This window comes from Athene noctua, chromosome 26 (genome assembly GCF_965140245.1).
Source record: "Athene noctua chromosome 26, bAthNoc1.hap1.1, whole genome shotgun sequence".
NCBI classification, from domain to species: Eukaryota; Metazoa; Chordata; class Aves; order Strigiformes; family Strigidae; genus Athene; species Athene noctua.
Genome location: NC_134062.1, coordinates 6,141,451 through 6,213,061, shown reverse-complemented (window position 1 = coordinate 6,213,061; position 71,611 = coordinate 6,141,451). Strand labels below are relative to the sequence as shown.

General features: G+C 44.3%; 2 protein-coding genes across 5 annotated transcripts in view; both read right to left on the bottom strand.

Annotated features, from left to right (window-relative positions):
* Positions 1-16,225: 16,225 nt before the first annotated feature.
* On the bottom strand, positions 16,226-57,769 carry ZBTB44 (zinc finger and BTB domain containing 44). Of its 4 annotated transcripts, none has more exons than XM_074927314.1 (6): positions 57,614-57,769; positions 37,669-38,735; positions 32,992-33,076; positions 27,247-27,410; positions 24,629-24,929; positions 16,226-22,521 (listed from the first exon to the last, which is right to left on the bottom strand). In XM_074927314.1, the coding sequence occupies exons 2-6, from the start codon at positions 38,681-38,683 to the stop codon at positions 22,239-22,241; spliced, it is 1,848 nt and encodes a 615-aa protein (XP_074783415.1). In that variant the 5' UTR covers positions 38,684-38,735; positions 57,614-57,769; the 3' UTR covers positions 16,226-22,238. The 4 variants fall into 4 exon arrangements, with proteins under 4 accessions (XP_074783415.1, XP_074783416.1, XP_074783417.1 ...); XM_074927315.1 differs by having other exon boundaries at positions 27,247-27,359; XM_074927316.1 differs by having other exon boundaries at positions 27,247-27,356.
* Positions 57,770-64,254: 6,485 nt separating this feature from the next.
* ADAMTS8 (ADAM metallopeptidase with thrombospondin type 1 motif 8) overlaps positions 64,255-71,611 on the bottom strand; it is a 16,113-nt gene continuing 8,756 nt past the window's right edge. Inside the window, exons 3-9 of the mRNA XM_074927555.1 lie at positions 71,466-71,598; positions 70,808-70,975; positions 70,243-70,541; positions 69,524-69,707; positions 68,758-68,930; positions 68,481-68,656; positions 64,255-66,686 (exon numbers count right to left, since the gene is read on the bottom strand). Coding sequence (XP_074783656.1) covers positions 65,954-66,686; positions 68,481-68,656; positions 68,758-68,930; positions 69,524-69,707; positions 70,243-70,541; positions 70,808-70,975; positions 71,466-71,598 — 1,866 coding nt within the window. The 3' untranslated portion in view covers positions 64,255-65,953. The remainder of the gene's footprint in view (positions 66,687-68,480; positions 68,657-68,757; positions 68,931-69,523; positions 69,708-70,242; positions 70,542-70,807; positions 70,976-71,465; positions 71,599-71,611) is intronic.

The window sequence follows — 71,611 nt, the reverse complement described above, 5'->3', positions numbered from 1 at the left end:
CTTATTCCCATGCTCAGAGCAAGCTCCTTCTCTCCTCAGTAATCCCCATTTACACTCAGAAAGCAACTGCTTTCATTAGGCGATGATTGCTTTAAACAGAAAAAGATGCACTAAAATGAGGAGACTCTGGGAAAATTTGCCTTCGCCTGTGGTAGCCACCTGACCTCTTATCAGAGCGATGCTGTGCATGTCCCTTGCAGGGCTCCATGAGGACAGAGATGGGATAGCTTCTTGAAAGAGCTGGAAATTAAGAAATGCTACTTGAAGCCTTGCCAGTTAATCCTTCAAAGGGTGTGGGACAGGTCCCTACAGCACTACACTGACAGCAGGTATCTTCCCTGCTTGTTTTGAGCTCAGTTTCAGAATCCAACTTCTCGTCCTCCTCAGGGCCCCCCTCTCTACCCCCACTCTCCATCCTCATTTCTGAACAAGCTCCAAGGTTGATTTCCTGCGTGTTTGAATAGGACCAGCTTGACACAGCCTGCCTTGGGATGAAATCACCAACTTGGCTTCCCTTCTGTCTGAAAAACAAATCCTTCTGCAGGGCTTTCATCTAGAAAAAGGACAAGGATTCTGAAACGCAGGCAGGCCTCTGCCAAGTTCCTGCGAACTGCTGCCTGAGTGAAGCTTATGTTTGCTGTGTATTTAGCTTAGCTTTAATAGGGTTACCTAGCTGAGATTTTACACTAAAAACAATCAATGAACCTCCTCCTCTTTGCTCCCCTAGTAGCTCAAATTAAGGAAGTAGAAACAGAGGTGAGATACAGAGTGCTTCCAGGGACTAGCTGTTGTCAAAGAGGAATGGCAAAATGGGGAAATCTCACGTACCAGGCGAGCAAAGGCCAGGGCAAGCTTGGAGAAAAGGAAACTAAGAACTAAGACACCAGCCTCAAAGCCAGAGGACCTTCTTCCATGACCCAGTCTTCCAAGGTATTTAGGTTGTGACAGGAATAACTTCTTCTGGGATATCTGGGCTCTGGCTTTCCAATTACTCTGCAGAAAACGGTGATGATGCTGCTGACTTACAGGGAGCTGAGAGCTCTGCACGCAGGGTGTGCAAACAGCAGCATGTTGTGGCCTGGTGGTATGACGTGGTCTGCTGCACGCTGTGGTTCCTCCACTGGTTTTGGAATGGGGTTGCTTCTATGACAGTCCTCAAATTTAACAAGCAGTTGATGTGCTGTTCTAGCTAAGGTGTTTGCATCCTAAATGAGGGAGATGCTGTGGTGGGTTGACCCTGGCTGGGTGGCAGGTGCCCACCAAAGCTGCTCTATCACTCTCCCTCCTCAGTTGGAGGGGAGAGAATATATAACAAATGACCCATGGGTTGAGATAAGGACAGCTTAATAAAGCAAAAGCAAAGGTTGCCCATGAAAGCAAAAGAGAAGAGATTTTTATCCTCTACTTCCCATCAGCAGGTGATGTCCAGCCACTTCCTGGGAATCAGGGCTTCAGTATGCATAGAGGTTGCTCCAGAAGACAAACATAAATAACAGATGCCCCCTCCTCCTCCTCCTTTCTCTCAGCTCTTATTGCTGAGCCGACATCACACGGTATGGAACATCCCTTTGGTCAGCTTGGGTCAGCTCTCCTGGCCATCCTAAGATCTTGCCCAACCTACTGGTGAGGGGGAATGTTGGAGAGACAGCCTTGATGCTGTGGGAGCCCTGCTCAGCAGTAGCCAAAACACGGGTGTGTTATCAACACCCTTCTAGATATCAGTACAAAGCACAGCACTAGCCAGGATGCTATGGGGAAAAATTGACTTCATCTCAGCCAGACCCAGTACAGCTGCTGAAATTATTTGTACCTATTGTACTTGGTTTGCCCCTAAACCTTGAAACTAGCCCAAGGCCTGTCTTTGCCCTTCCCCAACCTCTCTAATTTCCTTTCCCAGAACAGAAAATACAGTTTCTGTGCTCACATAGAAAGAAGCAGAGATGGGCAGTACACTGCCCTCTCCCCAGCAAAGCACTGGAGCACACAAGTGCAATAGGATCTGTGGGCTCAGTGATGAGAGTTTGTTACACGAGGGCTTCTGTACTGCAGGAGTTTCTCAGCCAAGCTCATTAGCCCGATCCTCTTCAGCTTAGGCAAAGCTGAACCACAAAACGACATTAAACAGTACTGCGTTGTAAGGTGTTTGCTGGGGATGTGCAAGCAGCTACAGGCAAGGCTGGGTTATGTCTCTATGCTGCAGGGGCTTGCACTGATTCCTGCTAACACTTCTCGTTGCAGAGCTGGGGTCTGAAAGCCACCATATGGTTATCATTGGTACCGGAGAAGCATGTGGCCAGGACATGTGTAACTCACATTTTCCTCTGGACCACACTCAGCCTGCACTTGTTTGTTGTGGGGGAGGGACTGGAAAAATAATTGACTCACAGTCAGGAACAAAACATTTAAAATCTTCAGTTGAAAACGACTCTTTTTTTTAACAAAGCTCTTCTGCTGGTGCAGAGGAAAGGGAACAAGTACTGAGCAGGGAAGTCTGGGGGCTGCATAGTGTTTTCCGTCAGTGGATAGAAGTGGGAAGGGTCAGCTCTTTCTGGCATCGCTCTAGCTGATGTGGTTTCTACTCCGGCCTTGCTCTAGTCTACACCTTGTTGAAGCCATACAAAAAAATAAAGAGCCATGCTACCTCTATTCCTTGACTCATGTCTGGTTTAGGTACCACAGCACTTAGAAATGTCTCCATCAGAAATGAAACTCGGGTGGGAACCCCGTATCCCAAACTACCCACCCATCAGCTCCGATATAACTTTGCAGACAGACCAAAACTGCACTCTGCAAATGGCCCGTGCAGTGCTAAAACGCAGTGTGCTGGGAGAGGAGGGGAGTAAAGGTTTAACGTGGAATTCAGTGCATCGCAGGTACGATGCACGGCTCTTAAACATTTACTGGCAACTCCATTTTGCAGCTTTGTGCCTCAGCTTACCTACAAATGGGACAAAGCTTGCAATGCCCCTGTAGTTCTAGCAGTCTCATATGATCTACAGCAGCAGAAGAAAATAAGTCTACAGAAAAATTAAGGACATAAAATGGCTGTGGGCAAAAAGGCCTCAAATTTGGGCAGCGCTACCCTCTGTCCTGTTCCACAGCTGAATTCAACAGCTGCACTTGCGTCTGGTTCAGCGAGGCTGGCTGAAATGCATTCATCTACTCACAAAGCTCCTGCAGATATAAGGAGGCTCTGCTGGGTCTAAGATCTGAGCCAAGCTTAAGCCTGGATTCTGTTGCATCCAGCTCCATTTGCCATGACAGATTCTGCCAAGCTCGCCTGAGCACGGGAAAGGCTTCCAGTTCTAATTCTCATCTCTGCTCTCTTGCTTCTTTCCATTCTTCCTCTCTCGTTGTGCTGCCGGAAAACACACGAACAATGGAGATTAGCCAGAGCTCAAAGGCCTTTCAAGTGTTTTCCAAAAAGCACGAAACCTCTGCCTCTATTCCTTGCTGGCGTCACACAAAGCCAATTCTCCCCCTACCCCACAGACTCTCCCGGACATCTGAGAACAGAGAGTGCCTCACATAACTGAAGGGGGTTCCTGTCCTCAAATCTAACAAACAATGAGATGACTGAACATCTGGAAGGAACAGATGCTTCTCATATCCCCGGACGGCGCGTTGCAATGTGTACTTTATGCCACCCAGGGCTGTCTACCCACGAAGCAAGGGAATATGGGCTCCTTGGCAGAGTGGATCCCCTCAGCCATGAGTCAGAGAGCTGCTGGTTCACCAACGTGTTGGATGTGCAGTTGGTGTCTCAGTGCAATGAACAGATTGAGCTGCACTGTTCACCTGATGATCTTAAAACGCACAGCAAAGACAGGGAGGTATTCACAGTACATGTGGATAGGATAGACCAGGAATAACTGGGGATAAGCTGCCGTTGAGGACTGTGCAGAGGGGCACATGCAAAGTCAGCCAGCTCAGACCAACTGCCCCGTGGCCCTTTTCTTTAGAAAATCTTCTCTCTCAGCTCATGGTGGGGTGCACAGGAGAACTGACCTGCTGGCTCAGCCTGTGGAGTCTCCAACCAGAAAGACTGATATACATTTGCAGGTAAATAACAGGGACTAAACCCACAACCATCAAATGCAAATGAGTGATCTCTTTTTGCAGCCGAAACCACTACCAGCGCAGGAGCCTCTCGTCTCCTGTGGCAGACCAAGAGCAGATGGGACGAAACACACCTGTCCTTTAGCCATGACATCTGAGTGCCCTGCTCAGGTATCACATTTTCTCTGCCCAGCACCCAAGGAAGCAGGAGGTGTTCGCTTCATTCTCCAGAGAGCGAGCGGCAGCACAGACCCACTGAGGCTGCCAAGCCAAGGTTTCATGGGAAGGACACTTTGAAAGACCGATCCCGCGCTATTTTCACAGCCCAGCCCTTTGTGGTCTCACCTTTGGAGAGGGACGAGTGAGATCATACCTGCTGGGTGAGAAAGGGAAGAACTGTGCTGACAAGTCCCACCTACAGGCACCAGGAAAGGGAGAAGAAGACGTTGCAAGTGCCGCAGCTCTAGTCTGTACTCAGCTAAGCCGAGCCCCTGAACTCCAAACTCGTGGAAGTTTATAGTTCAAATCCACAAGGTATTAATCTAGTTCAGCCACTTCCAACACAGTCACTAAGCTGCCAAGCAGCAGCGTTGGGAGTTACATAGAAATAATCCCAGCCTGAGCTTCTTGTGGCATCATAAATTGCCTGTGTCGTCAGTCAGCAGAAACCTGAGACGAAATTTTTTCCTTTGCAGTTAATTATTTCCAAGCCTTTGCAGCCTTAGCAGAACTGGTGAAAGGTGCTGAACTGACAGCCCTGGAGAAACAGGCTTTCCATTTGTCCACAGAGATGGGCAGAAGTGAGCCAGTAGCGAGAACCTCAACCTGCTCTGCCAATGTGCTGCAAAGCCTGTGCTTGATTTGGACTGCTCTTCTTTCCTACCAGTCCACACGAAGCAGCTCTGCTTGCGTGCCCCTGAAAAACCACAGCCTCAGACTCCTGTAGCTTCTTCGCAGGGCCAAACCCAATGCGAATTTTAGCCCGTGTGTCTGGCAGCCATCTAAGGGTGAAGCAGCCTCCTCCAGACCCAATGCTGACGTTTATCATGGCCAGGTGCAAATCTTCTTGCGCTGGCCTAGTGCCATGAGACCAGCATGTTTTTAAGAATTTCACCCTACTACCAGACAGTGTTTTTCAATATTTTGCATTAAATCTTCTGCTGTATTTGATTAGCTTGCAGCAGCTGTTTTCCACTCTCACAACAAATCATAAATCTATAAGCTTATGTGTGAGAGACTGTCTGTGCCTAAGAATGCTTGTGTCTGAGAAACCGCGTGGCTGCACAGCTGTGGATGAGCCTGTACCTGAATACAGGCTTGAGTGAGATAGAGCAAATCAATAAACCCTCCTACATCATCAGGTTTGGATCTACAGTGGAGGCCATATGATTATCCAGGGTGGTTTATACTTGTTTGTATCTGCATGCGTGGAAGAATTCCCACTTGGACACGCAGACAAATTTGTGTAATTCTTTAAATGAGCGTTGCACATGGAGAATGTGAGAATCAATAAACGCCTGATTGCACTGGTGTGAACTCATGTATGCGCATACGAAGGAAGGAAGGTGAGATTTAGCACAGGCACGTGCAACACACGAGCGTGGGAGTATCAGAGCACAGGTACGGAAGTGTTACGAAGCCCCGATGCACCATTCTCACACACAAAAACACGAGTCCATGTGCAGTTGGGTTTGTGATTGTGTGTACTCAGTCAAGAACTGCTTGTTGCGAAGCCAAGATCTCCTGTCCTGTAGCCAATTCAGATAAGGAGAGCAAATGGTAGAAAGAGAAGGGAGGGGAAACTGCTACATACATTAAAAAAAAAAAAAAAAGAAAAAGGCGTTATTCAAAGACTATAAAAGGCAAAAGTTTGGATGAAGGAGAAGAGAGAGGATTGCCAAGTTGCTACAAAAAAAAAAAAAAAAAAAAAAAAGGAGCAAGCTGCTGCCAGGTCTTGGCACGTGTGCTTTTACTTGTATAAATCAGTCACTCCAGACCTATGGTAGTTCTTGCTGACAAGCTGTCAAGCTCCTTGGCTGGGGGAATAGGGCATGTGCTTTACATGCACTTACAGAATAGTAAACTGTTATTAAAAGTGGGAAAAAACTCCAGTCTGATTTACTTGTGGTTTTGCCTGCTCGGCTGTATCATCACAGAACAAATCCACTTGTGCGGAGTAGTCTGGGTGCATGGAAAACTACAGGCTAACCTCCCTGTGGAAGCACTTGACCTCTTAAGGGGATAGGCAGAAACAAAACATCTCCAAGAAGAGAGAACATTAAATGAAGAAACAGGCTAAAGCCACAGAAATGCTGTGGGGATTTCAAACAGCCCTAAGCACCAAGGAATGTGGTTCACCCATGCTTGGAACAGGACAGACACCTGTGAATGTCTCAGCCTGGTTCAGGAGAGGGGGAAAACACCTCTAGGCAGGCTCAGATCAGCCTGGGATTGGGCCCACTGCTACGTAAACCCCAGACACATTAGTTGGGCCCAGAGCAGAGAAACTGCATAAGCTCAATTAGCAGCCAACAGTCCTGAGCTGCCCGGGGGTGCAGTGCAGGGAGGAGACGGCTGATGTTTTTGATGATGAGGGAAGCGGGGAGACATGTGCTTTGTCTAAAGGCTGCTGGGGCTGCTGGCGAGAACGGGCTTTAGACAGTGAAAGATAGGAAGGATGGATGCTCAGCTTAGGGGAGGAAAGGCGAATTGAAAGCAGAAAAGCCAAAAAAGGATTTAGAGAGATGTGATACGAAGAGAAGAAATAGATAATTGTCTGAGGAAAACCTGACCAGACTAGTTCTCTCCATATTGACTTTGCAGTTAAGTGCAGCCTCATCTCTGCCTTCCCACGTTATGGGGAATTCACCCTGTTTTATCACTCGGCGAGCTGCACAAACGCACGCACGTCTGTAAACACAGGCACGCAGCAGTCAGGGTGATCTGCATGTGCTGCCCCACCAAACCACCACGTCGGCACTCATCCGACTGCCGTCCCATCAGCCTTCCCAGGACAGAGGTCTGTTTTTCTAGTCCATCCCACAGAACACACAAACTCCTTTTGGACAGCAGTCTGGCATCCCAGTGTCAGTTGACGCACCAGGTTCTTAGGAAATGTGCTTGTCAGGCTATTCAAACCTACAAGAATAAAAAGTGAAACCCAACCAAGATATGAAATTTTATGTTGCCATTTGTAGCAACGCTTCCCAAACTAGCTTTGGCTGAAACGCAGAGAGTTGGATCACGCTGATCCAAGACCCACAAAATACACAGAGCATCCTTACTGGAAGAGATTGAGTTTTCCTGTATGTCTTTTATTGTATTCCCCAGTTTATGGGCTGTAACCCCACACCTCTGCTGTAACCTGTTCTGATCAGTCCCCAGAGCTGTTTTGTCCTCAACAGCACATTTATGCCACTCTCTGAGTTTTACTGCTTATTTGTTGGAGTCATGTTTGGAGGAAAATACTTATAAGGTGAAAAAAGAACTATTTTAAAAAATAACTATCCTGCTAACAAAACAAAACCCAACAACTGCTGCAGCCTAATTCTCAACCTAAATTGAGAGCTTATTTGAGCATGCAAGCAGACAAAATTTCAGTATTAATCCTACCACTAATTCACAGGGAGTACAGGTTCTTCAGGACATGGACTGTGGATAAAATGGAAAAAAAATCGAGAAAATGAGATGTTTGTGTGCATTTGCAAAGCAAGGCTGTAGCCAAATCAAGCACTCGGGGTTTTCAAATCGCAACTCCTGGCCCCAGCTAATGGACTCGCTGCCTTGCTAGTAAGACTTGCACACATGACCAGAAAGGCTCACAGGATGCTTTGAAATGGTTTGTGCTGCTGAGGTCTCAGGGTGGATTGTGGGGAGAAGGTTAGACTTGTGCAAGACTCGTATGTTAAAGTAGGTCACTGATCCAACCCATCCATTTAGGGTTATATGCCTTACTGATGACTTCAGCATCTGTCTTGACAACACCAGCGAGTAAGCGCTGCTGCCAAAACATTAATGGATCTAGGGCAAAACTCAGCCCCGAGCAGGGAGCCAGTGTAACACCCAGGCACCTTAACCACCTTCAAAAATGCTTAACCAGGACCTGGAGTTCACATAAGCAAACCAAATCCTTAGCAAGCACGTTCACAACAACACTTAACGTCCCTGGGTGGTCTCTGCAGTTACACAGAGCTCTAAATCTGACGCCTTCTACGTGTTACTGAGGATCACTGCCCGTCTTTTACAGATACGACAGTGAGGCTCAAATGGTGGGTTGTGAAACAGAGAACTGGACACTACCACCAAAAACACAGGCCTTTACTTTCTGAACAGTAACAGTGTACACCCAAGCCCAAACGAACCAAAAAAAATCAAGTACAAACACTTCAGTTGTTAAGTACATGGTTATCTCAGGTAGTTTACTTCGATCTTCTTTAAAAGGTGTGGCTGTGAACAAGTCATGAGGCATGGGGGATTAAAGGCAGGGGGAGTAAGAGGTTAATTGGATTCTATTTGGAGAGGGATTTAGGTTGGCTGAGTTTTTTCAGTCAGCAGCGCATAGTGGAACATGTCACTTGTAATTGAGCTAATGAAACACCTCTGGAGATAAAAAAACACAAGCTAAATTCAGACTTGGCTTAGAGACTTGAAGTTCATTCATCACAAGGTTATGGAGAGATGTAGCTGCTTTGTTTAAGGACAGCGGGCTGGAAAGGTAACGGCGGAACTGGTTTTACTTTGCAAAATCTGTTCTTTCTCATTCAAGGCTGCTGGATCTAGGGGTAATTAAGCAGATTGTTTTGTTATGGACACTCTTCCAGGACAGGAATTTAAACTCTGCCAATATGCTAATGCAATTATACTAAGTCCAGCCTCTCCCCTGCTCTAATGATATTATATTTGTTTTCTTTAAATAGGGAGGGCAAGCATTTTGCTCCATGGAAATTACACATGGCTTAGCTGAAAGAGGGCAGCAAATACCTGCCCCTCTCGACGCACTTTTATGGTGGGCTGCCATCCTCCAGTGCAGTTCCTTTTGGTTTTCACAAGGGGAATTAAGGGTTTGTTTTCTAGTCTTCAAAGCCATGACAAACCCCCTCTGCCCCAAAGCCAAACTACCAAACATGACTTGAATGCAAGTAAGGGAGTGCTGGCTTCCTGAGTCTGCCAGAAGGCCAAGCCAGAGTCCTGCAGGGAACTGCGTCCTCTTTGTGAAAATGTGAAGGATCTGAAATTACCTTGCCTTCCAAGTCAGAAAGAAAACCTTTAATAGCAAGGTATGTTATGGAAGAAAAATCGGAGGCATTTTCAGGAGGCAATTTCAAAAACACAGAGGTATTTTGTCCAAAAAAAAGAAAGTCTTTTCAAAATGAACCATCAACTCAGAATGAAAGTTACTTTCTAAATTAAAAAGTTGCAGTGAAAATTAGTTTCCAATTTTGCGGGTTTTATATTCTTGCTTTGGGGATAATTACGATAATGCAGTAATTTTCTTTCCAAGACACTTTCAGAAAACCAAAACTCCACTTCTTTGTTCCCCCCGTCTCCCTTCAGGAGTGGAAGAAAAAAGTTAGCTTTAATGAGAAAAGAGGACGCACTTGACACCCGTGACAAAACCCAACACAGTAAAGAATTTTATGCAGTTGTATAAAAAATTTTATGGGCACAAGGACCTCAGTCTCTGAGTGCACTAGAACGCTTCTGTGCCAATCTCACAACACAAGAAACCCTGAAATGATGTGGCTGCACCCTGTGCAAGAGAAAGCCATAACAGCACCTGGTGCTGCATAAAATACAAAAATACTCTACGAGGAGATGGAGTGTAGACTTACGCCTGTAGCCCCTGCGTAGACTGAGCTGGCAAGGAGATCCTGAAGGCTGGTTTTTTATATCCTGGTAAGACTGATATTTGTTCAGCAGGAATTGCCGCCTTCTCTTTGACTCCTCCTGCTGTGGAGGAATTCTTCCCTCTTCCTTCTGAGGTTTGATTCCTCTTTCTCTGGCTTTAGGAGAGAAGACAGGTAAGTAGCTGACTGGTCTACTAGCAGGTACCTAGAAAATGGAACATTTCAGGTTAATTAAGGGATCAAGGTGGCCAAGGTGCTGAAGGAGAGGAAAATGCTCCCTGGTATGTCAAGCAAGCTGCATTCTGTGCTGCTGGATTCTTTGTCTCTCCCAACATCCAGCTCAGAGGCTCTGTGTTGGACAGCAAACAAAAGAAAGGCTTTTTCAGAACACGGGTCCTGCAAACCCACTTTGAGATGGGAATTCAAGCTGCAGGCTTTCTGGCATCATCACTAGCAATAAAGACAAAACCAGATCGTGCCCAGTTACAGCTCTGCAGCTGATTCAGTGAATTTGCACAAGTGGCAACCGATGGGGAAAAGGCACCATTGCCCCCCAGAGTTCTTCTCAAAAGAAAGGGATCCATCTCCCTTCCCCAGAGCTGCGTTGCTCCCATAGCGCTGAGACAAAGAGGGGCAAAACCAGTAGCAAAAAAACTACTTAAGACATCACAGGCAGCAAAAAGGATCATCTCCGTGGAAGAGCTTTATTGTACTGAGGGCTCTATAGCCACGCTTTTGATGAGAGACATACTTTAAAGGCAATCTGCCCTGAATTATAAACCATATAATATTTGAGGAGCCAAGAGCTCGCTATTTCACATTAAGTGCTATTAATTGTTCTGGTTATCATGTTGTGCAGTTTGACCTAACCTACTGATTTCCCCCCACTCCTGCTGCAAAACATCCATCACTTTTTAAAGGGTTACATAAAGCTACAGGGAAAGGTTCTGGTTTGTGTTAGCTTGATTGCTATAGACTTTAATAAAGCACCCATCACAGCTGCCTAGCCGCACTATAGATCAAGCTCCTATAATTCTTTTCATGTCTCCAGAGGGGAAGGCTAAGCAAAACATAAAATTTAACCTCCCAGTGCTTTATTTCTGGCTTGGAGAGATGTCAGAGGACATGTGAGCTTTCACTTTTTCCTTGCTCCCTTAGAATTCACAGCAACAGACGGAAGGAAGCAAGCAGGAAAGGCGAGCAAGGACAAGAAGATGGCTGCAGAGACCACAGTCCTCACGTCACCTAACAGCACGCCAAGGGCAACGCGCAACGCCGAGTTACTGGCCCAGGAAAGGCAAGTGTAAGCAAGTGGCCTTTGGGAACAAAACAGCTAAGGTAGGTTGCTTTGAGATCCGTTTTTTTCACCTCAGCAATTCTACTGGGGATGAAGCTGCTTGTCCAGTGCTGCCCTGTGGCAAGCCTGGCAGGAAATCCAGCACAAAGGCTCCTCACAGCTGAGCAGGCATGTATGAATAGCGAACCTGCTACATTCTGCAGGTTTTCTTGATGCTTTCCTCACCGAACCTGTTGCATACAGGGTAGTGAATTCCCTGGATGACTCACATTAGCACACATGGCAGTGGGATGTGTAGCAAACCCATCTTGTGTAGGAGCCTCCAAAATCTGCTTCCTTCTCTCCCACTGGAAGCAACAAGCTCGAGGCTCCTCTGCCTCCTACCACTCAGCATGGAAAACGTGAGGAGGAGCAAAGAAACAACAGGTTGAGTTCCTATCCCCTGTCTCTTCCTGGATGTGTTATTCCCTGTATCAACAGGAGAAATCCTGGAGAAACAGAGAAGCCACAGTATTTCTTTGGTAAGAGATCCACCCTGGCATTTTTTTGCACACCTACCTCACACAAAGGCAAATTAATTCCAAGAGGTTAGCTCATGTCCGCACAAACCCATTAATGGTACTGAGCAGTAATTGCATCCTGCCTCTATCAGAGAGATCACAGAAAATGAGCTGGGCACAACTCCTGTACAACACAGGCAGGGCTCAGGCTTTGCCCCTGCTGCAGCCAGCTAGACCAAGAATTTCCCTGTGTCTTCTTTACATGGATTCAAGCAGGACCCAACAGCGCTCACTCTAAGGAAGCATTCCTCTCTGAGGTACCAGACACTGCCCGTGCAACGCGCAGCAGCCACGTTGCCTTCAGTTCCACTCCCAAACATCTGAAGGCCTGCCAGATGGTGGGTGGAGGAGCCATGTGCGCACACACCCGTACGTGGGCCTTCTCCTCAGACAGCGTGAATCAGCGACGCTGGAATCACAATACCCAATGATAGGATGTGTTAAACAGTTTTTTAAAAAGTTTTAAAGTCAAAGAAACTCGAGCAAAATGAAAATATTGATTTACCTTACAGTCAGATAAAAAAAAAAAATAAAGAGCTGTAAGCTTTAGAAGATAAACACAATTCTGCCTCTAACACAAACAGAATTTTAAGAGCAATTCGCTTTGTTCTTCAGGGAGATTTTTCACCCTGGGCTTGTGCTCGCTTTTGAAAAAGAGGCTGACCTGAGCATTTTTTTATTATTTAAAACATAACAAGTCAACCCAAAGCCATTTCTTCTTGTTTGGCTCTTTCTTTCTCTGTATTAATTTCAATTCAATCAACGAGGCAGTTGCATAACTGTTGTTTATAATTGCTGTCACGTCAACGCTGAAACTGATCACTGCAACACTGAAGTTATATAAAAGGTTTTGTTAGGATTTTTGTTATTTTTCTCATTTAAATTGTGGGAAGATGAAGTTCTACCCTGGAGAGATGTTTTGGTTTTCAGAGCTCTGTTGCCTATTAGTCTTGTGCTTTGGTGTCTTTTCTCTCCAGTTTTGTTCTACACAGTGCAAGGGTCTGTTTATGCACAGAAACTCTCCAAAAACAGTTCTGTCCACCCCATTACTACACAGGCTATAAAATACACTGTGCTGAGTCAGTGAAGCAACTGGCAAGAGTAAAGTTCACCAAATGGGTAAGCTCTTAAGGAGCAATTTAAACACATTTCTGGAAAGGCAGACTATTTAAATGCTTAAGTGGACTGGGATTGTCATTCACCTTGCTCTTCTGAAGCCTGCAGACTGTTACCCTTCTGTGATGTAGTATCAAACCCTGAGGGATCACTTCTCCTTGTGTGTGACTCAAAATGTCTTCTTCACTTACACACAGAGAAATGATCCTGGAATTGAGAGTCATCTCTCCACCAGCCCACAAAAACATCATGGTTTCCTCGTTCCTCTCCCAATACTTCTGGTTATTCCCCTTTGGCTCAAAAGTCTACTCACCTGGAACACTTTACCCCTGCCTCCTAAGAATTCAGATGATCAATTTTACTGTTAGCTTTTTGTTTTTCTAGAGGCATGAATGCCAGGGGCATACTCAGCTATCTTGGGCCCAAGGTAGTTTCAAAGCTATACTGTATTGCAGACATAAACGCTTTAAGCCAAGAAATTAAGGACTGTACTTTGTTTTGGTGTAAGTGAATAGTGTCCATACTTATTCAATGTTTCTTCATTCTTAACAGCAATCTATTTGTAGCTGACATTGTTTTTTCTTAGAAATAGTCTGGAAAATGTCAGAGTCTATGCAGAGAAAAAAAATAGAGAGAAAAATGTACTGAAGTAGCATCGACACTCCCCTCTCCACTAAAAAACTCCCTCTCGAGACCACAAATTATATCTACTTCCTTAAAATTAATATCGCGTCCATAAATCCTGCCCCCCTGTGGAGGAGAAGCTTGTTTAGAGATGAGCACAGGGTCACAGGGAACCATGCCTCTCCTTTTCACTCCAAACTCAAGAGAAGTTGGTAAGGGCTAACAGAAGAGCGAAGCAAGGCTCTTGCTGGAGGTTTAAGCTAGTAACCTGTCTCATCCAGTGAGAATTAACCAAGAAAAAGACAGTAATAGCGAGTTGGTCCATTGATGGTTTTGTTTGGTCATTGTTCAAAGTTCCTTCTGAACGAACACATACAGACTGTGTGCGTGCGTGCACGTACAGGGGAACAAGCAGAGCTTTGTCAGAAAAAAACGTTACCTTCTCAGTGGTGGGAGTAGAACAAAACACATGGCCTGAGCATCTAGCTTTATTCAGGCGTAGGGAAGACTGGGAATGCAGTTTAGCCAGATGCAGCGGATGAATTCACAAAGATAACTCCCACCCAAATCCAGTCAGTTGGATTGGAAACGGTGGGGGTGTCTGAAAGTCAGCGGTAGTGGCCCAGCCACACAAATTAACGTACAGTTAAGCCAAGCACCTCTCTTACGTTGAGGTCATTCCCTTCAAAATTTGGATGGAAGAGTTCAAAAGTTCCCTTCAAAATTTGGATCGAAGAGTTCGAAATTTCAACAATCAAGAGATAAAAGGTCAAGTGAGATGTACAAATAGATGCCCCAGGAGTTGCTCTGTAATCTTTACTGTGAGACCTTGTGACCGAGACAAAGGCAAGTGATGATTGAAAGCCATTAACTCAAGCCTTTAAGAGTGGTTTTCAAACACCTGTTTTTCACTCTGGGTGTCTAGGGCCTATTTCAAAAGGATTTGTGGAAGGCAACTAAGAAAATCAGGGGTACTATCCTTAAGTGTAAATGTGCTATTCAAGAGTGCATGCCTCCTCTGAAAAAAAGTGTTAACAGATCCCAAAAATCAGAATGACTGAAAACCACATGTCTCTGAGCTGTAACGGAGGCTCTAACATGTACACACTTACCCCTGCTCTGCTTGCTCATGGTCTCACAGCAATCTCTGCTCTAAGAATGGTGATGACAGAGTTATGCTCAGTGCTCTGGAGACGCAGCATGCACAAGCAGCTTGTGAAAAGCGCTTCAGACATAATCCAAGCCAGGTTTCTCTTAGCAGCTTCATTTTCACCAGGATATCACATACGTAGGAATGGTGCAGTAAGCCCTGGGAGAACTGTTCCCTGCTCTACTACATTCTCGGTAGCTACGAGTTCAATCTCATGTCGGCCACTCTCCTCTGTGCAAAAGAAATAGTACTTCATTACTGTCAGGAATAAAATGCTTAAACGCTGTAAGGAAGCCACAAAAAAACTTCATAGCGTACACTTGCTTTAAGGATGTCTAAAAGATGTTTCAGGCTAAACTTAAACATATGGTTGTGCTTTGGAAAAATCTGCTCGAGTCACAAGTCTGACCCTCGATATCCATCAAAGGTATGCATTTTAGCAGCCTTGCCTTAGCTTTAGGATAGTATATGCTCATATACAGTCATACAGGCTTTAGATTTGTAACGGTCTGCTAAGCATCACTGCATACTCCTAACTGGGTCTGTCTGTCTTTAAAGCAGCAAAATTCTTGCTTTTATGGGAGACCAACAGACTCAAAGCCTTTACACCTCAGCCTTCCTTCTCTCCAAAGCCTTCAGAAGATACGTTCCCTCTTCCAGCCATGCTTTTGATAAAGTACTTCTGTCCTGCACAAGGTCCCCAGGAAAACGAGAACTCGGAATTCAGCAACTCTCAGCCTCCCCCTCCAAGGCTGATTGTGGCTGCTTACTCCACACCGTGAAACGCTTTTCCATTTTCGTTTTCACTCCTGTGTCAGCTGCTGAACACGACTTGACCGCCAGTGTGTTAATCATGCCTGCCTGCTTGTTTTCATAGAGGCTACCGGGCAGAGTTCTAATCATTTCAGCCAAGCAGTTACAAAACTTCCATTTTCCTACCTGTGCCCTAGCTAGGTGTTGATCCAGACAGCATTCCAGCTCGGTCAGACAGGTGGGTCTGTAGGAGGCAAATTAATTTAATTGCAAGGGCTGCCAGAAAGAGCAGAGGTGTATTTTAAGTCCCATGACTCTAGGCTGTTTCATGACTATTTTGAAGCACACAGCTGCGATCACGATGACTCTGTCTACTGTCCTTTTTAAACATCTTCTGCTTTGACTAATTTGATTAGGCTCATTCTTGGCTGGCTTTCCATCAGTAAAACCCCGTTCAAAAGACGGCCCCACCGATTTTGCAGAATACAGCCTAAAAGAGAGCATTAACAAAAGGAAATGTAATATACAATGGAAAATTAAACAGAAATGTGTACTTTATTCTTAATACTCTTCACTCACGTAACTTCTCCAGTCATTTATTAACGCTTATTTTGTTTTAAACTACCTTCCTCCCAATGACAGCTTCAGCAACAGCGAGTTCCCCTCATACTCAACTATTTTGAGACTCATTATAAGCAAAAGTTATAAGCAAATGTAGCTCTAGCAACAGAGTTGCACCTTCTTACACAAGGTCAAAGCTAGTCTTTTGTACTGGAAGACAAACTCTGGTATAGTTAAATAACGACACAAAGCAAAGATATACTCCATAAAACATTAATATTTTAATGAAAAATCTTAGCTTCATGTTTCTATCCAAAGACACTCAAAACTAGTTTTTCTCCCCCCTTAATTTTGACCTATAATGGGACCAGTTTGAAGATTTTTTTTTTTTTGTATTTTAGAACATTTTTTTTTAAAGATTAAACAACCAGGCTAGCAAAAAGGTACCCAATACATACTTTTCTTATATCAAACAAGCTAGTATTTCAATACAATGTAACTATACAGAATATATACATTACACATATGATCACAAAGCAAACACTACAGGCTCAGAACAGATTTGAAAAAACATGATATTCACATTGATTACAATAACTCTAAAAATGATTGTAACGTTGAAACGGCACTTAGTTTACAAAAAAAGTCACAAAAATATATATAGCCACCAAGAACTATGGTTCCTGAAAAATACTAATAGCCAGATAGTATTATATAAAATGTGAAGTGTATTTAAACATCGTATACATTAAAAAACAAAACCAAAACCAAAAAACAATTCTGTTAAGTCAATAAACATGCCAAGTAATCTAGCTGTGGCCAGCATCAACAAGAGAAGCTGTACTGTGGATGAGATGACGACTGGATATACGGCTGGTGACCGGAGACTGGCACAGTTAAGGGGGTTTCACTGTTACTAAAATGCACAAAGAAGCCCAACAATAATTTAATTCACATTTTTTTCCTCCAGCTTACTCTTTTCCCTCTTCGGGGTTTCACCATAGGGCAGCACCTAAAGTGAAGGCACTGCAGGAACAGGGCAAAGAAGCTGTCCAAGAACTTGGTGTAGCCAGGGCTATAAGTCAGAATATCAAAAGCATGCATCAGCTAAACGAATGGTTAAACAAAATCACTCCTCTGGGGACTTCAGCAACCCTCAGGAAGACCATAGGTACAGTTGCCACACAGGCTGGCAGCACCAGGAACTGATTCGGGGTGTTTTTTTGTTAAGTGCAACCAGATTTGCAGTTGAGACCTGTGGGACACTGAATTACTGTGATAGCACACATTGAGTTAACAAAAACCCAGAGCAGTAAGTACTGTTGCATTAAAAAAATTCACATTTGTTTTTTATGGTACATTTCCTCAAATACTTTGAACCGACCTCTATTTGCTAGGGGCCTCTGATGTGGCTGAGGCACCATCCAGCCTTGAACCCTCTTATCTGTCATCAAGATGCTATGGAATTTATTATGTCCATACTTGGAGATGAGAACCCTCCAAAACTGGGTTTCACCTTGTAAGCAAAACTCGAACTTAATCGATCGGAATGAAAATTAGCTATTTTCCATATTCTGATGGTGTGGAAGTTGCAATGGATGTAGGAGCAACAGGTGCTCCTACATCTGCATTTTCTCCATCCCTGCAGGGTGCACAAAGCTCCCGTTCTATTTGCATATAAAATGCTTCATGGTTTGTCTCAGAGAGAGACCGGCAATAGTCTCAGTGCTCTTACATCCTGGGGCTGGAGGGGAAAGCCAGCAACCAAGAAGCGACTGAAGCCCTCATATAAAAACTTTAAACCATAGCTTAAAAACAATAAAATTTTATCCCGTAAGGGACATATAGGGATCATAGTCTTATAAAATATATTTTACTGCATTGGCAGCTATTACTTTTTTAAAAAGTTTAAATTCACACCTTTTAGACTCAAGATACATGTGAACCCAGAACCATTTTCAATAACCTAGTCTACTAATCTCTCAGTATGAGAGACTTGACCACAGTATCTGCGAGCCTGACAACTGAACTCAAACTGTAGCGAGACAGACAAATCATCAGGAACACACATCGTCTTTTAATGTGGTGTAAGAACAGCAACAAGCAGTTCTGATGGGGAACTTCATTTGCTAAATGTGCAGGCATCCCCCATGGATCTCCAGGGGAGTTGTGCTATGTGTCTGCACCAAAAAACAAAACAAGCCCTTACAACTTGGCCAAACCTCCTGCACAGCTAAAACACCACTTCTTTTTCTTCCGCTCTCTGTGGGGAAATAGAAAGCTGCTGATTTTTTTCCCCCCTCTCCCAAAACACCGTGTTAAATCAGGAAAAAAACATATCCCTTCCTTTCCTATTGTTCCCATCAGACGTACTGACACACAATATGCAAGGAGTAAAGACCCTGCACAGACTCTGAGAATCGGGGTCCCCGGCATACAGCAGAACCTTGCTAGTTCTGTGGTAGTGAAGGCACTCTGCTTGCAACATAGATGGGTGAGGAAAGGATTTTCCACTGAGTGCAAAGATTGGTGCCACATGGGAGAAGGACATGCAAAAGCAAGACATAAATCACTTTGTGAATGAATCTGGAGACTAATCATCGACAAAGGAACTGCTGCAATGGGTCATACGTGTAAGCCAGTTGGAAGAAATTCTAAACAATTTGTAAGGGCCACAAAGATGATGAAGGGACTAGAGCATCTGCCATACAGGCTGAGAGTGATCGGACTGTTTTGCTTGGAGAAGGCTCGAGGGATCTTATCAATACATAAAACTACTGGATAGAAGGGGGCAAAGAAGATGGTGCCAGGCCCTTCTCAGTGGGCACAAACTGAAATCCAAGAAATCCCACCTAAACATACTAAAACCTTTTTTACGGTGAGGGTGGTCAAGCACTGGAACAGGTTTCCCAGAGAACCTAGGGAGTGTCCATCTTTGCAGATACTTGAAATCCGACTGGACTGAGCAACCTGTTCTTGCAGACTCCGCTTTGAGCGGGGGGGGGTTGAACTAGATTTAAGCCTCTAGCTCCACTAGTTGAACTAGATCACCTCCAGAGTCCCTTCCAATCTCAACTGTTCTGTGATTCTGTGATCTTTGTCAAGCAGAAATATAAATGCATATCAAATACTGTTTTGGTGGGGGGTAGGAAAAAAAAAGAAAAAAAGAAAAAAAGATAATGCAGCCCAGAGTTCAAAACCCTCTCATAATGTACTGAAAGAAAATTATGCTTTAGGTTTAATCCCAAATGTAGTTTAAGGCAAATTTCTTCTAGCTTAGTTAGATATCTATGTCTCTCAATTTGGAATCTAAGCATATTAGCAACAGAGATTGTTTTAAGATGCGTATGTTTTCACATCTCTCCTGTGAAGAACACCAGCATTTCAAAGAACTCAACACTTCCAACAAGTTAGGGAAGAGAAATAAAACGATATTTGCATTTAATCTGTGTTCGCTTCTATGGAGAAAAGAGATATTAACAAGAAACAATTACAAACAGGAAAATTAACAAGTAAACCCAACCCTAAAACAAACAAACAAGCAAAAAATCCTCCAAGAACTATTGTTCCTGCAGTTGAATCAGACTGAAAAGTGAGAACTAAATTAAGATGTTATGCAGAGATTACAGGCTTGAAAAGATAATGTGTAACACAGTGCAATGAACAATGAAACCCATGACTTGCCTTGTACCAAGCTGTTAACAGTTAATGAAACTCTTTTCTTTTCAAGGAAGAACAGATTAGAGCTACAAAGTCTTTTTAACTTTTTTCTCCCTTCTCTTTGGTATTCAGAAAGCAGTTTGCCTTCTGACACAGAATTTTAAGCCTTAAAAATCTAATATCCAGATATGTCTATTGTGTATTTGCATATTTTCTCACCAATAAACTGTTTCGCAAAATATCTAATGGGTGAAAATTATCAGAGTCTAACAGAAGATTATGTCCAGCTATACCTGACCGCCTTTGCTGTAGAGTCTGGAAATGTGTTTCTACATGAAGTACTTTTTACTACATGAATCCCCAAGGATCACATATACCTTGAAAGTGGAGTAACACTTATCTGAAAAAAAGAAAATGACGTATTTGAGTTCAGTGTCATAGCCCTATAATTCAGGATAAAACTCAGCAAAAGGCATTGTTTTGTCTTACTGGCTTCTCAGTTACAGAAATCAGAAGTGGAAGAGAACTGGTCTTTAAATTCAGCCCATCAACACACTGGACTAATTCACAGTACAGCATCCCAAAAAAAGAATTTCTCCTTCAAGCCCTTTTAAGACCACTTACAAAGGTAGACATACAAGACTGAATTGTAGCAGAGAACTTCTTTGCAGCATTTTTCTAAAACACCCTTTGGATCTGGTGGAGAAACTTCATTCCAGTAACTTGCAAAAGACTTAAATCCCACTGGTTTTGCTCTATTTAACTAAAATGTGTGTTTTTTACCTAAAACACAGCAGAGAAAAGAATGTTAAAAGTCACTGAAACCCTTTAAGCTTTTTCCAAAGGGCAAGAAACTTTTTTCCTTAGAAAAACTGGCTATTAGTAGAAACAACTCAGGCCTATGGAGTATCAGAGCTGCCTAAGCTAACTGAATACAAATTGATCTTGCGATAAAATACGACTTTTGTGTCTTCTGTTTCTTCAGGAGCAACCTGTCTCTATTGGTTTCATTTCCTCCTCGTGTTTGCGTAAAATAAATCCAGACAGAAAACAACAATTTGAAAAAAACAAGATTCAAAACTAAGGGAGTATATCATGCCTTTGGAATCCTAAGATCAAGTAATACCTACTCGCTCAGCATGTCATCAGTAGGCGACAGGCATCTGGCATCAAACACTGAGTTAACTTCAGAAGCAATAAGAAAAAAAATCACAAACCTCCTAATGTATTTCCTAATTCAGGTTTCAAAGCAGTACTATAGCCCAAACAGCCTCAACAAAACAGGACTCACTGCTCTGAAAATCCCGCACCCGAAATTTGCAGCTTTTTCTAAATACGGAAAAATGAAATTGCAAATCTTTCAATTTATTGCTTACTTGAGCTGTGTGTGTAGCTGGAGTAATGGCCTTTAATAAACCGAGTTGGCAAGGATTTAAAATGTTTTGAAACAGGAACAATTCATCATTGCTATATAGGCTTTTTGTAAACAACCCCCTGTTGGGTTAGAAAGTTGGCCTCTAAAGAGAATAAATTGCTTGTTTTGTCCAAAACAGACTAGTAAAAATCTCAGAAACTATACATGCATATGTATAAATAAAAAAATGTGCAATAATCCACAAAAGAATTCATTTTTTCCCATCTGTAAACTCTCTCTAGCTAGCTTTTGGAGATTAGTAAAAATACAGTATATATGATAGGGGGAAGTGACCAGAACTGCAGACAGTCTGGCCACGATTTAAGAATTTCAGTTTGGGAAAACCTGCATTTTCACATGTGGTTCCCCTTCTACCGAAAGATACAGTCATGAGATGTTTGTCAGGCTTGCACGGATATATACTTTTCTAACATCCTCCATTCTTTTTGTACCATTAGACTTTTCCTGACCATACTATTTCCATGTCTAACCTTAGATGGGCAAATCTGGCCAGACTATTTGATCAAGCGGTTTCTAAAAGGGCTGGAATATAAGAAATAGGAATACCTGGCATGACATCACTTGGTTTGTCAAAAGTGATTCATCTGAGATGAAAAGGGACAACGTGTTTTTAAAAAGCGTGTGGCTGTTAGTTTCAAAAATGCTTACCATTTCCAAGAAAAGGGTTACAGTAAGCGCTTTGAAAAACAGCAGGCACAGAGATAGGAAGTGTCATTTTTTTTTATGCAGAAGATTAAAGCATCCACTCAAAACTAGTCAAAACTGTTCAATAATGATTTCCAATGCATCCTTTTGTTTGTCATTTTAAAAAGGTTTCCTCTGATTTCTCTCCCTTAACCAGAGGGTCTGCAGAAGCAAGAGAAACTTAATGAGCTGCTCTAACTGTGGAAGAAGAAATAGTTAAAGTGATCTGAATCAGTTGTTCTTCTTTAGAAGTGTATCACAGCTTCCATGATGTTCTGACAAGATCTTTTTGTGCATTCAGTCTTAAATATTTTCACAGAAGTGAGCATTCAGTCATGAAAAATAATGTAACATCTGTTGCAGTTTTCTGTTTAAAGCGTAGCTTACAAAGTAAAAAGGGAAAATCTCCCCACTTTTTAAAAAAATTAAATTAAAATGTACAGGACCAAACACAGGCACTTTCCAAAGAACAAAAATGAAACCAAACCATGAATTATTCAATAGTAATAGATGACAGCTCCGGTTTCGGAGGGTCACCTGCGGCTGCCTCAGCAGTGGCGTTAGTCTTTGGCTGCTCTGGCACATCTTCTTCCTTCTCTGCCAACCCACCCAGAGACCCCAAGGGGAAAGTGCTTTCACAATTCTGAGTTGACGACACCTGTGAAATGACAGGCATTTGGACAGAAGAGTTGCTTTCAAAGCCATGCTCCCCTAGCTCATACTGCCCGAGGGTCTCTTCTTGTTCCTGGTTTAAGTAGTCCGGTACTAGGAAGTCACTAGAAGAGGGGCAAAGGACAGAAGAGAAATGTCATTTCTCACACAAACATCAGTGATACCAGTTTCTCTGCATCAGTTACATCACACAAGCTACATACTGCATTGCACAGAGAACAAGGATATTCACTTCACATTGCTCTAAGATCATCACAGCGACATACTTCACTGAGCACTATAACCTGGTTCTCATTTAAACACATGGAGAAGTTATTCAAAAGCATCTCTTTTCCATTGTTGTGCATCTGTATTTCCTACACAGCAACTTCTTATTATATAGATTGTATCACCTTGATGAGAATGAAAGTTAATGTCTGGAACATCGTATGGCACTGAAAACCTCACTGCAAAAAGGGAGCACTCAACCTCTAAAACCAGAAACAAAAATGAGTTCAGCACTGGCGAAGACGTGCGCCTTTTCCACAACTGAGAGAAGATCCACGCAAGAAACAGCAGCAGCACTCCTCTCAGAGTGGACAGGCTGTAAACAGAAGCATGAGGTGAGGAAGCAAGGGTTCTGCTGAAAGCACGAGGAGGCTGCCAGCGACAGCAGGGTTTTGTGATGTTGACACGTATCACGCTACTGTGAAAAGAACGGAATTGCATTTCCTTCCTGTTTCAGCCCTTTCTGGACAACAGTTCTGTAACTCACTCTTACCAACTGGGGGGTGAGTGTATCTAAAGAAAAATCTACCAAACTCTCCAGTAGTATTTTCAGAGCACGAGCACATTACAAAAATAAAATTTATTAGCAAACTTTCAGCACCAGACATGTAAGTTCTTACTTGAGGCAAGTATAATATATATATTACACACATGCACATTTGTATGCTTTGGTTCCTCCTTGTAATAATCCATTTAAAAGCAGTCCTTTGCTTAAATGACAGCAGCATTCACTGCTTCACGTCCAAATTTGCAACCAACTACGCTCAATCTAGTGCTTGTAAATTCAAACTAAAGGAAGGCCTATAGACAACTAAAATCATATACTTTAATCTGACTTTAATTTGACGATGACAATAAAGTGCTTACCACAATCACGGCATCATCCCTTAAGAGTTTTCACTCTAGTTTTGGCACAAGCTCTAAGAACAAGAACTGCATAAACCCACTTATACTTTTAAACAATATTCTGTTGGGAAAACAGTGACTGGCTCTCCTGGTTTGTTTTGCAAATTTTTCATCCTACATCACTTCTGAGATAACCAAATAGAACAAATTGCTGAAATGTTTTGTAGGGGGAAAAGCATAATGTCTAGAAATCACGAGAGATGGTATTGTAGATGCCATAATATTTACAATACATTTCTTTTGCATTGCTGAAGACAGATGACTTAAGGCACACCAAGCTGCACCCTCTCTGTAGATTTAAGAGCTGTGAGATCTATCTCCCTCCAATTTCCTTCATCCACTTTCGTATTTTTCCATCTCAAATTCCAACGGTTACAAACATTTCTTTCAATATGAGAATACAGAGCTAGTCTCATGCCTCAGAACCCTTTCAACAGTCTTTAGTGAAGTGCATTTGTGAGATATGCCAAGTCTTTTGTGCCCTGATAAACAAGAAATGTCCAACTGGCCCTCACTATTTCAAACCCTACTAGTCTAATCATTTAGTAATATGTTACCTAGAAAATGAAAAAAGAGAAGGTATGGAGGCATGCAATCTTTCCACAATATTAAGCAAGTACTTAAAATGAAGTAATAGGTCTATTCCCTATGTAAGTGAACAGGCTACGTATGAGATTTCGAATAGCAAATCATTTACAGAACCCCACAGATACTACAGTATAGAACACTACGGCTTAACACCATCAGCCTGTCTGCAGATACTACTGAAAGGAGAAATTAAGTAGCCCAGAAGCAGCTTCTGCATATCACTCGATTCTTCAGTGCCCTCCTATATAGCTTATATGCTGTAAGACAGATCAGATATAACAGATAGTGGCACAAGAAAGAATTTGACTGGAATTAGCTGGCAACCTGATGAGAGGCACAGCAGGCTGCCCTGAAAGCAGGAAAAGATGATTTAGGAAAAAAAAAAAAGGCAAAAAGGCAAAAAAAAAAAAAAAGCAAGTTTCCCTGTTAGGTTTTTGCTGTGCACCTCACCTGCTCTGGAAGTAGTTTGCTAGCTCTGATGCTTCATGGTTCAAGCTCCTCAGGTGAACGATTAAATTTCCAGAGTTGGTGAACATGGCGCCACATGTTTTGCACTCGTAAATCCGAGGCTTGCGGATAATATGCCGGGAAACCCGCATGTGGTGTTTATATTCCCCGAAGGAAGTGAAAGTGGCACTACATATCTGGCACCGGAAACAGCGTTTACCTTCGTGCTTCAGGCGATGCATCTTTAGCGAGTAAGCTCGGGTGAACTTTTTCCCACAACGGTCACACTGAAATGGTTTAATGCCTGCGGGAGAGAGAGCAAAAAAACATTCCCCTTTTGTAATGAGAGGTCACTGGAAAAATCCTTCCAGATTTCTAACAGCAAAAGGACAGCAGCTGTGGCCAGTCACAGAGCAGTGCTGGTTTAGGATGAAATTCTCTGGTTAACTTTAAAATGGCAGAAACAATTAGAACAGAGCTATGCTTTCTCAGAACCAACTGCTAACGGATTTCATAACAATGTGACCTGTCCGTAACGCTTACACGTCTTCTTCCTCACAGTTTAAAATGAACATAAGCCTCTATGCATTAGACAATGGCTAAGATCCTGAGCCACAGCCAAAAAGTATCCGATGCAGCAGTCATCTCAAACCATCTCTGAACTCCTTTGATCTCAGGAGATTCTTGTGCCAGACTGGTTCCCAACAATGCAATTATCAGACTACCCTTAATTGCAATGTCTTTTTCTGGCTGCCTTTGGCCACAGAGAATTGCTCTGGCAGGGGGACTGTGTGCACAAGGATGCCCCTGTAATGCAGCAGGAACGGTGATAAAAAGGTGAAGTGGCAGCCTTTATATTGCGTGGGAACCTTTCTACACCAGAATCTTCAGGAACTCTGCATGACAGACAGCTCTCCAAGACCTTTTAGGTTCATGCCTCTCATTTTTCTCTCCTATTAATTTAGAAATTCTGTCACTAATTCATTTTTTCATTTATCACAGGCATTAATAAAACCTGAGCTCTGCAAGACATTGCAGTGGCACAGAAGTACATAATCACACCCAAACAGAACCATGATAACATAAAAGACAGAACCACAAAAAGTTAAGTTTTAATAAAAAATCTGAACCCCAGAAAGTGTGGAAATCCAAACACGAGGCCAAGAATCTGGAATATGGAGCTCTATTCATAATAGGGCTGTCAAGGAATAAAAAAGGTTTTTTCAAAAGGCTGAATGTGCATCAGTCCAGGCTATTAATTCCACCAGTCTTTCACTCTGCTTTCCTTATGTTCAAAGCGGGAGCTGAACTTTTAATTGGGGCTTTTATACAGAGAAAGCTGTAGTTAAGGTTACACTGAAACTCCTTGTTAAGCATGTGAAAACAAGTTAATATACTAGAATATTGTCTTGTGGAGCTAAAACTTTTCATGCTTTCGTACTGTCCAAGGGCATCTATTTCCTCTGATACTCTAAGGAAAATCTCTTCAGCCATTTTGCTTATGTGAAAACACTTTCAACATTTACAAGTTTTGAGTGTTTCTTTTGCATGTTAATTACTTTAAACCAGCTATTCAAATCTCTCCCGACTTTGCCCAGGGGTTGCCAGTTGACAGATTGGCCGGAGATGCTTTGCTGAAGCCTCACTGTCTGCCATCAGTTAAGACTTTAGCAACTGGCTTGGGATATTTTCACACCTGATGTGCCCATAAAGTTTGCTTTTTAAAGTATTAAACATTATTACTGCTGGCCTAAATACAGTGTGGTCATTTTGCTTGAAGTTATTTGACAAATAATTGCTGACAGTGAAAAAGTTACACCATGATAACTGTGGTTGGTCTGCCCAAAAATGGTACAGCATCTGTGTGCAGGCAAGAGTCAACCTCAAAACAGGAGATGCTAAAGGATGAGGCTTCGTGCTCAAGTGCAATAACCCTCTAATATTCCCTTCATTCACTAAAATGCCAATGCTATCGCCAGGTAAGGCTGACGAGTTTTGAAAATGATAGCAAGTCATACTCGGGTTAGAAATCAAAATGAATGCAACGATTTGGGGACTGAGACTCAGAGGAGGCATTCACACAAACCTTTTGCTACCTGTACTGTCTGTAGTAGCTAAACTGATTATCAAACCAACTCAGTTGTCCTGCAATCCCTCCACAAATTCTGAGATCCAAAGGCATATAACATTCTTCAACGCAAGGACATAAGACAGATAATGTTTTCTCATGGCTGCAAGTCTCCTCTAAAACACAGCAAACAATTGCAACATGCAAGAGGAAGAATTTCGATCTACATCTCAGTACAATAAAAAAGCCAAGTATACTTTATTTCATCTCAAATCTTTATCATGAAAATGACTTATTCTGATGAGTTTCAGGCAATCAGATTTTTTTCAGTCCACACAAACGCTAATCATCCATGAGCAGAGCTATCAGTCAGATTTGATGTATCAAAACAAGCGTTCAGGGAGACGTACCTCTGCCCAGCCTTTCTGAAATCATTTCTCAAGCACTTGGCAGGTGATTAAAAAAAGAATCGCATTATTACATTTGCTGCACAGTGAGCAAACCTCTGTGAGTCTATAAATTAGTAATTCTTGGAAACGGTAACGCTTCTTACCTGAGTGGATGAGCATGTGTTGTTTTAAGTTCTGAATGCGAGTGAACCGGACCCCACAGGTTGGACACTGAAAAGGTCTGTCTGGACCATTTGGGCTGGGTCTCTCTGTGCTGCTGGTAGAAGGAGCAATGTAGAGTTGGTAGGGATACTGAACGTTCTCCAAACTACAAAGAAAAAATTCACTGATTTACAAGCAAGCTAAGAAAAAAAGCAAGAAGCCTTGCCCATGGAAATCTGAACCTTGAACACATGGTTCACGGGTATGTGAAGAAGACTGTTGTTTCACATTTCTCCTGAAATCTGTATTTACGCTGGAAATCTCTGCCTCTACAGCAACAGGTCTGACCTGCACCTGAAGTCTTACAGTCACTGACTCTGCACATCTGAACAAAACCAGAGAATAACCTCTGACTTCTGTTCCTTTGGGCAACAGGCCCAAGCACCAGCTGCAAACTGAACTTTATTTTCCAGGCATGGGCATTTTCTCAAGCGTATCGACGATTTACAATGAGCAAACAGCCCCTGGGGAAGAATTTAAAGAACCGAGCAAACTGGAAAGCAAAGGAGTATTTTGCAGTTCCAGTGATATTTACAAATGAAATTCAAGCTGATTCATTTTCATTTCAATCCAAGTTCAATGAACAAACATTAGTATCTATAATTACATATTTCTAAGTTTAAAATATTGATGTAATTAGTCAAGACTTGCTCCTTGTCTGATTCAATTGGCTCTGAGAATAGTTCAAGCGCTGTATTTAAAAAAACAGCACACAGACTATAATAAAGGAACAATTTAACTTTCAAAGTAATTTATTTAAAACTGACTAATTGCTCCTACATAGCCTCTAGCTGTAAACTGTTTAGGGGAACTACAGGGTTATAATCCAAGTCCTCTGGCAAGAAACCTGCTTCGCTAAAGGGCACAGAGAAATAAAAACAAAACTGCTGGTACAAACATAACAACAACTGGAGTTTGTATTTACCTGGGGTTTCCCTTTCCTGAGCATTAAGGTCTATATTTTTTGTTGAAATACGACATTTCAGCTTGCTAACAGCCTGATGGCAGATCAGACGTCACTGGCAGCAGGGAACTGCTCTGACCCTGAATACTCCACGGTCAGAACCATGCAATTTTAGTTCTATCAAACCAATGTCTGAAATGTATTGAGAAAAAGGTACAACAATGTCTCCTGTTGCACACAGCCAGAAAGTCTCCCTGACTGAACAAATCCTTTTGCTGGGCTGCTTCAAGCCCAGATTGCTGGTTTCAAGGTTAGCCTGAATTTGTGAACTTCTAACGTTCACAGGGATGAAACGTGGGCTTTGCACAAATACATTTTCCTATGCACATCATACAAAAACCCACACAGCACATCAGCACAGGAGGTCAAGAACTAGGACCATCCTATATCCCTTGACTGTCTTTTTCTACTCTGGAAATGGCTGTCAATACAACAGCGAGAACTGGATATCTGAACTCGGAGTACAATGATGGGTCTTGCTGGCAAAAGTTCCAGTTATAAAATTTATCTGAGAGAGAGATCAGCAGGTATCTCTCGACACACACACGATAAAAGTGTTTCCTGCGGGAGTTTAGTATCAATAAGTCTATAAAACCCATACTGATTTCTGGTCTCACATGGAACTGGAATAATATTTGCTCTAAGGAAGAAATTTTATTGTCCTTCACTTCTTTTTATACACAGTAGGGTCCTAGAGAGCTGTGGAAAAGATAGATGCTGACAGACTAGTTGATCTTTGCTAAAGGGAGTATTTACAAGAGGGAAGTTACCAGCTCACATCCTGGCCTTGGCAGAATGTAGTTCACTGCCACTTAGGGGTCTAAAAAAGCCAACTGACGGCTCACCAGATGCACTTGCAGTAAATGAAGGCATTTTTAAACATAGGTTCTGATTTGTCTAACCAAATTTCTGACAAACTGGCACTCCTGTTCCTCTCTGCGAGCAGATCACTGGACAAAGAACAGATTTTAATCTGCTCAGATGTGGAGACACTAGTTTTGTCTCTGGAGTTGGTATGACCATGCGTTTACCAAGGAAAACTCATATCAACAGACTAACAGACAGGTCTGTTATCCAAAAAAATTACAAAAATTGAAAAAAAGAAAAATATTGCAAGAAAAGCATTAGGCATAGAAGTCCAGCTGCCATAATGGCTGAACTATATCAAACAGCCAAAAAAATAATCAAAAATCCAAAGTGATTGGGGCCCAGGATGGAGAACTTGCCTCTCATATGGTATGTGATAAACATCGTGCACTCTGGCTAAGGGGCAAATCCCTGCAGAAAAGGTTTCCTTGTGCTCAGCTGACTGGAGAATTCACAATTAAAATTTTCACAGCCATGTGCCAACAGAAGTGACAGCTGCAATGCAGGGGTGATAAAGGGGTGACTGGCTGGGCAGCCAGAACTCCTGCTCTTAGATGTACATACAGTTATACACACGGTGTGCTCAAATAAGAATTACATTTTCAGTTTTTGCGACAACATTTAACTTGCTTTAGGAAGAACTTCATCTTCTGGTAACATGTCTCTTAGGTCTTTCCTTCCTCATTCCTGAGTTAGGGAATTGCTAAGAGGCAAAAGTGCCTTGTGCTCCTTGAGCTTTCTAGAGAGACACTCTAACTAGGGCAGAAATTAGGAGGCACAGCTCTTCTTTTGTTTTTAGCTTTCTGAGGCTACCTCATCCTCAAAGCCTGTACTGGTGCCAGCTGCTCTGCAATTGAAATAGAAAGGAGAAGAGCTGTGGGGACAATCTCCCTAGAAGAAATTTAAAATAAAGTTTGTTTTTTTCCTACATAAAAGCTTCATGACAAGAAAGGCTGGTTAAAGCAGATAAAATAGGAATCACAAGGCTCTCCAGCTACTAGTGACTGGCATGTCTTTCTCCATCCTCACACCGCAAGCAAGCTGAAATACCTATTGGTGACATAACTGTGGGCCTCAGCACAATGAAGAAATTACATTTGAAACACAACCATATTTTCTCTCCCCTGCTTCTTTCTCTCCACATATACTCGATTTTTCATGACTTGCAATTTGTGATAAATGTGGCATTTAACAGTTGAGATTTGTCTAACATGCCAAAGAATTTCTCTAACAGCTAGATAAAGAGATAGGTTTAAAATGTTTTCACTGTAATGCTTGAACATTCTACTTGCAATTTTTTCTTCTCTTCACCAAGAGATTATACATATTTAACTACGTAGAACTAAACTCTGACAAATGTGAATGCCAAAATGCTCAGTGAGCCTAGAAATGTTCTCTATTTGTAAATAACAATTATTTTAGAAAAGTGGAGGTTCTCATTATATTGGATCAGAGAGATCTTTTATAATTGAGCTTTTGCAACTCCTTTTTAAATGCAGCCATGAACTGATACAGAGACAAACTGTTCAACCAGCCAAGGCTGAATTACAGATCTGTGTTAGAAAAGTATATTACAATCCAAATGCAAAATATCAGAGAAAGAATGTATCAGAGTTCACTGTGAAACAGTAGTTTTAATACTTAACAGATTCCTGTGTGTCTATTAAGCTGACAAGTGCAGGTGACCTTCTGTTTATGAAATGCTGATTATGGAGGAGGACCAATTAATGATGTTAATTATTTAACACAGAAACACAAGAGATAAGACATCTTAAATTTTGAAATATTTATGATTGTTTCCACAGTGGTAAGGATGTAATATTGAAAGATCTTCGGATGGGCTAGCCTTTTGTTTTGTTTTATTAATAGAAATATAATATATACTCACTAGAAAATATTTTTTTCAATATAAATTTGCACTGTCACAACTGATTTTGACATTTTGAGAATCTCTGCTAATAAAGCAATGTACAACCTGGACTTAAACTAAATGTGAATTAAAAAAAAACCCAAAACCCAAACAAAAAGCGAGGGGAAATTTTCTCCATCGCTATGATTTATTGCTCAAGTTTTCATTTGATTCAGAGATACGTGTTTTATTTTATTCAGAATTCTTATGCACCCAAAACCATGTCCCATCAATTCACTGGGCAGCAATTTGGGCACATATTTATTTGCTGATGCGCCCATCCCGTGCTTGAAATGGGAATTTAGAAGTCCAGTGCTCGAAGGGCTGTCAGTGTATCAGAATGCACCGTCCCATCCTGACAGGCATATACACACACACGTGAAAGGAAAATTCTTAGGACCTGAAAGCACCATTTTACGCATTTATCTGATTCACAAAATAAGTACAGTCTTGGCACTTTCATTTGGATTTACAAAACAAATCACTTGGTAGAAAATTTAGGTTCTGGAGTCTAAAATTCTCATAAACTCCCTTAACTATTACTTCCTTCACCGTTATATAAACAATGTGCAAATTCAATTCAATTTTGCTGACGCTTTTGTTACTCTGAGACTAATTATTTTCAAACCTGGGCATAAACTAAGGCAAATAATCTTTCCTTCTCTGCACAGAAGACATCTTTTAGTGGGAATTTTCAGTGTTTGAAGGATTTTATATATTTTGAATCTCCTATGCAGTCTGTGCTGAAACTCTGCAATTTAAAAGGAAATTTCTGAAATAATCCACTGCTGAAAATATGTATGCCACTTGACTTTAGAATGATAGGTTTAAAAACCTGGATTACTTCTAATGCAACATGTGCTCCTACTATCAATTCAAACCCTAAGTGGTATTATTTTTATACTGAGGTTTGTTAGCAGATAGATAAAATCCTGTGTCACACAAAAAATCTTATCTAGGCAGTTACTTTCCCTTCAGATTTAATCCTACAATGGGACAGGTTTTAGATGGAAATGGCAGGAAAGATTTTTCTGAGCTATGAAAATGCAGCTCTCGATAGTTATCTCTATAGGGAGTTTCACTTGACACAGTTTCTGGAACAACTCCCAAAGGTTCACACTTCTTCATCAGACCCACTTGTCTAACAAAGCACTATGCAAAAGCTACCTTGTCAATACTTTAAAAATGTTGCTTAGAAAGGGAATAGCTAGCTATACGCCACACTTGACACATACCACAAAAGCAAAGAAATGAAAGTCAAACCAGCAGTGTGTACCCTTGTATGCCACTTGCAGGTACATCACTTTGGTGTAACAGAACTACAATACATCTTTGACCAAACAGACCCATTTTAGTTTGGCCTTCTCTGCCAGCCTTCCCTGTTAAGGGACTCCCTTCATAACTCACTCAGCACAGCAGAAGACAGCTAAATATTTACTCTAAGTGTCACAGAGCACCTCAGTAAGAAGCTACATGCAGAAAGTCTGGGAGAAAAGATTTAAGGCTGTTCTGCCTGTTCTGTGGTTTACGACAATAGCAATGTCTGGTGAAGCCAAGACAAGGTACTTGCTTTCATTTTGTTGCTTTTGTGGCTTTACATCAGCTTTAGCATGCATGCAACTACCACACCTGTTTCACAGTAAAGATTTTTTAAAAATTATTGATTAATAAAGAGCAATGATGAAGAAACAGCAAAAACATGACTATCTTTCTTCACTTTTCCAGTGTTGCCTGGAAATAGACAGGAAATAAAAAAGCAACAAGTAAGCAAATTCTGACTTTTATCACCTACATTTTCTAAAGCATCTGAACCTTCAGGCACTGATCATACTTTGATGACACAGAGTAGATGTAAAAACAATTAAACAGTCTGTGATGAAGGCTGGGCAGGTTAATTACAGCACAGCACTTGCTGCAGAACAGTTTGCACACCACATTGGTACATACCGATCATCATCATCTGCGTGAGCGTTAGTGCCAGAGGTGCTTTGGAGTGTGGGTAATCCCTCCGTAACCCCCTCATCTATTGAGCCTAGGCAAAGAAAAAAGGGCAATTTAATGCAAAGAAGTGTTCAAAAAGGGTTGGGGGGGACGGGTAAATACACATAAAGGTTGCTTTCCCAGATCTCCGAGACACTGCTTCCTGGGTGATAAGGTACTAAAATTGTCTTGGGAAAATAATTTAGAAAACTCATAAGCAATGTGTTCCAAAGCAACTTCTCCTCTGCATCTAGTAAATGGACAACTCAATAAAGTGCAAATATCTGGCACACCTAGAAAATGGAAAGACATCTATGTTAAATAGAGCCAGAGTTTTCAAAACACATCCAGTGCTAATACTGCAAAGCAGAAATGTTACCTTCATCTGAAGGGACTATTTCATCAATTTTCAAGACTTCTTGAGCTATAAAGAGTTCAATCCTGCCACACTACATTGCTTTTGTATTCCAAATATTCCATATATATATTTGTTGATAATGCCTTCATTTATCGGTAAGATGCTGAGACAGGAGCAGCCCTCTGAGGGTCAGAAATGCAACACAAAAGAGACCAAACATCTGTTTGTAAGAGAAACATATACACAAAACCATTCCAGAGCTTCCTGCAGTGCACCGACATTCAAGCAAACATCACTCAGGTGAGTTTTAGAAACAGAACCTAAGGCAAATGCAGCACTAAAAAAACCCTACAATTTCATTCACTTGATGTGGCTGTTGCTCAGACGGGCCTCCCTCATCATCACTTGGCTTTTGGCATTCAATCCTTGATTTGGTGTAATAAGCAAGGTTAGTTTGGCCTGATGTCACTGTAACAGGAAGGGAAGTTGGCAGTACAGGACTAAAACAATTCTAAGAACTGGTAGCCACCTTCCACCAACCATACCCCTTGATTAAAAAAAAAAAATCCTCTGGTTTGATTATGTGTGACCATGTTTTGTTCCCTCTTTATGACGAGTGCAGAGAGACCGGATCACCTCACGTTCCTTCTTTTCCTCTGATGATGGCGCTGGGTGCAACAGGAGATGATAAAAACGAATGACTGAACTCCACCAAATTTCCTAAGGATCAGAATTGTTGTTGTTCCTCTCCACAACAGAGGCTCCCAAATCATGACGTGTGCATGGGAATCACTTGGAAGTGGTAATCCCACCTCGCCGCCTCCTCCCTCTGTTGAGCCTGAATACCAAGCACCACTTGAACTTTTCTGAATGGCCAAGTAGCCTTTGGGTCTCTACCACTGATTCTGTGTCAGATGAAAACAGATGGGGGAAGATTTCTCTGTCTCCACCTACATCTTGAGAACAGGCGAGGCTTAGGAGAGTGCTAGGAGCCGCTCTTGCTGCTATGGTAAAAATAATTCTGCTTTCTAAGAGAGTGTTATGTGAGCAATCTGAATTTGGGAACCCTGCTCTAAGGCTCACTAAGAATATCAAGTATCACTAGGTCTGCAATGACAAGTGTCAGACAAAATGGAAAACCAAAGAGAAGGAACAAAGACATGGAAAGTGAAGCAGAAAATGTTCATATTTTGTCAAAAAGAATGGGAGTACCGTCTCCAAAAAAGACTGTCCCTATAAAGGGCAGTGTGTTCTACGAAACCTTACTGAAGTGAATGATTATTATCTTAACGTGACCCCTTGTTATGGGGCCAGTGATGTGAGGAAACTTGTATCTCTAGTAGGTTCAAAATATTTATTTTTTTTATGAGCTGACAACCTATGTTCGGGAAATTCAGCAACTATTCTATCTATGAAGTTACAAAAGTTAATCCCGTTTTGACTTACACTGCTTTCTCATGAAATATTTAACTGAAAGTCAACTGAAAAATAAGCCCAATTGCTCTTAGGTTTAATTTTATGCCTTCACCTCTCAAATGGGAACAGTGTTAATGAGTTATGAAAATATCTTCTCAGACATAGCTATTGTTGTAACCATAATGACTTATTTATCAAGGCCCTGCTTCATGTCTCCTTCCGTATTATAAAGTACTTCCAAATATAATAAATTGCAAATGAACAAGTCTTGAAATTGCCCAAAGAGTGAATAAGAGCTTTTTGCAGTATCAGAAAGAGAGGCAGGAATGCTTTTATAAATGCACTATAAAACACTGAGATAAATATATGCAATTATACGAGGAAAATATGTTCAGGGAAGAGAAAGCTGTACTTTAACATATCTTGCTGCCTCCATTTACTGTTCTTATATTGCTGCATAAGGAAATACATCTTTGGGAGGTAAAAAGTACTTTCTAGCTACAAAACGTGCCTTATCATATATTAGGTACACGTGAACTGTGCTAAAAAGCAAGCACACTGTTTCTCTTTACAGCAAAATGTGAAGAAAAGCTATTCTGAGGATAGTTAACAATGTTATGCAAAAAACACTAAATATGAATTCAAACATATTCAAAGACAAAAAACAGATTTGCACTTCGAAGACTTTGGCCCAGCTCATTTTTCTTCTCTCTGTAGCTGTTTTAAGGAAGAACATGCTATACTAACATCCTCAATAACAGACATTTAAAATTTAAACATTATAATCACTAAAGCCCAAGATCCTCTGCCCCGTGCTGTATAAATGGTCAGGTACATGGCCTCAGTGGTACAAAACCTAGAACAGGAAATAGAAAATCGAAATTTTTCCCAAAAACATCATGTAGCTTCCAAACGGGTACCTTTGGAAGACAGTAGTGCAAATTTGCTTGTTAACAGAAATCACATCAGGAAACTGGCTAAAGCAAGAACAGAATTCAGTAAGGTGCCTGACTACTGGCGTACGTTCCAAAAGATTTATTGTTTAACTCAAAGGCTCTTAGAAAAGGAGATTTTATAGCATTCAGTGGCACCTCTCTCTCTACAATTCAGTCCTAGTCTCACATTCTCACGTCACAATTCACTCAAGCCATTTTTGGGTATGCGATTTTTCTGATATTTCTCACTCCAAAAAATTCCACAGATCATATCTGTAATCCTGAGTTTACACCCAGTTTCTTAAGCTGCTTGGGTATCTTTACAGTGGGTAAAACTCCCTCTTTCACTTGATATGCTATTTTTAACTTTCCCTAATCATTATTTCTACTTGTTCTATTTTGTCTGTGATGGTACAATTACGTTAATGAAATAATTTGCATCTCTGATCACACGGCCCTGGCAAGGCCCTTCCAAAGTTCCTACTATAATGAGTTAAAAATTGAGTCAAACTAAACCTCTTCTTGAACAAGGACCACTTTTCCTGGAGATTGCCCAGCAAACTGTTTCTTTTAATTTTTAATCTATGCACTGTTTTAGCAAACTGCATTTAAAGATTTTTATTTAAACTGCTATTAAGTCTGCTTCTCAGAAAAGGTAAACAGCCTTGTCTCCAGTAAATAAAACATTTTAGTTTGGAAAAAGCATTACTGATCTACAACATTAACACATGAGCCATACAAACTGACGAACTAAACCAACATAAAGTCTTGAAGGATGGGAGAAATGGAAAATATTTTCATTTCTTTTTAGTGAGTATTACCTGAATAAGTTGAACAACACTGATTATATATTGCAATCCTGGAATGGTCAGACTGCTCTAACACTCACGTTCCTAAGAGAAGGCACAGTGTTACGCTGACCAAACAAAACAAACAATGCAGGCTACTAGACTGCCTTTATTTACTCTGTTGCATTTATTTATTTAATTAACCGAAGCAGCCTTTCATGTATACATTATTTGAATGAAGCAGAGCACTACATTTGCCATTCTTAAGGTCTTCAAACAAAACAGGCTTTATTAAAAATCTTTCAGTAAACAAACTCTTACCAAGCACAGGTCAAGCCACTTAACTGAAAGCAAAATAGCTGACTTCGGCAAAATGTTGGTAATTAAACGAGAAATATTGCAAAACCTCTATCTTCTGGCTTACTAAAAGCCATTCAATGCATTCTGTGCAAAGAGGAAAAAAGGGATCGCTACAGTAACCTTTAAGTATTAGGTATTAATAAACAACAGCCTGCTAAAAGAACCCAAAACTGGCTTCAAATTATCCTTCATGGAAAAAAGGTTTCTCTCAGCAACTGGCAGTATTTGAAGAAGCAACTTGAGAACCAAATCCCACAGAAATGGAAAGATTCTCAATATTATGACTGTGTGGTTTTGTTTTTGTCTGGGGCATTAAGATGACAGTATTCCACCACTTATTTTGCAAATCTTCTTACAAAGGCTCTCTGTCATGATTATACAAGATTTTATGTCTGATGCAAAGTACCATTCTATCCCTCTGTGGCTACAGCCACGAGTCTTTCAGACTCAGTGTGGCAGCTCAGCTGAGATCATGCCTTTTGACACTAATGAAAACAGAATTATTTTCCCCAGTCAAGCAAGTAAAAGTAGAAAGGGGTTATCAATCTCTGCTGAACAAGGAGGTCTACCTACAGGCTTACCTTTCTCAGCTGCCTTCTGAAAAGTATTTAAAGAGCTCCAAGTCCTGTCCCCCATCGGGGTTTACATGTAACATTTCATAAATGAAAAAAAAAGGCAGTTTCTCAAAAGAAAAGCACGAAAAAACACGAAGCAGATTTCCTCCAATAAAATCACAAGTGCACACGTGCCTGTTTGTACATACATCTAACCCCAGAAATGGTCGTACCTATAGAGGAAGACTGTGGGCTGATCAGGAGATCTTCCTGCACTTGCTCACTGCCTGGGACCGTCTGCTGATCGCTCAGAGAGCTCTGGGATGCGCTAACGGGCTGCGATACTTCCTCGTGAACCTCCTCATCGCTTAACCTTTCCACTTTGACACGCACGTCTTCTTCAATCACCAGGGGAGAATTGGCTTTTGTGCTCTCACAAGTCACATAATCTGCAATTCTTCTGTTGGACTCAGAGGGCCCAGGCATTTCCAAAGTCCTATTCTCCACCTGCTTCACCTTCTCAGACTGAAGTCTTCGATCAATTCCAAAAGGAAAAGTCCAAGGAAAAGCTAAGGATGAGTCCACAGGCTGATTTCTGGACTCCGGGTAGGAAGTTGAAGGATTCAGCACTTGGGGGGAACTGGTTTGGGTGTTACACTTAAGGGGGCTCTCGGGAGACATAACGATGTAGCTTTTGCGCTTCCTTCGCGACTCCCGGCAAACAGGAATGGTTCTTTCCACCACGCTGCACTCAGAAGAAACCGGAGAAAGGCTGCCGTCTCGAGAAGTAAAATTGCAGTTTGCGCTGTTCTCCTGTCCCGCATCCAGCACCTTCTCCTGCTGGCTGTTGGGCGTATTCCACAAAATGCTGGACTTCATGAATTCTGAGCACGTGCTAGCAACGCTGAACATCTGCATGTAGCTGGCTGCTGCCAACACATCAATAATGTTTTCTGTATTAATAGATAGTGTTGCTGTGTAAGCGTATTCCAGAAGAGGTATAAAACCAGTCACTGTCACATGGTGTAGGTCTAACACGCTCTTGCTCTCGTCTTCTGCTTGGCCGACCAGTTTGGAACGGAAAAAGTCGCTGCAGGCTGCCAAAACCACCTTGTGCGCCCTGAAAATTTTGTCCTGGACGCGGATGGTGATATCACAAAAATGTCCATCGTTGCGGAGCATGTTCAGCTTTCCCAGCATCTCCTGACTGTGAGCAGGGGAATTATGAGTGAATGTTTTAACACCCATTTTTTCACCTTTCTGCTAACGTTCTTTCCACATACGAGAGATCACAGGTATCCTAAAACAAAGAGGAAAACTGTCATTTTCATCTCTGAAAGCAAAAGTAAAGTGGTTTCATGATTACAAGACTCTGTATGAAGAAAATTCAGTCAGATTCTCTAGGGTCGTGCCTTTCCAGGATGCAGACTGTGCAGTGGACTAACTCTACAGAATGCTATTACCTACTTGTAATTTTCAAAACCACAGATCAAATTATTTGCAATCTACCACCTTCCACATTTCTGCTACTGCCCACTCAAATTCCTAACACAGTTTAGAGAAAAACAAAGGTCTGCAGTACTAAAAAGAAAGCATTTTTGAAACTATCATCTGTGTAAAAAACCAGGATTTTTATTTTCTGGGCCCAGGAAACTACTGCTCACAGTTCTTAAACCTGACAGACTTTGCCAAATGTTTCTTTTGAGTGGTAAAGACGTGAGCTTGGGTCCACTTACAAGTGAGCAGGAGCAAGCAAATGTCCCAGAGAAGGTGTTTAATACCAGAAAAGCTTTAGAGAAACTACGGCGTGAATTTTCAGAGGACAGAGTTCAAGCTAGTAAACATAAAATAACAGTTGCCAATAGCTCTGCTTTCCTGCTGCAGTGCAGGTACTGATTGCCTAAAGCTGCGTTTGATAAATAGGTTTGGACTAGGATGAGAAGTTATTGAAATTTCCTTCGAAAACACAACAGATTATAAACCTCAAAGGAAAGTTTAAGTTTAAATCAAATACACACAAATGGATTTTATATATGTGATAAATAATACGAGCAGGGTAACTCCTTCCTTCTGAAAAATATCGAACTGCCTTCTTGGGGACCAATTTTCTCCTCCGAGTGGAGGCAAATGCATGTTTTTTGTGCAAGGTCCTGGTCCAAGTAGAAGGGGGTGTATGCCCCGCACTGTCTACAAGTTTTAAGGCTGGTGCAGTATCTGAAAGCTAAATGTCTCTGAATTGAGGAGGATGAAGCTGATCCACGAGTCACTCCCTCTGCAATACACAGGGGAAAGACGCTGTGCCAAGCCAGGTGCAATATGCCCAGCCAGCCTCTGTCCCTGCAGTGGAACTTCTGTGGCCACCAAGGCTGGGTCTGCTTGCAGAGAGCAGGGCATCTCCAAACAAGGAAAATCAGTGTCTGAATTTCCTCCAATTATTTCTGAATTACTTCACTGGAAGGAAACATAAGCCAGCACGTTCACCTTCTTAAGGCCCCCCCACAAGCCTCCATGAAAAGTCTTCTGTGTTCCACATGACTCACATGACATAGAAATATCATCTCTGTAAAGTTGGTGGTTAAACATCAACAACATAATTGGATCTGATTATTTCCTGGAGTCAGCCAGCTTCTTCACATCATCCTTCTCCCTTCCCTTACACGTATGCAAAAACATACCACGCTTGCAAACTGCTCATGTGGAGCTTCGCAGATACAAAGAGCAGTGCAAGTTTGGAACAACTTACCACAAATCTCACAAGTCTTAGCACATATTTAAATGGCAGCTGTCAGAGCCTACCTTGCTCTACAGAGATTTACACTTGGCTTCTTCTTGTTCCTATGATTTCACTTTTGATACTGCAAACCCTTTCAGACAGAGGAAAAATATCTATTTGAGAGAACAGATTAACTAACACTTAACAATATATATAAAGCCCGAGTGAAACTGCAAGGGCCATTTGGATTTAAAATGAAATTTCACACTACTGCAGAGGAAGAAGTTAAGCACAAGCAAAACACTCTCTTCAGTGAAAGAAAACATATCGACCTCAAGAGGCATCTGAAGACCCAGACTGTTTGTTCTCCAGCATGAACCAAATGAAAAGCATATTTAATTGATCTCAGACCAAAACACTACAGTAAAATTTTGTAACAGCATATTCTAAAATGGCCTTGGGATACCCTTCCTTCTGGATTCCCAGTCGCTGCAGCAGTTCCTTGGCACATCAGAAGTCCAGAAGTACTTCTGTTCAGCAACTGGCTACAAAAAGAATAATACATTGGCAAGGACTATCAACAGTATATCTAGTATTTAGAAATAGAACTGATACATAATTATAAACAAGGAGAAAAATCTAAGCAAGCAATACTCCCAGTTGTTATATGCCCGGCAGACTAAGCCATTCCCCTTCTTTGTTCATCCAAATGAGTAAGGCTCGTCTCTCCGGAGGGCTGTTCTGCTCACCTCCTTCAAACACTGCTTTGAACCATTCCCTGTCCTGCTTCCCCCCTCCTGCCCACCTCTCCCCTCTTTGGCTTCCTTTCCCCTTCTCCTTTCATCTTCTGCTTCCTTGACCTTGATCTGGTTACAGAATTTAAAATAAAATAGCGGAAGTCAGTGATGTGCAGTAAATGGATTTAAATCTATTACAGGGGCAGCGTGCCTGCCATGAATGTGGGATATTGCTCTGTTAAGTCACTTCTGTAAAATAACCCTCCCCCTCATGGCACCAACACCACCATTCAAACAAGTGGCTCCTACACAGGCCTCAGTGTGGACAAAGGATGTAGGCATATGCAGGCTATTTTCAAAAAAATCAAAAGAGGTGAGCTGAGGGGGGCTGGGGGGGGGGGAACAGTATCAGTTCTTTACAGTTAATGAGGTAGTAAAGACGTCAAATATTTTTAGATGGTAATTTAAACAGTATGAAAATATTTTCCACATGAAAAGATGAGCATGCTAAAGCTCAGCCAGGTTATAAAATGGTTTGATCCTCTTTGTTAATCTTTCAGTGGCATAGGGCACTTTTATAGCTGCACTAAGTCACGGTGACGAAAGGGAGTAAAGGGCTGCAGCGTTACCACTTCACCTCAAGCCCAGCATCTCTGGATCACCACCATTTCGAAATGACATTTTGTCACGTCTTACGACTGATTATTAGATAGTCCATGACAGCAATTGTTAGACCATAAGGTATAGGGTGTTACATTCAGGAGTGATTAAAGAACCATAAACTAGAACTAAATATACACCATACCCTGGGAGTGTTTGGGGTGGGGAGATCAAGCCGTGCACATAAACTGAGTGATAAGTGGGTTGGAGCTGGAAAAGTTGTTCATCTTTGAGCCACAAACCATCAGTGATTCTCTAAGCAGGGACAGAGGTTGGTATCAAAGAAACGGACAGTGGCTTGTTTCTCCTTCCCAGATGCTGGCAGCGTGGCTCCTCCTTCCCACAATCCACGCACGCCCTTATGCCCTGGCCCACACTACACTAGAGTGTTTCAAAGTTCAAGAGAAACATGGTGAAATTTAAAGACACTTTCAAAAGTTTTAAAAATATTCTCAGCAGGACACTTTGGCCTGTATCCAATGGGCTGTATTTAACTTGGCTGCAGACATCTGCAGCTCGAGGGAATGTTTTTTCCAGTGTGGATTCCTGCGCTGGAAACGCGCGGGGATTCACCACCAAAGCGCAGATCCCCAGACAAGGTGAGAACTCAAACACAAGCACTTCAGGACTTCCAGAGCAAGAAGAATTTTCTCCACTATTAGCTAAAAGCAGTCTGAAGGTAAGTGCTACCATACCAAAGACTTTGTACAATTCATATGAAAATTGGTTGTTTGGGTATTTTTTTTTTTAATCCTAAGAGCACTAATGTAGACCTGACCTTTAAGTACTTCAAAGTAACTTAGTTCAAAGTAACAGAACTTCCTTCTGTTTCAAGGCTACTGAAAAACAAGTTTTAGCACCAGTTACAAGTTCACATACACTGTTTTGGGACAATGATTAAACACATGTCAAGTTTTGGTGCTTAGAAACAGTAAACATGTGAAAGTGTTCACTATGTCGTGTAAATGTAAAAGAAACTGTAACAGAATTGAAAAAAATTGCTTCTGTGACCTGCCTACTTTCATGCACCCAAAAGTTATCTCCTTACTCACCTGTTGCCTAATGTTATGGCTCAAATAATTGTGAAACATGATACCTATAATAATCTTCGGGATTTTTTTCTTTGGAAGAGTCAGTGAATCGAACTCATAGAGCTGTTTACATTCAGTTCTCACTTAGTTACATCGTTTTACAACAGAAGTGGAAAATTTTTTAGCACTATAAAACTACCACCCCACATTCATCCTCTATCCTGACCCACAGCAACTTACAAAATATCACAAAACCACTAACTTTTCTGAATGCTAAAACCAACAGACTTCATATATAGAAATGCCACACTGGCTTCAGTGCCCAAAAAGCTCAGGGAATTCCCACCTTTGCGCTCACCCATCCCTCAGGTGCACTCATCCAGCTGTGAGGTCATGGTGTAAATCAGATCACTAGTTATCTTTTCTCTGAAATTTATTTTTAACCCAGACCACTCCTTGGGCACTGGTTACAGCACCATCCCGTACACAGCAGCAGCAGCCCAGGCACAGACAAATCTTCTGTGGGAATAAAGGTGTGACCTGGCCACCTTATCTCTGCCAACTTCTCACAGGTACCAGCACCCCTTGCTCCCTCAAACTGCCTAAGTGGTTAGTATAATTCAATTTATAATTGAATTAGAACAACTGCTCTTAGCATGTACTTAACTTCAAGTTTGCTATTTCTATTTCAGACTTGAAACACTTGTTTATCTAAACATGCATCTGTTTCCCCAACACCAGCTGGCCTAATAAAAGGTACTATCTCCCACTACAAATCTTGCCTTGATTCACTTGACAAAACTGCTGGCTGGAGCTGCCAACCCGTTCTCGTTTCAAACGAATCCACAGCACTTTCTAAACTTTGTTTCAAATCATGTTTTAAGCCAGGTCAGTAAACCTGGTTTGAACTCAGCCAAAGCCTGACAGTCTTTATGAAAAAGAGACAGCAAACACAAGGTTCCTGTTCTCAAAATTACGTCAATGTGCAGTATTCACTTTGGTGTACTGGAATCTGTGGAATGCAAACCTGTAACCTTTAGCTGCAGTGGGTGACTGGACCAGGGAAATGAACCATCCTGCTAAGCATGCAGTGTTTCAGAACTTCAATTTCCTCTAGGACAGCATACTTCAAACTGTAAGCACACAAAGGAGCTAGTGTTAGCTTAGCTACTTCATAAACACTGTTATGTTAAAACCTGAAATAGATGCTGAGCTGCAGCCTATAAATGGAGGCTGAGGTGATACTATTCCCTGCAGAAAAGGAGAGCATTCAGTGCTGGGGCTGACCTGGTCCTTAGTCTCTCAGTTCGGGAACCAGACTTTCACTCTCCAAACCACTCCCACAGAAATTGCTCCTGTGTCCCCTTCCTCCCAGTTTCACAGAAGAGGACAATTTTCAGGTATTTTCCGTTGTAAGGAGTTTGTGAAGGGCTTTTGTTCTTGAAGAGGGCTCTTGAGCTGCACGTTGGACAGTCTCCCAGGAAGACCTCTGTCTGCCCAGCAAAGAATCACAGGCAGCTAGATAAGCATCAAGTGCACATGGGAGCTTTAATGGTGGAGCAATTTCATGTAGCATACTGAAGACCTGAAATACTACAATCCATCTATTTGTTGTTAGCAGTGATACTCCTTTTCACAGTAGAAGGCATATAAAATAGCGTGTTGTTCTTTTCTTACATACTCCAGAAGTACTGCATTTGATAAGGCCATTTATTTTATAAAAATTGGGGTTTTGGCACACCACTTTTGACAAGTTCATGTGCCAGAGTTTTTGAGGCCATTGACTCCATCTACCATTAGTGTCGCTCACAAAAAACATTTGTTAGACACTTTGTACTCACGCACAAGCTTGTCCCTATGTTCACCACTTCATTTTTTTTTAACAAGAGCACTTTCCAAGAATGGTACAGTGGCAAGTTGCTTTACAAGCGCCACCTCTCCCTCTGAAAAATTCCTGCCCAAGAGATGTTCTGAAAGAAAATCTTCCTAAATTTTAGGTACAGACCACCAGAAGCCGCTCCAGAAGGGTGGCACGCTGTTTCAGAACTAGAGTTAAAGCTTCACAGAGTCAGACTAAAATACTATCAGGAAGCAGCTATGGTTTCAAATCTGTAAGTGCACAGAAATAATTCTAATTGATCCAGGTCAGTATAAATAGACTGTATAATTTTCAGGTGAAAGATGAACTCTGCGTACAGGCTTCTGTTTAGCACTTGAAGAAACTGTATTGTGGCAAGAAGCTCCCCTCCAACCTTAAATGAATTTGTAAGGATCTAGTTATGTTCCTCACCAGCAGTTTACAAAGTCAAAGCACCAAGGCTGCAACTCTTCACAAAAAATTGCTGAAAAGATTTGCACATCTGGAAATCCCGAGCTGCACCAGAGTCCATGATAACTTTACTTGCTTGGTACCAACCACGGTAAACCTCTGCAGGACAGCAAACAGAGGCAGGGGCAACAGCACATGTTATTCCTTTACTTTAAGTTCTCTTGACAGACCAGGAATAGTATTTATCTGCAAAGGACAAGGAGAAAAGGCATCCAACAGCTCCTCTTTCAAACTGATTCCTCAAGAACAAGGATGGCCCAGAGCATCCATGAAGAACCTGTTTCATATTCCTAACAGATCTCTTCAGTTTCCCCAAAATTAAACCCTATAGGGGTTTAATAGAAAGGAAAGGCTTTAACTGTAATGTGCCATGAGAAGGAAGATGATGTGTGAGTGCACGGCAAAGTCCTAGATCGCAGTCGGAGCACTGAATCACATTATCATTGCTATTGAAAACATTAATCTTTAATGTAGATAGGAAAAGAGCGACTCGGATGATGGAAAAGTGGATTTGCATGATGCAAATCAGGTAGGTGCATTTTAATTCTCAGAGCTGGTAAAAGCATTGAGACAAGTAGTGGGGTGCCAAAACCAGCAATTTATTCTACTAAATGGTTTTATTGTAAATTGAGATGGTAGGTCAGCTGCAACAGAATACTTCTGAAAGGATAAAATTAGAAAACATTTACATATACATTTTAAGGGAAAGTTCAGGGTGCGATTTTTGCAGTAACAGCAGACTTCTCTCCCCTCACAGCAAAATACAGACTATCTTAAAACTGGTTTGCACAACTGGAGCTTCAGCTGAGTGTTGAATTTAGAGTGAGCTGATAGCCCTCCTCTTCGAGATGCTGTGGCTTCCAGCCACTTATCTCTTCAGCAATTTATCATTCCAAACCCAGGGACTGGTTTTGACAACTGTGCCTTAATCGCTGTTGGTTTTTTCAGAAGACGTTAATTAGATTAACTTCTTGAAGTATATTCCCATACAAGAGACAGCAAAAACTTCACCTATTCTGGCTTTCTCCTTTAACTTTTATTAGCATCCAGGTGTAATCTTTGGTCAGAAACCAGTGCTGCTGCTGAATGCACTGAATTCGAGCTCTCCACATGCTGGAACATGTGGTTTGCTCAGTGGTGAGGAACCTGATAGGCCCCAGGTATGAGGCTAATGAATGAAAGAGCTCCCGTTTCTGTGCAAACTCCTAAAAACAGTTACAAAAATTCTCAGCGCTCTCCTCAGCTTTTGTCACAAGCCCAGGGCCTGCTCACCAAAATCGTCTTGTTATCCTCATTCAACACCCTGAAGTAGGTTGCAAAGTTTTGACTGATCGGAGCGTGCTCCTGGCCAGCAGTTTTTCAAAACTCCATCAGCCCGTCCCCCAGCTGCCACTGCCCTCCTGACACACAGGGTGAGAAGAGCAAGCACGGAGCATGGCTGTCTTGACTCAGGGCTGACCTGAGCAGAACTGAAGGGGCCTGTGAGAGAAGCTGAAGTACCTCGTTAGAGACCCTGGTAACGACATCTTGCCAAACCTCCCCTGCGAGGCAGGAGGGGGAAAGGCACTGTTCTTGCAATCCACTTCTGCACGTTTCTGTTACTTAATTTCAACTTTGTTTGCCCGAAGACAGGCACTACCTTAGCATGCTCTTCTACTTTCTCCTCAGTTTTGCAGAATTTTTTTTTTTTTTTCACCATGGATATTAAACACAAACAGCACAATACCTGCTCTTAAAGCAATCCAGACTGAGAATAAATCAGAAATATTTCCTTAGTTCCAAACACCTTGATTGTATGGGTTCTAAACTATAAAACTCCAAGTAAAAAGCGTACAGATTCCAGAGAAGACCAGTCTTTCCCATGCTACAAGTCTGCCTCACCATATAAAAGCAGGATGTTTGCTAAATACATGAAAAAAAGCAACATCTACTGTAATGAAGGAGGGGAACACATCTACTACTTTTATTTTAGAATGTTAAAACCAATTTAAAACATATCACAGAGCTGTTGTTCTTGTACCATGAGGTCATTACAAAGAAAAAGCCGTAAACCCTCAGTTAAACTGCCAATATTTTTCAGGAGTTGCTGTTTCTACACATAATATGAAGTGCAACTGTGTCTCTGGGATTTTTGTTTTGGTTTCCTGATTAGTCATTTGCATGGAAATGAAGAAGTTGGGTGTAAAAATTCAGCAGTCATGTTCTGACAGCCTGGCAGGAGATATTAGATAAAAGAGAGCCTGGGTGCAGGCTGATAGGAAGAAGCCTTACAGCCTGAAGAGGAGCCTACGTTAGAGCCCAGCACACAGGGGAGAGGAGGGAAATGCATGCACCCAAACCAAGCTGAATCAGCAGTGCCTCCACAAACCTCCAAAACCTTCCCAGTGATGGAACAGAACAAGACGCAGAACTTACCAATCTGGGTCGACCCATCTTCCAGCATGTCCTTTGCAGACTGTATCTGTCTGAAACCCCCAAGCATGTCCTGGAACTCCGAAAGGAGCTCTTCCAACCCCTGCATCTGGCAGAATTAAGAAGTCATCTGCCTGACCGTAATAGATGACAGATGCCAAGGCCACATTCATTAACTTCACCAGCAGCCACACACTGGCAGCAGGCTCTCCTGCAGCTTTGGCTTGTCACTTCCTCATGAAAGTGACACTTCTAGATTTATCCTTGCCCCTCAGCATCCCCTATATATGGCCTACAGGACATGGCCTGCAAGACTTTCATCTGACTGACCTCAAATTGGCAAGAGAATTTAATCCTACTGTAAACCCTTCTTTTTAATTTCTACTGCAGGAACTGCACACCACTTGGGCAAATGAGAGACAAATGAGAGTTTTGGTCTCTGCAGCTGACTAACTCACAGCTGTCATGAGGCAGCTCTATAGCAGATAACCAATACACAGATAAATCGCAAAACTATTAACCATGGAATTGTCGTAGAGCTGGAATTCAAGACATACATAGTGAAATTTAACCTGCTAAACGGCTTCTGGGCAATGAAAATTTGTCTGCACAGCACTCTAAAGGGCTGTGGCCAGCAGCAGACCCTTCTGACTGATGGGAGAAGCTGAGAGCTGACAGCAGCTTGTAACCAAAAAACCTTGGGAACCACCGACAGACACTGAGCTCTCTACGTAGGCACTGAGTGTGCTAGACTAATACAGCGAGAAGATTAAAGCATAGCTACAACTCCTAGTCTAGATAAAACTGGAAGATTAAAGATCACGTTGTAGGTATGTAAAATGTTACCACTCCTTTCATTAGAACTCAATCTAGAAAGGTTTCCATTAGGCACTGCTGTGATTGCGAACATGCAAAACGGTATTTTAATCCTCAAGGTGGTGGCGTACTGGGAGAAGAGGCAGGACTATTCAAAGATTGTCTCAATTTGTGGCACACACCTGCCAGAAAGCTTGGCAACACTGACACTGTGTTGATTTTACCTCTCAAATATTTAGTGCAGAACCTCTGATTATTTAAAAATGTAGAGATGTTTTCATCTCTCAAAGATACATGATTATAGGTGTTTGTATAGAACTGCAGAAATCGGGCTAAATGAAAACAATCTGAAGAAAAGAAGAATGAAGGATAAGAAAAACAGAAAATGGGACACCACCTGTGTTTACTGAAGATAAAGTATGTCAAACTGACTTGATAATGTATTTTTCAGAAAAAAATGCAAGTGTCACATGCGATGAGAACTTCATTAAAATGTTTGAATAACATGACATATAGAGTTATTAGTGAAAACAAGGAGCTGAATAGTCAAACTGAAGCTAAGGAGCCGGCTGAAAAGAAGTAATTCATGCACTTAAAATAACAGGTTAAAGAATTTACCTGTGAAGTGCCGTAAAGACTTGTTTTAGCAATGATCTCTTGAGTGTTTCTGTAGAGACACTGTCTCACAAAATGCTGACGAAAAGGTTAAGATGTATCATCAGCACAATGCATAAAACCAAAATGACTGAGAATTAGAGTCCTAGGAGCAGAACGAAATTCATGGGAAATCCAACCAATATGAATTAAAAGCTTGACATTACATAGCAGGGAGCTAGTAATGGACTTGAGCTATGATCTGGAAGCTAATTAGTTAAAAGTGACTTTGGAGTAAGATCTCCACACTACTAAATTAAACTGAACAGCTAACTGAAAGGCCTGCAGAACAACCAGACTCTTTTAATACCTCATTTTTTCTCAGGTATTTGTCAATATCTATTTTAACATCCTGAAAGGTTCTCAAGAGGGTTTTGGGGTGTGGTTTACTTCACTGTGCTGCTCCCCCTTAACGTGTCTGTGAAGTAAACTACGCCTAGAACTCTTCAGAGCATCTGACCTAACCAGAGGATGCTTCAGCTAGAAACACATAGTAGCTAGAACTGATAGGGCATACATTAAGCGCACTGATCAGCAAGACGGCTCTTAATCTCAGGATCTAATTAAAAGAAGAGATTACAATAATCAGGGCAGTACAGTAGTGTGTGCCATATGTAAATCATCACTCTGACGCCACTGACTGATTTTATGCAACAGCTAGATGTTTTTTGAAACCATTTACAGATACATAAAGAAGACAGATGTCTTTTTTTTAAAAGACTCTGTAACTTTCTACATAACTGAGGTTCATGTTTGGTGCAGCAGCTCAACTCTTAAATAAGATTTATTTGGTGACAATTTAAAACAGTAACTTTGCACCATTCTGATGCAGAACGGGCAAAGAGCTTCAGGAATGCAATCAGGTACAGTACTCTGGCTAGTCTTTATTCCTAATACATGCAAGAAACTCCACACATTTTCATAGTCCTGTATTCCACCCCACACTTGTTTTCTCTAGCCCGACAAAGTTTTACAAGTTTTGGTGCGACCATTTGAAGTCAGCTCTTTCAGAAGACAGAATGTTACCATTCACAACTTCAAAGGACCCAGATTTAACTTGTTGCCTTTTTGAAGCTGCAGCGCAAAGTATAAACTTGATGTGCCTAATATAGCTTTCACGTGGTTGAATAAGCAAACTAGATAAATGCCACTTTCCCCAGCTTCCAGCACTTTGAACTTCCATGGTAGGAATCTCACATTAGTGTTCCATATAACACATAAAAGCAAATTTTCTGACAGTACTTAAAACTGAGGCTCATTTAACAATACAAGCAGTAACTGCTAACAGGTCTTGTTACATACTGAGTTACATTTATTTTCTTAATAAAAATTAATGTGCAAACTTCACTAGATAAAACATATTGAGATATTTCACAACAGAATCAGTGTCTTTCAAATTTCTGTTTTTCACCCAGTTCTCTGAAAAAGCACTACAAAACTATTAGACTGATGGTTTAACAGTGGTTTGTCCTGAAAGCACATGCTGGAGATGTGTCTGCCATCAACATATAAGCTAACCTCTGCTTGGGTTGTTTTTCTACTAGAATAAAAGCAACAAGTGAATTCACAGTCCTCTTCACATCCTCACGCAGACAAGCCCCACAGAACGTAATCAGATGACACTGAACGGACTGATGCGTTGCATCCGAGGCACACATTCAAATTTAACCACTTTTTCCATGACAGCGTTTGTGCATAATTTTTGCGTGATCTTAATACCTTCTTTACACTTCTGCTCAGTGCAAATTTGGGTTGAATTTTTCCCAATTGTCTCAGTGCAGTAAAAACAGTACATGACCATTTCCCACCCCATGTAATAAAAAGCGAAGCTTCTGTTTTATAGTCTTTGGTCTTTAACAGCAGTACAAATGAATGACACAAAAGGAAAAAAAAAACCACCAACAAGTCGAATACTAAATTCTTCTAAGTACTGCAAATTGCCAAAAAATATCCATAAAGTACTTTTGTCACGTGTCAGCAACCTTCTAGTTTAAACTAATTCCAGAAAACTATTTTTTCTTTTTTTTACCATGGCTACCCATAGCATTTCACTCTTCACTCTCAGAAGCTCTGCAAGCACATCAACATAAACTTATGAAAAATGTACACCAGAAAGACTACTTTAGCCAACCTCCTAAATTAGTTACAAAAGCAAAAATCTCCAAGCCCTTTCTGGTGGTACCATGTGAAAGCAATACCAAGAAAAATAGCATGGGTTTTCTATCTGCATACCAAAATATTCTAGCAAGGTTCAAGATTTTCTTGGTAGTACTACTGCAGTAGATCCACAAGAGTCAAAAGGAAAAAAAAAACACTTAAAAAAACTTTCTCTGCTTCCTCACACATGTGTATGCCTATTTACAGAATAGTGCCAAATCCTACTATATATCTTTGAGGAGAGAAAAGGGCACATGCCCCATTTTCAGGCAGATAAGGGTCAATTTTGGAGATCATTTTAATTGATAGCAGAGTGAAAACCATGCTTGAAAAAGAAATTACTTCTTCACTTCCTCCAAGACAAAACCAGGGCCTAACTGGGTGCGTTAGACCCCAAGAACTGCCAACAGCAACCAGACTTCGGTAGCTAAAGAACCCCTTCTCTCCGCTATCACCCCCAAGGCTGTGCCTCCTGCCTTACTGTGAGCAAGGCTTTAATTTTTGTCACTTGGAAATGACAAACCTATCTCCTCATTTTACAGAAACAAACAACTGTAACTGCATATCACAATCATGAGGTATGTGACAGCCAAATTTGGCTAAGTGCTAGTCTTTACTAGTTCAGCACAAAGCTTACCTGTCAACCGATTTGTTGTTTGAAGTATTCAGGTTTATTACAAAAAAATGACAGCTTTCCTTCTCTTACTTTTATTCCAGATTAGCAAGGAAGTATTATACCTTAATGAAATCCACATTAATGAAAATAAATTTTTCTGAAGTCCAATGCAAATCTTAAGTCTCCCTGAAGCGCTTTAGCCCCATTAACGCCCGCAGTGCTGGAAGCCTGCGCTGACAAGCAACGCCAGGGAAAAACCTGCGTAAAGAGCAAAGGGGAGAGATCAAGGCAAAGTCACACATCCTGCACCATCTGAAGAGGCGAAAAGGCATCGCTAATCCAGACAGCATGGACCGGGGCCAGCTAGTCAAGGTGTCACAGACATACAACCAGGCAGCCACCTTTCGAACGGAAGCGGCTATAAAGAATCCTGAACAAGTCCGAGCAAGGCAGGAATGTGGTTGTGTCATCGCCCTTTTAGCACTATGTGTACCCTTTATTTTCCTAATGACTCATTTATGCAGATAAATGCCTAAAAGGAGTTCTTTTTGGCCCCCAAAATTAAAAATCCTTGTGTTTATCCACAAATCACCTTATCAGGTGAGCAGCAACTCTACAGGCTTTCTATCTTGCTTCCCTTGTATGGCCAAACCTGGACTGGCAGAAGCATATCTGTGGTTCAGGCTGGGGATAAGGAGAGTTTGGGGTTTTTTTAAAGCCTTTAGCATCTTTACTAACATTTCACGGAAACTTCTCAGAGTAGATCTTTCTTAACAGGGCTACTTAGGCTATTTATCCACTTTAAAAAAAAAAACAAAAAAACAAAAAACCAAAAACAAACAACCAAAACATGACACTGAAAGAAAACTGCAGAAACTGTCAGACCTGCAGAGCTCCAACACCATGTAAATACCTGTGTCTAACATGAGACTAACTTGCCCCTTAACCCACTAGTGATTTCTAGGGCTCCTGAGTCTCCATAGGACATGGTTCCAAAACCTTCCAGAGGACTTTAATCTGGCAAGTACCCACCCTCATTGCAGCTGTTCCATAAAGCACTCTTGGTAATGTTCAAGTAGAAAATAATAATATCCAAATAGAAAATAATAATATCCACATAAAAATCAACTACCATCTCTAGCTAGATTTACAACCTAAGATCTTCTTCAATATCTCTAACTATTTCCACTAAAGTAGCTCTCGCTACAATTACTGTGTTCACTTGTACTTTTGAATATAAAACATTACACACTGTAAATGTTTATAATGTTATCACAGATGAGCTACAAAGTGTCCTTTTATTAGAAAGCATCTCTTAATGCTCTGAAAAAACTGCCTTCCATTCAGTCTTCAGAGGTAAAGCAAGCAAACAAATGTTGTGGTCAAATCACCTCAAAACAATATAGTAGAGCTCAAAGGGAAAAAAAGAAGTAATGTAGAACAGCCTCCACAGACAGATGTACTAAATAGACTGGGACAATACAGCTTGGAAAAGAAAAAAAAAACAAAAAACAAAAAACAAAAAACAACAAAGAGAAATCTGAGAACACACAGATCTATAAAATTGCAAATGAGGTGGTGACTGGAAAAAGATTCTTTATTCTTTCTCATACTACAAGAACTAGGAGGCACTCAATGAGATTACCATTCACTGGGTTTAAAACAAAAAAAAAAATACAAACAACCCCAAACCCAGGAATTCTTTTTGCGCAAACTGTGGGACTCATCACACAGCATACTGTAGAAGCTACAGGTATAAACTGTTCAAACGGCCTAAGCAAATCCACGGGTGACAGGTCTAACAGGCACTATGAAGCCTGGCTCTCAGCACCTACCCCCCAGCTCGGGCCACTTCCAAACCCTGCGCCGCTGGTGGATGCGCCGAGGAGCGCTTACTGCGCTGCCTGGGTAGGCTCTTCCACCTTCCCCCTAATGATTTCCTCCTGGCCACTGCCAGAGACCACATGCTGAGCCCGACGCACATTTTGCAGTCCTTATTATGCCATCGTTCACGTACTCTGATAAACCTGTTCATGTGAAATAATTATTTCCCCAGCTCTAAATTGGAATATATTAAAAATGCGCTATCTGCAAATAATGCACGGTTTAAGTCACTTCCTTAACTTGATTAAATGGAACGTAAGAATTAAACAAAATGCCAAGAGATTACAATTCCTCTCCTCCCATCCATCTGCGCGAATGCCATTTTACCGGGTTTGTCGTTCGTTTCCTACCACCACCATTTCATTTAGGCACCTTGTACAGAGCAAAACTAGACATTTGTTTTCATCCAGTGAAACCGTTCAAAGAATCAATTTGATCTCCAAGGCAAGTTAAGAGTAATGAACTCCTTTGTTTACTTGGCAATAAGTATACAACTATTTAATTAGATCTATATGTTAGAAACTGCATCTTTTGAAGCAACAGCAGCCGCCAAAGAGAGTGAGACATTTCAACCACTTACATAAAACAGTGTTTTCAGTAATTTTTTTCTGCTTACAACTGCTGAAACGCTAACCACCTACTTCCATATCAAAAGGCTACTACAGGTAAAGGCACATCTCCCACCCCATTTTGTTCCTGCAATCTTATACTTTTTCAAAGAAACCGGTGATTAAGTTGCTGCCCCTTTTCAGCCACACACGATTCCAAGACTGATGTCACATTTCAAGTGACAGACTGTGAACGCGCTCTGCAACCATGGCATTTAATTTCGAAGTCAGCACTTGACACATTGAAGTATTTGGAATTCCTGAAGTCTGGCTGTCTGCACAGTTGCATAATTTGAGCAGGGATAACCTACTTACAACCGGGCAAGATAGAAGAATGTCAACAGATGATCCCTTCTACGTCAAGGGACATCTCCTTCCTCATCAAGTGCCAGCATAACCATCACTGCTTTGTCACAGTTTGACTTTTCTCCTTAAACTAGCGGAGTACAATGCCTAAACGGAGCGAAGTTACACATATCCCCAGATCTTCTCGTAGGAATATACTCAAACGTTCCCAAAGCCCACTGAAAAAGGAGTTTACAAGATGTAAGAGACAGCGCCCAATACAAGTGCAGAGCACCCAAGACCTTCTCCTCAGTGACACACGAACACCGTTCACCTGGCAGTGCAGGCGTCACACATCCATTCATGAGGACGTAAAAATAAAAAGCCTCCTTCAAGCAAGGCATGGGATACAACTGAAAATAACTTTCGGCCGCTCGTTCAACCTCACACGTGGGGGAAGCTGTATTTGATTCTGATCCGCTTAGCAAACAGCTGACCAGACAGACCCTCCTAGCAGCACACATTTGCTACAGGCACCGCAGAACGAAACCACCCCTTTTAAAAGTTGCCAGAGTTTATGATTAACCTCCTGTTGCAACAAACATGGCAAGGATTCAGTTTCACTTGCTGACTACTTCTCTTACGTATTACAGAAGAAATACATAAGGACACTCCCCCACCCCCCCACCCCCCCCCTCCAAACCTCACAGTCACAAGAAGAGGAATTCTCTCACCCTGTAAACAAAACCAGCGCAAAACCTCCTGTGTGGGAAAGCGAGCGCGATCCTCCCTCCTGACAAGCCAGCATCCACACAACATCCACCTGGGGAGACTAAAGTAGGGCTGGAAATTCCCTTCCTCTGGAAAGGGACTGCTCGGAGTGTTCGCACCAATTAAAGTTTCGGATTAAAACCAGCTGTTTAAATAGAAGTAGTCCCTAGGGAGAGACACTTAGAGCATTGTAACTGGTTTCTGGTATAAACAGTTTTACATCAATGGAGGCATTTATACCAGTAGAGCTGTGTCTAAGCTAGCAGGTTAACACTTGTTCAGCTCCAGCTCCTTAAATAGATGCACTTAAACCCAAGCAAGGTCTCCAGGCACATCACACCTTGGATCTGCATTACATGTAGACGTCAAGCTGCAGTAAGAGACCTCAATGGCAGAAGAAAAGCACATCGCACTCGAAATACCCTAAAAGACGTCCAGACAGCCCACGGTAAACAACACGTCACCTCGTCTATGAGAACGTGCTGCCAGACCCGGGGATCAACTCAGGAGGTAATCTGGGTGACTTCTACCTGGATAAAAGCTAAGGGTACTAGACACCCCAAGGATAATACATTAAGAAATAAAAAAGGGGGAAAGGAAAAGCCTCGTGTCAGGCAGAAGCACAGAGAGAAAGCAGAGGCAAACATGTAACTAGGAAACCTGAGAAATTCCCCACGTGGGCATGGCAAACCAAGGACCTCACATGAGGGAAATAATGAAAGCAGGAGACTTCTAGAAACATCAGAATAGATGTTGGGCTGGAGAAATTATGTCTATGATCGGAAAAGAGAAACTGAATGTATTTTAGACCCACGGTTTCCAGCCGGGGATCCGCAGGTAGCTAGGAAGCATGCAGACAACTTCTTTTTACTCCAGTGGACTGCTCAGCAAAGAAAACCCAAAAGTGGAAGCAAAAAACCAAGGTAGGCTTAACCTGACTGTATCACACTGCAGCATCAGCAAGGCAAGGGAAGAAAACAGGTTGAAAGTCTCAGTCATGAAAGATGTAACAGGCAGCCATGAAGCGCAGCCAAGGAGAGATAAAACATGGGTAAGAAGGGGTGACCTCTCCGCCACGTGTAGCAAGGAAGTGCTACGGTCTGGGGGCAGGCACTGAAACAGCTGCTGCTGGGTGTCTGCGGGAAGACGCACGACATGAAAGGACAAACAGTGGAAACCTTCTCCCTGGAAGCGTGGAGGAGAAATGCCTGCCTGCCTCCCAAAGGCTACCGGTGAAACGCTGCAGGAGCCCTTCCCGCAAACACAGGCAACACGGGGGGCACGGTCAGGGGGATAACGCTGGTGTGTGTTTGTAGGGGTAGACAGACCTTCCCTCATCACTGGGCAGAATTAAGCTCCGCAGGGCAAAGAAGAGGCGGGCTGGAGCAGTCATCCCTTAGGCTTAGGTGGAAGATATCTGCATGTCTATTGGCGAGGGGGGGGGGGGGGGGGAAACAACACACAAACAACTTTGCAGCCTTTTGTAGACAGGAAGAAGCCTCCTGGGGTGCATGTATTTAACAAGCTGTGGTGTTCAAGCACCGAGGTATTCCCCAGCACACCTGCGTGTGGAAAGAAGTACAGCGGATTTTGGAAGGCAGTGGTACCCTTGCCCTACGCGTGTGAAAGGAGGCAATAGGCTCTTGGCAGGCGAGAAGCAGACTATACCCCCGCTCCACCATCTGCCAGTGTTTATGTTTGCATATAGGAAAATAACCCCGAATACATGGAAGGAGAGCAGAAAAACATGCAACAGATCTCGGCGAATGAGCGCTACGATCCTCACGGTGCACGGACACGGGTGCAGGCAGAGGTCCCTGGCAGATGGGCTGTACAGGCAGAATGGGGTGTTGTAGGGAAAAAAAAAAAAAAAAAGCCAACAAAAACAACAACAAAGGACAGCAAGCTTTCCCTAACAGCTAGTGGGAATCCCTCTTTCCCTCCCATCAGCCTGCGGTAGGAGGCAGCAGGTATCCCGCTGGGATGCGGGAGACAACACAACTCCCCCCGCACCTCCCCCCCTTCCCAAAACTACGTTGGCGTGAGCCCAGGCAGCCGAGTGCACCCACGGGCTTAGGCTGGCAACGCAGCGCCTCAACACCGGGCAGCACGATCCCCCCCCGGGGCTGCCCGGGGAGGACAAATAACCCCCCAACACCGCCCCCCCCCCCGGGAGGGACACGGTCCCTCGGGGGAGGGGGACACACGTGCGGAGGAAGGGCACCGCGCAACAACACCGACACCCCCCCCCCCCCGCCAGGCAGCCCCGGGGGCGCCGGTCACGCCAGACCCACCCCTCACCCCCCCTCCCGGGAAACCCGCGTGCACAGCGCGGCGGCGGGAGGGCTGTGGGAGGGGGGACAGGGGGACGGACCCGCGGAGTGCAGCAGTCAAAGCCCTCCCCCGGGTGGGCGCCCGCCTGCGCGCCGTCCCCCGCCCCTGAGGGGAACCAACGGCCGCCGCGCCCCCCCCCCCGCCTCAGGCCCGGCCGCGCTCCCCGGTTACCTGCGGTCGGTTGGGGCCAGCTGGGCCCGGCGTGCGCGGGAGGACGAGCCCCCTATCTGGGGCCGCGCCGGGGCCCTGCCTGGGCCATGACGGCGGACCGGGAGGCGGCGGAGGAGGAGGAGGAGGAGGAGGAGGAAGAGGCCGCCGCCGCCTCCCCCTCAGGCGGCGCGGAGAGGGGGGGGGGGGGCCGCGCGCGAGCCCCCCCGCGTGAGGTGTGCGGGGGGGGGGGTGGGGGGCGTGCACGCGTCGCGCTGGCCGGTTCGCGGGGAGGGGAGGGGCGGAGGAGGAGGAGGAGGAAGGGGGGGACGGGGGGGGGAAGGGGGGGGGGGTTCCCGGCCGTCCGAGCTCCCGCGCGCCGCGCCGCCCGGCCGGGCACTTTGTTTGTGTCCCAGAATGCACCGCGGCGGGGCGGCGGGGGCGGGGCCGCGGCGGCGGGGAAACGGGGAGGGGGGGGGAGAACGGGGCGCATGCGCAGTGCGGAGCGGCGGGACCGGCCGGGACGGGCACCCCGCGGCGGGCAGCGCCGGGTCGGGGCGTTCCGGGGTGTGCGCGGTCCCCCCACCCCTCCAGCCAGCCCTCACCGTGTGTGTGTCCCCAGGGACCGGGGCGTCCCCCGCCGTGACCCAGAACCCTGCAAACCGCCCCTCAGCTTTCATCCATCCCCATCAAATTTAGACTTGACGAGCCTCCAATTAATCCGCCCCTATAATTTGCTCCAAATCCGCGCCAAATCGGGGTAAGCATAGCTTAATTTAACGTCATTAGCGCAACCATTTCCTCCATGGCTTGTTTTAGTGGGTTCTTGTTTTGTTGTTTTTTTTTTTCTTTTTTTTTTCTTTTTTTTTTTTTTTTTTCGTGTCGAGCGCTCTGCTAAATTGAAGCAGGAAACAGATTGAAAGGCCGCCGTCCAAAAATGTTAATCAGCAGTAAAAAATTTAAAACCGGCCCCTGGAAAACGCCACACTGCTCCGTCGGCAAAAAATAATAATAATAATAATAATAAAAAAAAAATCAGAGGCCAAAATCCCCGCGCTGTCGTAAAATCCCTGGGACCATTTTAGATGATTCCTTGCAAAATTGGGGAGAGAACCAGAGTCCCAGAAAGCTCCAGGGTTGGAGCTCTGCTGCTTAATTTCCCTTTTTGCTTCCTCTCATATTGACTTTATGTTGCAAACCTGACACGCGGCCGCCTCCCGTTGCAATCCACTCCCGTGCAAAGCAGGAGCAAAACAGCACCGATTTCAGGAGGCTGCACGTGCTCCTGCTTTAATAAGACATAATTTGCAAGGAAGAATCTGCTCCTGGCTATCCATGGTAACTCCTGAATCACAGAGGATTAATAAAAAAAAAACTTGGGCTGCCATCCCTCGCCTTCAAAATGCTGCTCTGAAAAGCGTGAGGCTGGGCGTGTTTGATGGTGAAACTGTTGGAGATCGAGTGATTTTTGTCAACTGATGGCCGTATCCTGCTTGAGACTTGCTCTGAGCAGGCCACGGCCTTTGCACGGGTGGGAAATAGAGCCCAAACTACCCAAATTTGTGTCTGGAAGACAGTAAAATTCAGCATGGTCTGTGTCCTCACTGCTTCAGCAAAATAACAAAATCCTCTAAGTAAAGCATTTAAACCAACAGCCTTTAAACCTGCTACATGTGGCCTGGAAATAAGCCATGAAACTGCACAATGAAACACCACGTTGACTTTCTTTTTAAGGAATTAATTCATTCCACATAAACATCCCGAGAATAAAGCACGGCCCCAGCGTCAGGCGAGCGATAGGGCTGGGACACCCAGGCTTCCCCAGGAGCAGAGCTGAGCACGGGATGTTCGACCAGTGCAGATGAGCATCCAGAGGTTGGATTTGCCTCCAAATCCACAACAATTCCCCCTTGGGAAAACAAACTGCCTTGCAGACAGCCGCGTTTGTAAGGCGGGGAGCTGCCCTGTGCGCGTGTGCATTGATTTCCTCCCCCAAAAATCGCCACATCTTTGGCGGTTTAAACCCATCCTGAAAGGGAAAAAAAAAAAAAAAAAAAAAAAGCAAGCCCTTCATTTAATTTCTTCCTCTTTCTCCCTTTTTCTTACAACCGCCTGGAAAGGCACACCCAGCTCCTGGTCGCTGTCTCTGCGTGGCTTGTTAGGTTTCCAGTTAACAGCGGGGCGGGAAGCCGGTGGGTTTGGGGTACAGAGTGCATCATCACCGCGGAGGAGCACATCATCCTCCCCAGCCTGACTCCAATATGAATTTCTTCTCACTCCAGCAGAAGAGGCTGTTTTATTAATAACAATTTATTAGCCCTCAATACCTGAAGAGGTTCTCCAGCGATTCCCAGAGCCACGTTTGCTGGAGTAAATCAGGGAGGGAGACGTATTGATTTACGCCTGCTCGGGTTTCCTAAGCTACTGGGTCATCCTTTATTACTGTTTGCTTTTTCTGCGGAGTTGCAGTTTCTCAGCGAGAGGCGTTGCAATGAATTGCCAAAAAACCCACTCCCGATGTTTTCGTGGTAATGGGGTTTGCCCTTACGCACTTTTTTACAACATTGTGGCCTCGATTTGTGGACACAGATGGAGCAACTGTGATACAAACCCTGAGTAATTCAGTGGTAAAGCTGGTCTGTGCCTCTACTGCTCATTTATAGCGACCTATAGGGACCTCAGGAGTCCCTCGGCTGAACCGGCTGGAATTTGATGGGTATAAAACACCAGTGGGAAAATGAGGAGAAAGCTTTCAAAGGGTGACCCGTAGCCTCCACCTTTGGCTTTTAAACAGGATGCAAGCTGCTGGAGCTGGGGGTGCTTAGCAGCACGGCCTGCATCGCTTTCAGGACTTGCTGCCTTGCTGGGAGGACAGGGGTCCCATCTGCAGCACGATGGACGCAGCTGGAGGCTGTGCCATCCCCTCAAAGCCCTCCGGGTCTGTCTAAACAGAAATTGCTGTTTCCCATCCACCCGGGAGACACCCAGCTACCTCTCCCACCCGTCCCTGGTGTCTGGCTCAGCGCTTTAATCCTTGAATCGCTCCCTTGCTTACCCCATTCAAGCAACCAGAACGTGCAGTTCCTGGCTGGAGGCTGGTTTACCCTCTTTTTGCAGCCTGTGGGATACATTTCCCTTCGCTTCAGTGGCTCCTGGAGCAGCTCCCGTGCTGCTAGGAGCCTGCTTTCCTGCTCCGGGCAGCGTGCATCCCTAACATTGACAGCAAATGACACCTTCCCAGCACAGCCTTCCGCTCCCCTCCCTGACCTTGACACCTCCGGAGGGGAAACCTCTTCGCTCCCACCCTCGAGGACTCTGCCTCCTCCTTAATTTATGGGTGCATGCGGTAATTTACCTTGCACTGGTGTGCAGGAGTGGTCTCCATCCTCCTGCCTGTTGCAGTCTCCAGGGCTCAGTTAATTTGCTTTAGTTCAATCCTGCTGACTTCTCTCTTTGGCAACCCCTGATTTTTCTCCTGGCAGCGGGAGGATTTGGGGTTTATGACCTTGGAGCGTTTTGCCTCATCCTCAGTGAGTGCAGTCCCGGGGCTGAAGCATCCTGGTCGGCAGGAGAGGAGGTTGTAGCAGGCAGTTTAGGAGATGAGCCTGTTATCTAAGATGCTCTGAATCACAACAGCCCCTCTGAAACGCCATCACCCAGGAGCTCTGGGAACCAGACCACTTGCTTGGGTGACTGAGGATGGATTTAACAGGTATCAATATGGAGAAAGAGAGGTCTAGGAGAGCAGAAGGGTCATAAGACTGGGGTGGATGAGCTGAGTAGAGGATAAGGGCAGAAAAAGGACATTAAGGACATGTCAGGGAGGATGTTTCCATCAGGAATAGGGAAGGATTCGTGGCTGGAGCGCATCAGGTGTTGGTGTGACCTTGCTGGGACGCTGTGGTCACTTTGTCCAGGGATAATAAATTCAGCCCAGAGCCGAGGAGGGTGTTTTATGAGCTGATCCTAAAGAGTCTGGCTTGCAAAGTTTAGCAAAATAAGGCTAAAAGAGGGTACAACTCATGTCTACAAACGCACGGGCGGGGAGGTATAAACCAAGGAGAGAGGAAAGCTGTTAAACTGAAGAACAGCCTTAGCACAGGGACAACGGGGAGGAAATGTCCAGCAATAACTGGGGTTGGAGATCAGGAGAGCCCAGCCCTTGGAGGGAGGAAGTTTTCGAGCAAACCACCATTTCAACATGTACCTGGTGCTGTCCATGCACAGGGAAGCAGCCTGTGGCATCCTACAGCCTCTGAAAGTGCCTTAAAATGGGAAATACACCGATAAAATATAATTACCCCTGACTGGGGAGCATCACTACTTGCAGCGTGGGGTGGGGCAGCCCTGGGTTAACCCTAATAATTTCTCCCTGATGGGACTACAGAAATGCTTCTCTCAGCCTGCTGGTCCTTGTTGTCTCTGGGGTACCATAGTGAATATGGTGACAGAGAAGCTCCCATAAGGTTTATTTTGTTATCCCACTATTCTTTTTTAAAAGTTAAACTATTGTGGTTATGCTGCTATGATTAAGGGCTTTTCCCTACCCAGTAATATCCCAATGCCTCTGGCATTGCTTGAAATTCCAATTATTCAACCCAAACCCAGCAATGGGAACAAAACAGCAAAAAAGGAAGGTGGAGAAAAAGCTGGGACAGGCTACAGCCTTAATGTGCTGAAACCCAGGACCCAGCTGTATGGGCGCCAAGGGAAGTCATCTAAAATGAATGTCACACCTGGTTATAAATAGGGTGGCATGCGTCGCTGTGCCCATTAATGTAGTGGCACGGCGATGGGTTAACCCTTTCCCTCGCCCTCCCACGGTGCTAAAGATAGGCAGCCTCTGCCCAGCCTTGGCAGCATTGTTTTCTAGCTCCATTGGTGAATGGAAATCACCCGATGTACAGAAACGAAACCACAGCCACTGTGCAACATCAGGCTGTGCTTTCACCTAGAGGCAGAGCCCATCTGACCCAAGCAAAGACGTGCAAATTGCCTTGTAATGAGCCCATGCTTATTCCAGTGAGATAGCTCAAAAACCTCATTGCCATATACCAAATTTCAGCAATCCTGTGTTTCACAGGACACCGCCGCACCTAGTGAGACAGCACTGAGTTCCTACTACCTATATTTATTATATAGTTAAGTGAAGGAGCCAGCATCCCCTCTGTTTTAGCTCTGTTTAGGCTGTATGACCTCCTAGTAAGTAGCAGAATTATCTATATGTATGTATGTATAGAGAGGAGGTAACTGCTCATAAGCAGTCTGCAAAACAGAGGGGATTCAAAACTTCTGGGGAATAATTTTTGCTCCCTGGGTTTTGTCTACTCTGCCATGTAATGTTTCAATTTGGCATCTTGAATGACCATTTATTTATAGCTGAATAAGCTACGGAAAAGGGAGATTTAAAGTATTGCTCTCAGGATAGAGATTTAAAAAAAAATAAGAAAAGTGCAAACAGAGACAAATGCAAAAAGGTAAGAGGCAGAAAATCCTTTATTGAAGGGGTAAAGGCAGAGTCACAGACTGTTTTCAAAGTTAAAAACAAATACAAACAAAAGGCTAAAAACCGGAAAAATTATATTTTCCCCCCTTTAAATGAAAGTCCAAAGCATGATTTGGGTTGGATTTGTTACGCTTACACAGCTCGGTTGGCAATGGCACCCTGATCTGGGGGCACTAGGGAGGAGGGAGACATCAGTCATATACCGAAGTGGTTAAACGCTGAGCAGAGACGTCCCCTCTCCGACCCCGCTGCAGGTCTCGGAGTGGGGATGTGGGAGCAGCATGTTAAAACACAGACAGTCTTTTTTTAATCCCTTTTTTCCTTTTTTTTTTTTTTTTTCTCTCCTTTCCAGACAGCTACTGTACAACACCAAACAGAAATTCATAATAAATACCTAACACAGAGGCTCAGTACATTGCTACAATCCTTCACTGAAGGGAAACATATATATACATATATATATATCCTAATATATAACCTCTTTTACTTAAATCAGCGTAAAGGCTACGTGTTTCTACGGGAAGGCTAGGGCAGGAATCCCACTTGACCATCACCCAGACCCCACACCTCAACCGAGCATCGCCACCTGCAGTCCCCCCGCTCCCAGCGGGGTCCTCATCCTCCTCCTTGCTGGAAAAGCAGCAGGATTTGCCCACAGCAGGGAGGTTTTTTGGATCTATGGAGGGAGTTTTTGCATCTAGGGAGTTTCTGTATCTAGGAAGCTCCGGCTAAGCAACCGTGCAGTGAATATAAAAAAAAAATATGGAAGAGACCCTTGGCGTGCACGACTCCTGTGTGATAAATACAGACGTTTTCCTTGGCACCGTCTCAGACTGAAATTTCTGACCCATCCTAAATGCTGGTTATGATGCTGGAGAGGAAACACACGCTGGCCTTTGAGTTAAAACCCTTGCAGACTCAAAGGGGAAAAAGAAAATAACCCTGCAAGGCTACATGACTTTAGCATCCAGCTATTTGGTAGAGCGAGAGGGGGCTTAAATTCCTGGAGATTAATTAGCAGACGCAGAACATTGCCCGAAGGTAGGTCTGAACAAACAGCTCTGCATCCAAACTCTGCAGCTGGCCTTTATTTTTTTTAGTTTCCTAAAAAAAAAAAAAAAAAAAAGAAAAAAAGAAAAAAAAAAGAGCCAAGCCCTCAGTACCCTCAGTCCTTGGCTGTAGCCCATTGGTTTCAAAAGGAATCATCTATGGGAGATAAAAGCTGAATATCTTGGGTTTTCAAGTTAATGATAAGGTTTCTGGCATGGCTTCAGGGGGAGCAGCTCACCCCACAGCCCCATCTCAAACCTGCCTGGCCAGTGAGAAAAGGGTCTCACACGATCTTAAGTCAGGCAAAAGCAACAAGAAAAAGGATTTGCTCCATAACTGCAAATGGGGAAGCTCAGACATTGCAAATTCAAGTCCTTCTCCTCCAGCTCTTCTCCCCTTCCTATGACTAAAAGCTTGTTCCCACTGGAAATCCAACATTTTGCTGCCAAAGGAGGAGCTGAGGCAGGGTAGGGGCATCTGCAGGGAAGCAGCGAGGGGAGCGTGGAGATACCAAACCTCTCTCCAGTGATGGCAAAACCTTCCCAAATTCCCTCCCCGCTCCCCAGGGACTGGCTGCTGCCAGCACACGGACAGCGATCGCTTCAAAAGAGGGAAAGTTCATGGGCTGAGCAGCCATCTGTGCTGGGGCCAGACAGCGGCTGGGCTGGGGAGAGGGGGCCTAGCTCTTCCCCACCGGGAAGGAAGAGCTCCAGCCTTGCCAGGCTCGGTTTTAGACCAAGAATTACTCAAGCAAGGCTGGAGCCTGGCACCAGATCTGAGATTCTTCATGTATCCCGGGAAAGCAGAGGTGAAGAGCAGCACCAGTCACTGCGGTGGGCTGGGAAAGAAGCTCAGCATCTGCAGATCCTCGGCTCACCCCTGCTGCAAGCCAGGTTAGCAAATGATCTCCAAAATTAAAGCAGAGCTGAGAAAATGAGCACTCAGGGGCCTGGAAGCCAAGGATGGGAGAGGAAAGGCTGGCACACCCAAGTGTCGGCTCCAGAGGGGGGACGGGGTACTGCAAGAGGCATTTCACAGTCCAAGCACTACAGAATTAGTAATTAATTAATCCTCATGGTGGCCCTGCAAGCCAGATCAGGTGTAATTAAGCCTTGGTTTTATAGCTGGGGAAATGGAGGCATGGCATTGCAGCTCTAGGAATGACCCTGCAGATGCTGGGGGTGTTTGGGGACAGAGTTTTGTCACCTTGCAAACTATAGACCCAGCAGAAGCGGCTGCGACCATCTCGCCTGTCCTCCCACATGTGCCAGGATCCGGCCCTCGGCTTGTTCCCGCTTCCAGCCAAATGAGCCAGTTATCTCCCAAGCTAAGCCCACAGCTGATAAAACACTCCTCACGCTCAAGGACACCCAGGCTGCTGTAGGGAGGGGACAGCAACCCGATCCAAGCCTTTTGCAAAGGGATCCCGATTTTATCAGCAAAGCCGCCCACCCTGGACCTCCCTGACCTACAGCTGGGACAGGGCGATGGCAAAAACCAGGCTCTGCATTTTTTTTTTCCAGCAACAAAACCCAGCAAACCATACAAACAGTCTGCACTCATGTTTAACGACAGCTCTTTGGGAACACCTTACAGATACACTTATTTTTCCCCTTAAATTACAACTTGCCTGCAAGCGGCCAGCCAGAAAGGAAGAAAGAAAGAAAGGAAAAGAAGTGATTCCTCCCCGTTTTGCCGCTGTTATTCCCCCCTCTGAGGTAGACGTCGATGGGGCGGGGATGAACCGCTGGAGAGTGGTTTCTCGTTTAGCGAGCCAGCCCGTGGCGTCCTCGCCGTCCTGCCCCGGCTCAGCACTGCCGCAGCACGCAGGTGGCGGTGGCCAGCGGTGGCCCTGGCAAGCTGCATTTCTCCGGGGCGGTGATTTTACCAGCGTAATCGATGCAAGAGGCGTTGCGCGTCCGCACGCCCTCACCACAAGTTTGGGAGCAGGGGGACCAGGGACCCAGGCGCCAGAGCGGGCAGGGGACGTCTCCGCAGGGCTTGATGTCCTCGGGCTTGAGGGCTCTGTCGCAGGTAGAGGAGGTCTGACCCTCCACATCCCGGCAATCCACCGTCCGCCTCTGCCAGCCGGAGCCGCATGTCTTGGAGCACTCAGACCAGTCACCCAGGACCCACTGGGAGGTCAGCATTGGTCGGATGACGTTGGCCGACTTCTTCTCTTTGCCCTTCTGCTTGCTGAAAGGGACGTCCTTAGGGATGAAGAAGGTGTACTTGACTTTTGGTGGGAAGATCTCGCTGGCGATGGTCAGCAGCTGGACAGTCAGAGGCTCTGGGAGCTGTTGGAAGCTCTGCAGCCTCTCCAGGGTGGTCATGGAGCCGCTGTATTTCAGGATGGTTCCCTTAATGAGGATGTCCTGCTCCATGGCCGAGATGGCAAAGTCTCCGTTCAGCAGGTATTTGCCCTCGAGGGTCCTCAGGGCCAGGTAATTCCCGTCGTGACGGACCCCTCGGTGGCTGCGCTGTTTGATGTCGATGTTGGTTGCTCCAGCGGGGATGGTGACGATGTCGTTGTAGCCGTATCTGCACGGGGCAAAGGGACACGGTTATTTTCCTGGACTTCTTAAGAGGAGACCCACTTGGCGAGTGGGATCATGGCTCTGAAGCCGTTCCTCTGTAACCCAGAGCGCTCAGGAGCTGGAAATATTGCAGCCCTGCCAGATGTGTGCTCAGCTGGAAGATCTTGCTGAATTACATGCAAAAATGAGCGATGCAATCAAATGAACGGCCCCACGGTTACCAGCCTCGGAGGGAAATTTCCCCCTATTCCCTTTCTTTTGAAACGGATGAAGTGTTTGGGACTAAAAGCCTGGCTCTGCCCAGCGGTGCTGTCACTGGTGATGCTGAAGGATAGCAACAGTGATAGATATAGAACAGCAGAATAAATAGATATAAAAGAGCAGAATAGGAGAGAGTCGGGGTGCTGTGGGTGTTGTACGCACAGTACATACACCAGCCAGATGTTGCTGCTAAAACCAAATCAGCAGTTAAACAGTTAACCCAACAGACATCTCTTAGTGTCGATGGCTTGATATGAACGCAAAAGCCTTTCCTACAAGACAACAAGCACTACAGCAGCAAAACCATCCCTTATCCATGAGCGGGCATCTCTGCACCCTGAGCTCATCTTTGAAAGGGTTTTGCAGCCACCACCACGATGCAGAAGAGCTCCTGTTGGAGGGCACAGAGGACATTCCCACACCAGGGAAGGATTTCCCTGCAAAGCCAGCCAGAGCCCATCCCCAGAGCACCACGGCTCCTGGAACAGCACTGGGAAGGCTTCGGTACTCGAGCCCTCAGCACCCAGCACTATGGTAATTACTTGTCGCTACAATAAAATGTCACCCTGGCATGACTCATGACGTAGGGCCAGCAGGATTGTTTTCCATGCACCCCCATGGTTGATGCTGTGGTCGGTAATTAGGTTTAGAGTATTTTGGAACAAAGCCTTCAGGTCAAACCCTGCTCTCAGTCACCCTGGCTTCCCTCACCCTGATCTTAATGGGATCTCTTCTTGGCTGTAGCTACCACGCTAATCTCTCTTTAGTCAACCACAAACAATTCATAGGAGAGTGGAAGCCCCATTTCAGCTGGCTCCCTGGAAGTAAACCGTTTAGGAAATCTAATTTGACTGCGTGAGTCACCTCTCCGCATGGAATTGGACACATTGGGCTTTTGTTACGACCTTTTCAACAAAGACCTTAAATTCAGCTCTTTGGCAAAGCAACGGAGATCTCAGGCGAGGGAAGCGGCTGCCTTGATGCCCATGTCCCAGGACTGGAATTCACACCCAAGCCCAGGGAAAAGTTACTGAACTATTTATATCCTACATCAGCCCTCAAAATAACGTGTCCAGCTTGCTGCGTTGGGGTGAGATGCATATTGTGAACTCCTCGGGGCAGCAGATTTACTTGCAGTGGTGTACCGAGCCCATCGCCTGTGTCAGCACCAGCTACTACTTTAGGAAACAAACTTTGCTTGGGTTGCATAACGCTGCCCCAAAATAAACTTAGCGTAAGCTCTGGAGTTTGCAAAGCAGAGCAGGCTGTTGCAAGGCCACCCAGATGAGGGTGTCTGCATGGCTACAAGCCCAAGTTGATGGTGTGGAGGGGAAGCCAAGCACTCCTCGAGTCCAGCTGCTGCAAACAAGGTCTGCAGCTAGGTGTGATGCTTTCGGCACAGAAAGCAAACTGGCTTTGCATGACCTAGGAAAAGTCCTAATATTCCTAACCTTGCAATAAAAAAAGAAAGGAGAGTGAGATGGGAAGCTGTTTATTCTCCCCCCAGCCCATCTCTGTAGACCCCTTCTCCCCTTACTTGGATCGGTTGAGCGAACCGGATATTTTCCTGCAAGTCGAGCCGTTGCCACCGCACACCCCACACTTGTCCAACTTCTTGGAGGACCCGACTACATGATCGCAGCCAGCCTTGATGCACTGCCCGTGGACGCAGATGGAGAGGGTCTCTGGTCCGCACAGCGTCCCGTCAATCACCTGGGGTGTGGAGGAGCAATTAGGGCATGGCTGTGGGTGTGTGTGTGATGTGAGATGGGGTAACGAGGGGTGATAGGAATTATCATCACCAGGTATCTTACTTTGGCCTCAAAGACTTTAAATTCGCTCCTCCCTCTGGCTCGGCAGAAGAGCTTGCATCGGTCTCGGGGTGACACTCCTGCGTACTTGGGAACCCACTCCAGGAGATTCCCTTCCAGATCCGTAAAGTTGTAGCTGTTGTACTTCTCACACTGCTGCTCCCGAAAGCTTTTCCCTGAAAGGAAAGGAACGGCTTTAAACTGCAACAGGGGAGGTTCAGACTAGACGTTAGGAAAAAAATTTTCCCAGACAGAGCGGTCAGAGAGTGGAACAGGCTGCCCAGGGAGGGGGGAGTCCCCATCCCTGGGGGGGTTTAAGGGTCGTTGGGATGAGCTGTGGGGGGATGTGGGGTAGGGGAGAACTTTGTAGAGTCAGGCTGAGGGTTGGACTCGATGATCCCGAGGGGCTTTTCCAACCTGAATGGTTCTGCGATTCTGTGTGAAAGACAAAACGTGACCCAAAAGCCACGGGAAGCTGTCAGGAACTGCTGTCCTCCTCGGCTATCGTAGAGATGCAGGAGCAAGCCGAGGATAGCGGGAGCACGCAGCGAGCGTGCAAGGAGAGGAGAGATGCCACACAGCTCTGTGGGATCACAGCCCCCAGCAGAAGGTTATTGCTCCCCCCCCCCCCCCCAATATGAATACTCAAGGGAGAGCTGAGCAATCCCTGCTGATGGGTTCAGAACAAACGGGAGCAGGAGGTGAGCGTGCGTTTGGGAATGGCTTCCTTTTGCCGTGCGGGTGGGTGGCTTTGCAAAGCTGGGCTTACCGTCTGGCGGGCACTCGTCGGTGTGGCAGGACTGGTATTTGGCGCGCTGGCCCTCGCAGTACCTGCCGCCGTGCTGGGGCCTGGGGCTGTCGCAGTGGCGGAAGGAGAACTGCACGCCGCCGCCGCAGGTCCGGGAGCAGGAGCCCCAGGGGCTCCACGGGCCCCAGCCACCATCCACCACCGGCTGCAAGAGGCCACGAGAAGCTGCTAGATCTGTCCCTGAGCCCGTCCGTCCCCAGCTGCTCACTCCCAGGGCAAGCAAAGGTCTGGAGCAACACTAAAACCAGCTCCTCTCCCAGTGTTGCCAGCTGGGGCCCTAAAGCACTTAAGCACGTACTTCACAAGAAGTTATTACTGACTTCCACCAGTCTGTTCATGTGCCTAAAGTTAAGCTTGGGTTTAAGTACTTTGCTGACTGACTCAGAAATCAGTGCTAATTCCCCCAGCAGGGCAAAAAGTGATGATTTAATTGCAGAACTGCAGCTGCTTGCTCTGGTTCAGACCAGCCCATGCCTTGGCAAAAGGCATGGAAGTGTTTATCTATGAGCCGGGCTTGCCAGTAATAAAGATTAATGAAAAGTGCTGTTGAAAGAGAGATGTCCAGAAAACAAATCAGGCAAATCCAAAGCTAGTCCAAGAGGCAGCACCACCGGGGTCAGAGGTTTGGGAATCCCAAAGGGTCAAGCCCCAGCCCATCAGTCCCTAACCCCACCCATTACCTGGGGTTTCAGGGCATCCTGCGGGACGCAGCGGCCGTCCCAGCACAGCCCATCGGTTTTGCAGGGGGTGCCGTCGGCCCACGGCAAGCTGCCATTCTTGGTGTGGCAAAGGGGCTCCCCGCTGCCGGTCCTGCACCAGAGCTGGGCACAGACATCCTCCTCCGTGGTGTTGGGGCAGTGCTGGAAGTCCTTGCCAAAGATCTGCTGGCATTGCTGGTCCAGGCTGTACAGGGCTCCTTGGCCGGGCAGCTCAGTGGGAAGGGAGAGGGGGTTGGCTGGGGCATCGAGCAAGCAGTCGCCTGGGTAAGGTGCAAGAATTAGGTCAGAGATGCATCAGGGATTGATGCCATGGGCTGCACCAAGCAGGGGGCAAGCACAGGAATTAGGCCAGAGATGCATCAAGGCTTGACACCATGGACTGCACAAAGAATGGCTCCCCAAACCTCTACCTGTGGTCAGATTTGACTCCTGCTCCATTCCACACACCCCTCCAGCTGTTGCAAAGAGCCTGAGCAATTAAGGAAAAGGTTGTCTTGAGCGACGAAGTTGCTGAATGAAGCCTTACCGTGCCCTCCATCCAGAAATTCGGTGAGGTACATGGCGCTGCAAGGAGACCAGGGCTGGGTCTTGTTCAAGTGGATGAAGAGAGGGGCCATCATATGATGCTTGCCAAGGGGCCCAAAGAGCCGCTCGCAGGTCTTGGAGTCGTCGTGGGGCATGCTGAGCACGTGGCCTGGGGGGCAGAGAGCATCCATGAACCACGCCTCCCAGCCCCAGACGAGGCACGGGCAGCAGGGAGCATCTCTAAGTCATCAGGCAGTTCCTATGGCTGAAAAAGCTATTTGCTTCGATAAATCAGAAGCAATAAACAAAACTCATGATGTCTCAAAGGTACAACCCGCTGTGTGCAGGGCAGAGCCGCTCAACCTAGCCAACGCATCTCTAGGAGTGGCAAACTAAGGGGGAGAAGTGCTTGATCCCACGCCTCAGCTCACCACATCAGGTAAATCTACCCATTTACACCACCTGTCGCTTCCAAGCACATTTGCTGGTGCAAAGCAGCTTCTACCAGTGCCAGAAGCTCCCCAGTGCTGCCCAGGGCTTGGCAGGTGGTACCCAGCCGGGAGATGCTGGTGTTGGGCTGTGCTACATCCCCTGCCAGCAGCGGGGCTGGCCACGCCAGGCTGAAAAAGCAGCAATCCCCTCGGGAAGGGATGTGTTACCCAGTTCGTGAGCCAGGGTGTAGGCTGCCTGCAGGCCCTCGTCCTCGATCACCGAGCAGCTTTTGTTGCGGTCGCACATGGTGCCAATATCGGCCACTCCCAGCGTGTCGCAGCTTTGGTGCCCGCAGAAGTCCTGTTTGGGAGCA

What these genes read in the sequence shown, in the direction of transcription:
- ZBTB44 (XM_074927314.1), bottom strand. Translation starts at nt 38,683, where the DNA reads ATGGGTGTTAAAACATTCACTCATAATTCCCCTGCTCACAGTCAGGAG. An exon ending in ACACATGCTCATCCACTCAG is followed by an intron (nt 24,930 to 27,246) that starts GTAAGAAGCGTT and finishes TCTCTCCCGCAG; the next exon opens with GCATTAAACCATTTCAGTGT. An exon ending in GCAAACTACTTCCAGAGCAG is followed by an intron (nt 22,522 to 24,628) that starts GTGAGGTGCACA and finishes CCCCTCTTCTAG; the next exon opens with TGACTTCCTAGTACCGGACT.